The sequence below is a fragment of the Ptychodera flava genome (genome assembly GCF_041260155.1).
Source record: "Ptychodera flava strain L36383 chromosome 23 unlocalized genomic scaffold, AS_Pfla_20210202 Scaffold_24__1_contigs__length_23054250_pilon, whole genome shotgun sequence".
Taxonomy (NCBI): Eukaryota; Metazoa; Hemichordata; class Enteropneusta; family Ptychoderidae; genus Ptychodera; species Ptychodera flava.
In genome coordinates this window covers 11,741,380-11,804,577 of record NW_027248278.1, presented here as the reverse complement: position 1 = coordinate 11,804,577, position 63,198 = coordinate 11,741,380, and the positions used below count along the sequence as shown (strand labels likewise).

At 39.5% G+C, this 63,198-nt stretch overlaps 2 protein-coding genes across 2 annotated transcripts; one reads left to right on the top strand and one right to left on the bottom strand.

Annotated features, from left to right (window-relative positions):
* The first annotated feature begins 21,764 nt into the window (after positions 1 to 21,764).
* LOC139124428 (multiple epidermal growth factor-like domains protein 6) lies at positions 21,765 to 28,626 on the top strand. Its single transcript, XM_070690560.1, has 4 exons — positions 21,765 to 25,283; positions 25,879 to 25,999; positions 26,735 to 26,912; positions 28,221 to 28,626. The coding sequence occupies exon 1, from the start codon at positions 21,765 to 21,767 to the stop codon at positions 24,744 to 24,746; it is 2,982 nt and encodes a 993-aa protein (XP_070546661.1). The 3' UTR covers positions 24,747 to 25,283; positions 25,879 to 25,999; positions 26,735 to 26,912; positions 28,221 to 28,626.
* An 8,893-nt stretch (positions 28,627 to 37,519) lies between these two features.
* LOC139124427 (kappa-type opioid receptor-like) lies at positions 37,520 to 38,881 on the bottom strand. Its single transcript, XM_070690559.1, has one exon. It carries the CDS (start codon positions 38,879 to 38,881, stop codon positions 37,520 to 37,522), a length of 1,362 nt encoding a protein of 453 aa, XP_070546660.1.
* Positions 38,882 to 63,198: the final 24,317 nt, after the last annotated feature.

Below are 63,198 nucleotides of genomic sequence, written 5' to 3'. Positions count from 1 at the left end.
GGACAGATATTCAGACTATCAAATTTTTACAATATTCCTTTGGTCTATCACTTTTGAGGGCTCATTTTGAAGCTTATGGAGTAAATAATTTTTTTGTGAAAATCGGAATGAATTTCCTCATGCAGATAACACAGGGATGGCGGCCATTTTGAATTTCAAGTTTCATTGTTGTTGGGTAATTTGTTTCTGTAGTACCCAAATTTGCACGATGACCCCCCCCCCCTTCCTTCGATTTTTATTCTTGATTTCAAAGAGAATACATGTGGTTGAACGTTTTCTTCAGCGAAAGTTGGGTCTCTCTCATATCGAGGTGCGAATTACCTTAATAGGAAACGCTTCCTCTGTCGTCTTAATTTCAACACAGCGTTGGTGGCGCTCACTGGTCATCTGTTCACATCCGTTCAGGGCGACCGCGTAAGTACATGACATGCAGAAAACAACGCGTTCACACTCACTGTACGAGATTTACACGGATTGTCAATACCACAAAGTGTATTTTATCGATCGGCCCTCAAAATATGTACAGCTGCTGGTACACTTCCAGTTGTTGGACTTTTCAATCAAATGTTCGGCATTCACTGTTTGTATTGACCGTGAGACCGAAATGCAAACTTACACTTCACGCCAAAGATGGATTAGACTTGTCATGACAACGATGCTTTGTCCGATAAATTATTCGACAAAGAAAAAATTTAGCCTGGCCACATTGCAGCCGAATATCACGGATGTTTGCGATTGCTGTTTGATCCAAATCGGGGTCACAGAACCGGCGCAATAAGGCGGTTCAGATGTAAATTATTCGTGACACATATCGGCAGCTAATGTCCTTAAATGCAATGTGATTTTACGCGCAGCACTAACAAACATCTGATGTTTCTTTAGCGTCGCGATACCTTTTATTTATTCTTGTTGACTGTTGCAACGTACACTTCGTCGCAACATGGCGCCAATGTCCAGTGACTGAAGTGACATATATTTCATCGGCTAGATAACAGCTAGATAACCAGTTACACACACACCACACACATATATATATATATATATATAATATATATATATATATATATATATATATATATATATATATATATATATATATATTATACATAAATTACTTCAAGTACAAAGCAATAATAACTTCTTCAGACAGATAGGCAGAACACACACACCCGCGTATGTATATATATATTATATATATAATATATATATATATATATATATATATATATATATATATATGTATATATATATGTATATATATATGTATATATATGTGTGTGTATGTGTGTCTGTTTGTCTATATATGTATATATATATATGTGTGTGTGTGTATGTGTGTCTGTCTGTCTGTCTGTTTTTCTGCGTGTTTATCTGTGTATTTATGTATGTCGGTGTGTGTCAGCGGGATGCACAGAGCAAAATGACAAAGACCCTTTCAATAGCAACTGCGGCGCAGGATGAAACACAAAGTGGATACCAGTGGCCTATCAATATTTGTACGCCTAACATAAGTCCCAGAATTGACAAGAATCTTGACTAGAAAATCGTCGAGCATTGTGGTACTGTTGGCTATCGACGATGATTATCTTATACACAATCTGCCCATTTGCAATGGAAACACGTTTCATGGTCACGTGACATTGGTTTATTCTTATTCAAATTATACGCTCTGTATTTTAAATTGTATCTGATTCAGAAGATCTGCCCGCCTTTCAACATTTTGTAAAATCTACAATGATAAATTACAGTTTCATTCAGTCTTTACGCTAGTGTAGTTTGAAAGAGGTTTACTGTCAGCATTATTATCAGATATATCGACAACTTGTACAACAAAATGTTAGCTGTGGCAGTCCTCAATCCATGGCTTTCGCCATTGTGCTTCTTGAAATTGAATAATTATGTGATTTGAACCCATTGTTTTTCCTCGTAAGTCATGTTCAATTAATCAATTTTTCAGAGATAAAGATGGCGAAGTCCTGCCCCTTACAGTAACAGAGATTCATAAAAATAGAGGCTCACTTTGCTTTGGCGTAAGTCATTTGATTTGACATGGAGATGTTCTAAAGCGACTACTGACTGCATTGTGCCGTCTCTCAAACCCAGTATGTCTGTCTGTCGCGGCTACATCGCTTTGTATATCTCTCGCTTGCTGTATCTCCGACTGTCAAACTGTCTATCTCTTTCAGCCTGGTTCGCTCTGTCTTGGCTTGGTGGTTTTTTTCTGTGCCTCTCGTAGCAAGCAATCTGTCCGGAATGTGTATCAATATGACATATATCAACTTGTTTGAGTCTCTTTGCAAGTTACATATAGAAATGAATTGTTGGCACACATTTTGTGACTCGTATTTGCTGAATTGTATCTTATTTGCTCTCTAGCATTGTTAGGTCGGCCTTGTTCCTTATTTATGCATGTCTTTAGGTTCTTTACCGCCAGCGGTAATTTTGTACAACATATGGAAATTGCCTTCGTTTTCATGATTGTATTCAAAGAAATGCAAAGTGCGAACGACAGAGACCGACCGACAGACAGACAGACAGACACCGGTTAAAAGTAATAAGAACGCAGAAGGACAGATGTGTGAAGACAGACACACAGACAATTACACAGTATGGATTGAAACGAGTTCTTGACCAGAAAATGTCCAGTTTAAAAGACATTATGATTCACGTTTTCACTCGACGTCATCTGGTGAGAAATGACTGTTTCACTTTTCACCGCATTCCGATGGTTCCAAAGGAATGCGAAAACCCGCGACGCTGGAAAAAAGTAGATAAATGGAAATAGATACCTGGTCTTCTGGAAACGATGTCACCTTGATCCAAAATTTGAAGTTTGTAACACTCTTCGACGTACTTGAGCAGAGGAACTATGTTTTAGGGTGAAGGTTGTATTGTAATGATGTAGAATGAACTCATCATATTCATATACGCCTCATCCAGTGAAAGTTTTGCAACTTAGCAACCCGTGTGACGTCACAGCGTCGTTTTGAAAAGTTTTGATGATAGAGATTGGCCATCCTTTTCATAACTCCCTTGTATACGATGATTTACAACGGGAAACACTGTTAGAACTTATCTCCTAACATGATACAAAATATCACGTGACATTGGATTTACACAATGCAGAGAATATACGTCACTTATCAAATCCCTATATAAAATAAAGTATAGCAATGCGCCTACGATATCAGGTAGGCTGAACCCGTGTGATAAACTGTAGCCTAAAGCCCAAAAATCCACCTTTGCTCTGAAGAAAGTACCGTATATTAGTGAATTATTTTAATTAGGCAATCAAGGAATAGTAAACCCATAAATGTGTTCAATTTGTTTATTTGATATTTACATTTTTGTTTGTTTGTTTGCTTGTTTGTTAGTTTGTTTATTTCTGTTTCATTCGACTTTACCATTTTTGCTCCTGTAATTGTTGCATGATATTAATAAAATAACACTGCAAAAATCATTCCAAATTGTTCGCTGCACGTCTACATTCGAGACGAATATTAACGTTTTCTGAATAGAGAAAAGGTTCGTTGTTATTCCGCTAGAAACTTGCATCACTTTCCAATGGCGTGTGTTGAGTGCTATCTTAAAATGGTAGCTTTTTTCCAGATATCTGTTTCACACTTGTTCTGTACGCGTACAATTTTCATTGTTATCGAAATTTAATTATCTATTATTGTGCTGGGTAACATGACGTTGGCATTGTCGATTGCCCTAAAAGTTAACGACGACGAGGACAACGATATCTGGTGTGATGATGATGATGATGATGATGATGATGATGATGATTCAGACATCAGCATTGATGATAAACAGGTATAAATATCACGCTATTTCATGATCATGATTCATGACACTACATATGGCATGAAAATTATCACTCGCACAGTAGGCCGCCCAATGCCGACGCAAACGTCTCTCTGATACGCTTGTGTGACTGCAGTACGGTAACACAAAACTCACTTGACCATATAGTCGCCGCCATCACACAATCCCATAATGCTTTGTGAATGCCTCATCAAATTTCCCGATCCCTGCCTCCATTTATTGGGATAGCTTTATAATTTAAAATGACATAAAAAGACTTCAATATTTTCTTTTGGATGGTATACATAAAATAGTAGCCATCCTACTACACAGTACTCTCCAGGTAGCCGGGTCTCAGCCATCTGCCGTACGTGTAGTCTGCGAGGCAATCAACACCTGTTTGGAAGAATCCTGATTGTCCAAAAGCTAATTTTATTAAAATATTTCTACTTTATACTGTAAGTTGCAACTTTCAATTGAAAGTACCTTTTCCATTCTCCTCTGCGCAACTGCGCGAAAGCTTATCATCTCAGCTGTATTGTGGTGTTACGACATGACCTGAAGTTATAGAAGTTTACTTGATTTATTGTACGTCATAGTGATGTAATGTGATTTGATTTGATTTGATTTGAGTTATTATGGTGTGGTCTGGCGTGGTGTAATTTGATTGCATTGTGTCATGTAGTGTAATGTAACGTGGTGTGATGTGACATGGTGTCATGTAGTGTGATGTGGTTTTGTGTGTCGTTCTGTTCTGTGCTATGCTGTGATGTGATTAAGCAATGAACCACACACAGCGACAGCACACCGCGAGATTTCGACCAGTTCACTTCATATATCCACTCGCTATCGCTCGTGCATATATGAAGTGAACTGGTCAAAACCGAGTGGCATACCCATTGCTTGGTGTGATTTATCGCTATTATATCGTAACAGCATATAGAAATTCTGGCTTGAAATGTTAAAAAAGGAAATTTTCTCTAGATAAGAGCTCGTGCGTGTTACAACCAGGGCATATTGCGATTATAGCAAGCTTATTTTCACATATTGACGAATCAAATCACTTTCTTTGCACCATCCCATCAATATACTGATATGATATAGATATGATTTATGATATGTATGTTACTGAGATCATAACTGTATATATATATATATATATATATATATATATATATATATATATAATACAAGTGTGTATTTATAAATACACACACATACATACATACATACATACATACATACATACATACATACATACATACATACATACATACATACATACATACATACATACATACATACATACATACATACATACATACATACATACATACATACATACATACATACATACATACATACATACATACATACATACATACATACATACATACATACATACATACATACATACATACATACATACATACATACATTGAAAACAGTTATGATCTCAGTAACATATACACATATGTATTGAACTTTTAAAATATATGCAACCACAGTATTATTAAGAGATTCACATATAGAAGCGTCATGCTTGAATAGAATAAAAATGTCCGATATTCGGCATCCTTCTAAATCCTATCATGTAGTGGTCAATTAAAAAGTACTTGCTTATCAGGTAATCACACTGTGATGAAAGGTAAGAAGTCGAGAAACATACATGGATCTAAATAAAGCTGTGGTTTAACAGACTGAAGTAGTTATTGGAAATTATATTATGCAAACCGAGTAATAAGGTAGGTCGAACATCCCAATATATTGGCCGGGGAGAATTTACAGAAATGTTTTTTGACCTTTTGATACTTACTCACGTTTTATTTTTGAAATAAACTTACTTGTGTATAAAGTAGATTTCTTCATTTCTTCTTTATCCGTTTTCAACGATGAAGTGAATTTGTCAGGTTAACTTTTCTGCTTGGAAGGTGTTCGCGTTTTCTTGAATTTCTCTAGTCCTCCGTAGAATGTCAAGACATCTCTAAGTTGCTCAAACGTCTCAACGTATAACGTAGGAAGTCCAACAAGTTTGTATTTGCACCGTCTTGTCCTTTTTCAAAAAAATAGCCTCGGTTCATGCATTTGATGTATTCCACGCTCTACTGGAATGTCAGAGTGTTGCTAATGTAAAGCAAAGATCGTTTTTATTTCATATTTTAATGTTTGCTTTTCGCAACACGTTGCACCGTCCGTATGTCAATGTTTACAAGAACGGAAATGCGTAGCTGGTAAAAGTAAAAGGGGTTTCAGTTGACGTGAATGCATGGACACAGTTCATTGGAATGCAATGCACTACACCTCATTCTGTTTTTCCATTGAGTGTCGCCGTGGGCTATTTGAACACTAGCTATATTGGAAATTCTTTCTTCTGATTAACAATGTCGTCTGCTCTGGAAAGAAATTTGCTCCCATTTGCCATTCACAGCCGTTTTAAACCGCCCGGAGGGAAATCGATAATAGCCTATTGAGGGCGCTTTGGTCCTCTACACTTCAATGATGCTAGTGGCGCGGCGCAGTCCCTCCACGCATAGTGCACTAAAATGCAATGATCCTATCCGATTGTTGTAAATTAAAATGAGATAAGATACTATTAAAATTTATACAAATGTGAAAATTTAAAGTAAAATAAATTCGAAAAGACCAAACAAACTAAAACGCACACATATCCAAGACCTTTCAAAATACGATGTGCTTAGTCAAGCAAGGCAAAGCAAAGGTGAAGTCAATTTAATGTAATTGTGCGGTGGTAATCGATACGGTGGATCTTTTTTTCTTGTTCAAGACTACATGAGGCACTAGGAAACCAAGAGGTTGAGTAGCATTGGAGTGCATATGGTAGCTCCTTCATCAAGCCCGCTATATCTCACTTTGTTCCAACCCACTTACTGGACTTGATTGAAATTGATCATGAAGAATTGTCGAACATGGTTTTATGTCGTAAAGAGTTTTATGATGTGCGAGGTCAATATTTGCAACCGCAAAGAAGGAGAAAGTTTTAACATTCATTAGAATCCTCAATTGATTTTATTTTTCTCTTTCTGGTCATTGTTTAGTGTCAGATACCATTATTACTTTTATTTCCTATGCCGTAGGTATAAATGTGTCGAGGTAGAACGTACTTCAGGAACATCATGTCGAATTTTTAAAAGGAGGCTGTCGTCGAAACTCTACTCAAAGGTTGCCAGGAACCCCCTACGACCGATGTAAACACTGTATCTTGGGTACATGTGTTGGCGATTGATGAAAGTTAAAACATGTTTGTTAACAATGAATATCGTAGAATTTAAATGTTGCACCTGTTGGCGTGATGCATCTAGATATCATGCATGAAATACATCGTTTGTAAATAAGAAAATTGCACACGGGCAATAGACCATGTTCCGAACCGCGCGAGACATTCCGAGATATCGCGAGAATATATGGTTCGCAGTGGACGCGTTCTCGCAACACAGAACACACTGCGTAAAACAGGACAAGTCGCTAATTACGTTAACACTGCATAAAATATATGAAGTTGCAATCTTTGCTCAGTTCTGCACGTTTTCTAGTTCCATACAAAGTTTGACTTGTATTACTAAGCTGGAAACCTGTTTCTACGGGCATGTATTAAAGTCTCGCGAGATCTCGCAATCAGCGGAACATCGTCTATTCCGACAGCACCTCCCTTTAAGTTCCAGTAGCCTGCTTGTGTGGACTCAATTTGAAGCATGCAGCGAAAATGAAGATTTCACCGTGCTGCTCTTGCGAAATTGAAAATTTAAATGGACATAAGCTGTAACTTGTGGCAAGTTTTTCAGTATTCTGCTTCTGTACATCAACTACCGTGTCTGACCCTAATCTGTTTGTCGTGCTGAAAGTTTGAGTATTCTTTTTGTCAACACAGCTTGTATGTGTGTAATGATCATTGTTTATTGTTTACAAATGAATTCTAGTCCGGACTTGAATACAATTTTCAACAATAACAATGGAGATTATACTCATATAGGTTGTGTTGATATGCTAAATACTTGGCATTAAATTACAATTTAGGGATTCAATGAAGAAAGTGTAGGGAAACCACAAAACAAAAGTTCGGAAAAAATAGCCAAAAGATACAGCTTATGGAGCTTTAACAACACCCCAGCAATTAATAAATACACAGTATGGCGGCCGAGTTGAATTTAGAACTCCATTACAGTTTATGTAATTTGTTTGTCAAATCCCCAAATAAGCACGGTGACTCCAAATGTTTTATCCATTGACAGTTTCCATGAGCAAACTTTGTAAACCTTTCTGTTTGGAGGTCCGTATATCGTTGAACTTGGCAATGGTACCAATATCAAAAGCCGATTCCAATACTGCTGCCGTGCTGTGCTTTGAGGTTTCAAGTCTCTGCTCAAAGGTGTACGTGCCTTGAAAGTGAAAGACTTCAACATTTGCTCAAACTTTCCTGAATGAACTTTCGACCATTGCCAGCGTGTTTTAAAAGTAGAACGCGCCTTATATTCGGACTCTTTCACTTTTACAATCTTATCTGATCTACCACTTCTTCAGTTTCATTTTAAAGCTCTTCGCGTAGTAAGAAAACTTTTTACCGTCTTATTTTTTTGAAAATCGAAAATTTTATTTTCTCTATAAAGTTGATTTTGAATTTTGAGACATCGGTAAATGTTGGGTAATTTGTTTCTCTTGTACCAAAATTTGCACAATGACCTCCAATTTTTATTCTTGAATTTGAAAGAGAATAGTTGAAAGATTCCTGGAGGAAAGTCTGAGCAAAAGTTTAGGTCTTTCATTTTCGAGGTGCATTACTATACCGGAAGTGAAGTTTCACTAGAGCACTAGTTTATCATTTTAAGAGTTTGTATTGAGCTATGACTTTGTAGACAGACCTGGTGTTTCAATAGACTGGTTTCAACGTGTCTTTTATGAATATTTGTCGTTTTGATAATTTATCGTTTGATTTATGTTAATGTATGATTGAGTTGATCTTGTTCTTCACAAAGGGATGTTAGAAGCGATATATTTAGACCAGTGTGATCTATCTTGTGTTCGGTATTCTCGTATCTATACAAGCACCCATCATGTGTTGGTTTCTAGTAATTCTTTCGTTTTTCTTGTTACCGGTTGTGTGATTATTCCTGCTACGTGTGTGATGGCCTCATTTTGATTTTTAACCAACGTTATACATCATTTGGACTTTTGTTTCTCGTGTATATTCGTTGTTGTTTTTTGTGGAAACTGGGTGGAGAGAACTATATTTTTCTCGATAATATCCCAGTCTAATGTCTGTTGTTGTGTTTTTTCTTTAACAAAATGATGCTGATTTCGATCTCGCAGGAACAGAGCGGGAAGAGTCGCGGTCATTCGGTTTGTTTACACGCGGAGCCACCATGTCAACAGCTGTTGCGACATCTCGCTGTCAGGCCAAGCGCTTATCACTGCCTATTTGGAGGTACGCCGTACTTTGTGACCCTGTAATGTTTGCTGTCGCTCAAACAAAAAATGACTAGCGTTTTAATGGAACTAAAGTAGGATAACATTAAACGATTAATGATACCATTCCTGAATTTAGCCACCCAAAATATCCATGTTCCTGAAATCTCTCCAAATTTTAATGTCGGCGACGTAATCGTTTCGGGGCAGAAATTTCTTTACTTGGTGAAATTGCAAGTAAAATTGACTTCCGGAACCCTCAAAACTCAGAACATATAACGTTTTATCTTAGAATATCATGCCTAATTTTTTACCGTAAACGTTAACAAGACACAGAGATAACCGGGCATGGCTATACGTTAAATGGTCATGACAAAATTGTGCCTTTGTCCCACTGTCTTCCAGAAGGTATAGGTTGTCGCGGAAAACATTTAGAAGCAAAAGCTGCATATTAAGCATATAAATATCCTTGAGGACCCGAAGCACTTTTGTTGCATGTAATGTTTAGGCGTAATATGTCTAAAGTTGTTACATTTATAAAAGTCAATGTACAATCATGTTTATGAGACAATCAAATTTAGCACACACTTAGACTAAAACCCTCAAGGCAACTATAGGCTTGAGTAAACATACATGTACTTTCCAAAACGAACCAAAACGTTTCCTCCCTAAAATCGTCTAGAGAATAATATGGAACTTAAAAGTTCGATATTAAGTTGCACACTGAATATTACAGAGAGGTATAAAATATTATATGCCGGATAATGTATTCGATTTGATTGACAATAGATGTACGTGGGGCACATGGATGTATATTCTGTTGATTTACTTTTTTGTAGATAAATGGTGAAGTTCAAGTTGTTTTCTAATCTGAAACGATTAAAATTTGTGGTCACTGAGACCCCATGATTTAAAAAAACGAAAACCTACAATACGCCAGTTTTGCCGACTAAGAAAATTGTTGATGCAGAATATTGCAAATGGCATGTAAAGTGTTTTCCTTTTGGCGAGTAAAAACATTTTTAAAATTAAACTTAGATGTTAATAATGGTGGGAAGCCTTGGCCTACCAGCATCCCTGGGCAGTGTAAACGGAGAAAATTATGGAAGCATTAAGCTCTGTGCCAAATAACCTAAATATTTTCGGATGGAGAATTTTGAATGTTTGACTGAAGAGGATGTGGTTAGTGTTGTTAACAGAACAAGTAAACTGTAATGTGATAGAGAACTCATCAAATAAAACATGTGTATAGTTTAGAGCCATTAGAGAAAATCTTCCGAGGGCAGGATGTTTGAGAGCTGAATGACAATAATTTGCCCGTGCAATGTTTCCGCGCCTCAAAACACTCGTTTCCGAAATACTATTCCAAATATTTGGCCAGTAAGTCATCAGTTTTGATCATCCGATTCGGTACTTCGTGGCTTACATAGGAAGGTACGAAGTTGACATAATATATTTTGCTAATGCAGTTTGATTCGGACGATATCGATGTTAGTTGGGTTCGTAGTGCCGCGAGGAGACGCTATATGTTACCAGATGTATAGATGAACGTTTGGTTGCGCAGGAATCAAAATTAACCTAGTCTATAAAGTTGCGAGTAACTTAAATTTTGACGGACAATTAATGAATTTCATGATGGCGTCTTAAGCGTAGTTCGATAAGCTATATATCCCATATTTGTCAAAAGAAGTCATGAACCGACCAATTTGCTCATATTACATTGTTATTCAAAGTATGCAATGCATGACTTCCGTTTGAAATTCATTTTCAAAATATTGAACCATAAACAAGTCAAATGCTTTGACCTTAAATCTTACAGTGTCATCTGAGGTGGTTTAGGAATTTGTAAACGGTGCCATTTTCATCAAAACAAAACTATCAAAGGCTTTGAAACACAAATAAGTGCATTTTCTCTCATGTGAACCTCAGAAACTATACTTGTACACAATGCCAACCGGACTGACAGACTTCCATGTATGTATAATATCTGGGAGGTACAAAGCAAGGAGGCCTGAGAGTTGTTCGTCTGGTCATCATGCATCTTTTCGCTCTCAGACACACGCCGGCAACAATGTTGCGATTTCCTCTCGTCGCAGTACTCTCGCTTGTGCTTCCAATATCGTTTGGTTGGGAGGATAGAGCAGGGGTGGAAGACGGAATGTGTGTATTTAACCAAAAGTAAGTCTCACAAGACAGCATTTAGCCATTTACCTTTTGTGATTGATATGTATGTATGTATGTATGTTTGTATGTATGTATGTATGTATGTATGTATGTATGTATGTATGTATGTATGTATGTATGTATGTATGTATGTATGTATGTATGTATGTATGTATGTATTGTGTTTGTATGTATGTACGTATGTACGTATGTATGTATGTATGTGCGTGCGTGCATGTATGCATGCATGCATGTATGTATGTATGTATGTATGTATGTATGTATGTATGTATGTATGTATTTTTAAATGGACTGTATACTTTTAAGTTGTAGATGGACAAACTGTTTAACGATATAAACAGAAAGTTCGCATAAATTATGACAGTCAAACAATTCAAACAATTGTTTGATATTTTCACTGTGATTCTCCTGTAGGATATCGGTGCCAGAAATTGGTGAAGTGATCAGTTTCCGATGGGAGGAGTACACAGTTGCCTGTGGATATATGGACCAACAGGAATGTAGCCGATACAGGTAATTTATTTAATAAGGGCGGTCAACCCGATGTATATATTTTTAAGTACCTCTCTCTCTCTCTCTCTCTCTCTCTCTCTCTCTCTCTCTCTCGTTGCTATATGAACGTGAAACAAGATGACTGTTTATATATAAATGGACCTAGTGATCGGTCACCATGACCGTACACTCGTTCTACTATCTAATCGACGACATAACCTTTGTATGTAACCATGCTCCACTTCAATAAAAAAATGTTACGGCAGCAAGGATAGTTTTCAAAGATCTTGTAATTTGAATATAATTTTAAAGATAACTTCCAGCATATGCTGTTATATTTAGTACAAGAATAAAATTACACCTTTCTAAGTAAGAAGAAAATGATAGAACCAAAGCGAAAATAATACTTAAAATTCAACATGATTGAAATATCGAATAATTTTTTGTCTTTGGGTGTGGTCATTTTGCGGGTGTAAGAAGTGCCACTGAAAATATATTCCCTACAGACTTAACATTCCAAACTTACCAACTTATTTGATTTTATGAACCTCACAAATAGTATGTAGAATATCTTCAATGAAGGCGGACATTTGGCACAACATCCTACAGGGTGGTCTGTGATTTTATATCATTGCATATCGGTAGAATGATCCCTATAGAATGAAATTCAGCGAAAATGTCTAAATTGGTCGGAGTGGACGAACACATTTAAGCGGATATGTTTTTTTATTCAAAGAAATTGCTCATAAATATTACATTAACATATGTTAATTTTGAAAACATCACAAGCTAGGAAAACAATATGATTTAAGGAAGGGTTCTCGGGAGCCTTTCGAGAGCATGACTTTGATTTTGAAATTAATTTATAAATTGAATTTTTTCAATAAAGGTTTTCAATATGAATTTATTGATAATATTAGTCCAAACACAGACACAGGAAAGAAATATCTATGGCGATTTACTTTCTACATTTAGTTATTTCGATGGTCGTAGCATTTACATTTTTAAAATCTTCCTCAAGGAACAAAGCAGAATGTAGTATTTTATGTTAGGGCGTGACAGTAGTTGGAATAAAACTGACTACTAATTTCAAGACGAAAACTTATGCGTTATCGTTAAGGTTTAGATGCCTTCACTCTGAAGTGAATAGCATTTTTTCACTGAACGAGCGAGAATGAAAGCTTGTTCACAAATGTTTCCAAACATGTTGTGTATCAGCGTTCGTTACATGTGCATGCCTCGTTGCAAAGTTTGTGTGAAGTGGTTGGGTAGTTGCCTTAAGGAGGTACGCTACCATTCAAAAAAATGTTGGGACATTCTTGAAGTTGACTTTTCTGAAATAATCTTTATGTGTACATTGCAAAGATATGAAAAAAATATGGGGTACCCATGCAAAATTTTTGAAAAAACACATGCCAAAATTGACAGAAAACCATTAAATCTCCCATTTTGCGAAATTTGCACTTACCAGCAGAATCTTTTTTATTTGCAAACGATTAACAGATCCCAGTGTGCATACCACATTTTTGCATTGCAAGGACAGCTTAATTAGGACAATCAACTAAAATTTGTGATGTCTTGTCTTTAAAATTAAATATTAGACCCTAAATTTATCATTTAACTGTAAAATTAGTCTTTTTTAAAAATATAAACTTCATATAAATGCACAAAATAATTTTCAAAATGTTAAAAAGTACAGCAATATCTATCAAACAGACAGTGTTCTGTGATTTAGAAGCGAAAAAAGTTGGGGTCACCACGCAAATTTTCTTACTAAACAGCAAAAACTGACGACAAAAGGTGAATTTTGTTAGACCTGAGATTTGACCCTCTAGCTTACTGATATTATGTCAGAGCTGCAATTGTTAGCTATTCTCTACTGATCTTTCAAAATAAAAATCTGTCGATTTTTCAGTGCAAAAATATAATTCCGGTTGTTTTGATTCATAAAAACTTCTGAAAGAAATATTATAAGGTCACTAGCATGATTTTTTGCCATTTTGTCCTGTTATTCACGCTCACCAGGTTAGGTAGTCTGAAAGGAACATGTACATCTTCTGGAAAAAGAGGGCGCTCTCCTATATAGAATGGTAGTGTACTACCTTAATACTTACTCGTCGGTTCGTGTCATTTTCATATTCGGGTATTGCATCTCATTGCCTGCAGGACAATATACAGAAGAAATACAGCAAGGGAATTTTTGCTGTAAAAGGAAAACAAATGATTGTTGAAATCTTTGAACTAAGTTGGAGATGACGACCTCAATTTTAAAGAGCGACACGGTTTTACTCGCAATAGACACTCAATATGATTCGGTTCTCCCCAAGCAGTTCTCTGACAAAAAATATCGTCATAAGACATAAAGTAAAAATTGGAAATGCAGCATTACAATTTTGAGAGCAGCCTTGCAAACATAAATCGCCATTTTTGTACCTCTTTTTGAGAATTTCACCAAACTTAAATGATAAGGTCGAATTTTCCTCTGGAACAGATATTCGGAATCTCATTTTTTTACAATAATGTTCTGATCTCCCTCTTTTAGGGGCCCATTTTAAAGCTGTTAAGTAAAATAATATCACCGGCTTGGTTTATCGAAATTTAGAATATATTTGTCGTATTGAGTGAACACAGGAATGGCAGCGATTTTGAATGTCAATATCGGTAAATAATGTTAGCAAAGTTGTTTCGCTGGTTCAAACTTTGCACCGAGACACCTGATTTCTTACACTCGATTTGGTAAGAGTTTGGTTGAAAGTTTCATTGAGGAAAGTTTGAGCAAAGGTTATTATCTTTCACTTTCGAGACGCACATTACCTATAAAAAGTAACACGCCAACAAGTTAAGTTTGTTGTATTGATAAATCCCTACACTATTATGTGCACACGGCTAGCAATCGCTTAGCTGGCTTTTGATCGGAAGGCATAGATACAACAGCTGTCGTGAGATAACAAAAAGCAATCCCTGACTATGATAATGAGACGAACGACGATGAAGAGAACTGGCAAATAATGTTTAATTAGATAACTCTCCAACCTTATCGCCTCATTTTCCTAATGAGACATGCAAACGTGACCAAAGTTGACCAATGGCATGCTTGGAAAAGCGATGAAAAACCCTTCGCTTTCATTTGTGCAGTGAAGAATTGCTATAGAAGCATTATGTTAAATGTCTTAAAATATCTAAATGTGGCACGTTGAACCACCTTTTTTCTAAGCAATTCGAACATAACCATGACTATTGGACAAAAAATGTTTTTATTTCATTACAGAAAAAATATAAGAACAATCGGTACACCTATCAAAGTGTTGTTTTATTTGGAATATAATTCCATATTCCCCCCCCCCCCTCAGCAAAATCACTAAGTAGCCGCCTTTTTAAACTTTGCGCGATGATCGGGAATGCCGTTTTTGCGTTATCGTTATGTATGTTCATTAAGATGTGAAGGAATTGCCACGCGTTGACTACCATTGTGTACTTTTAAAAGGTGAACTCTGTTAACAAAAAAGCTGCAAAAAATTATGCCACGGCGGAATAACACTAGAAACCCAAAATTAATTTTTTGTCCAATATCATCTGTAAAATCCTGGGCATAGGTATATGATCAATCGGTTACTACCCGATGCAACTTTTCCGTTGTGTCGTATCGGTATCTCATGCCTGATTCAGCATTAATGACACTCGAGCTGATACAACACAAGAACAGGAAATAATGAATCATCATCATCATCATCATTGAAATAACTTCTAAATGCATATATGATACTTGTAAAACAGGCCAATATATGAGAAAACCACTGGAGAAACGCTGAAGACAGAAACTGAAGACGTCATGCTCTGTTGTAATGGATACGTAGAAAGGGACGATAAATGCGAGCGTGAGTCTTTTTTTCAATATTCCCAGTACATCTCTCGCATCGTGGACGTGATTTTAATTTAATATCTAAAATTGAAAGCTATTTACAAAATAAATGTCTCACTGTGTAATTAAACGTCATACTCAGTCATAACTTCCTTGTTATAGTATACTGATATAAGAAAAGATTGCACATGTCCGCTGTGGATGCCGTTATTGCTATTGAATAGTCAAGCGAATATTTCATCCAAGTAAAACTACACCAGATCACATTTTGTATCACCCATTCTACTGTATGATTAACGCAAGTTATTCAAATAAGTAAGACCGACATTATGAAGGAGTATAGATTACCTCAGAGAGAGGTATGGCCCTGTCAAAATAAAAAAAATGTTAGAAGACTAGTTTGTGTTATACAATAGACTAAAAATAAAGAACTCAATATGGCTCGAGTGTATGTCCAGAGCACAAGTTGAAAAACAAATGGTGTGACGTATTCCATTAAACTTCTCTATTTCACAGCTCTTTGTCATTCGCCTTGCTTGAATGGTGGGAAGTGTACAGCACCCAACTATTGCTCCTGTCGGCCTGGCTGGACTGGCCTGACATGTAACCAAGGTAATGCATGTGCATTTGTCTACAGCTAATACGTGTACATTTCATATTTTACCAATTAACTGTCCATTCTGGGAGGTATGGTGCCATATGGAAAAGGAATTTGTGTTACGCCAGAAACGCCCGAACTGACATGTCGTTCTGATAATAATCTACACAAGCAAGAGATTATTGAAACCTTGTTTAGAATTTTATTCACGTACACTTGACAAGAAAGGCAAAATGAATGACCTATACCCTACATTAATGTGTCTAGCTGTAATATTGTGAGAAAATATATTGCATATCGCAGTACACTGGTAAATACAAGAATAAATATATACAGGGTGTGTTGAATAGCTATGCTGAATAGCAAGTTTATATCGACGCCAAAACATAAGTCAGAGTATGTAAATATCGTTGATTTTTAAGAATTGATTATTTCATCTGTTTATCAGTTGATCAATTTCATGTACAAAGTTGTCTGGCGTCAATACGAAGTTGAAAATACATATCAAAAATAGAAGGAATAAATCACAGATTGGCTTGATGTTTCGTGCAATTACAATACGGAAATTTGGAACAGTCCAAATAAAAATTCGTCTAACACATGAAAGAGCGTATTGTCAGGTTTTTGAAAAATTAGCATATTTAAATGTAGTGGATTCTGATGGTTAAGTTGCCAAGGTCATTTTAGTAGACACAATAGTAAGGAATATAAATTTGGGTGAAGAAATGCGTTCCCTTTGATATCATATAAATAGACTGAAAATGGATTATTATAAATCTCACGTCAAGTATTCTGTTTGTAAGATTGCAACTTCATGAAAATAATGGTCTTTCCTATATTTACATCTGTCATTACTTATTTTGCAGCGTGTGAAGATGGCAGGTATGGTTTAGATTGCCAAAACGATTGCAGCTGCTCCCATGGTACTTGTGATAAAGCATATGGGTTGTGCACATGCGACGATGGTTACAAGGGAATGAACTGCGGTGAGAAATGTGACGAAGGCTTCTATGGTTTCCAGTGTAGAAGAAGATGTGACTGTCATAACAGAGCAAAATGTAATCACGTTGATGGTACTTGTGATTGCTTACCTGGCTTCCACGGAGTGAAATGTGAGCGTCTTTGCCCAGATGGTTTCTATGGTTACAAATGTGTTGTGGCATGTCAGTGTCGCAATGAGGGCCACTGCAACTCAGTTGATGGATCGTGTTCATGCCCACCAGGCTACAGAGGAAGTGTTTGTCAAAGTAAGTGTGCCAGTGGTTATTATGGGCAGGGCTGTGCAGAACTGTGTCAGTGCCAGAATGGAGCTGGATGTCACCATGTCACCGGCGCCTGCACATGTGCTCCAGGCTACACTGGTGATAATTGCCAGTACAGCTGTGCAACTGGTACGTTTGGTGATCAGTGTGGTGGCAGTTGTGATTGTCAGAATGGTAACTGCCATCACGTGACTGGTCTATGTGACTGTGATGCTGGCTGGATGGGGATTCAGTGTGATAAGGGTTGTTTGCCAGGTTATTATGGAAAAGGCTGTGACGAAACATGTCACTGCCAAAACAGAGCTCTCTGTGATCCCGTAACGGGGCAGTGTGCCTGCATGCCAGGTTGGAAGGGGCAGTTCTGTAATGAACCATGTGATGCTGGCTTCTACGGAGATCAATGTGCTGAACCTTGCCAGTGTAAGAACAGTGCACTCTGTGACCACATCAGTGGTGCTTGTACATGTACCCATGGCTTCACTGGACGTCTGTGTGATGAACCATGTGCTCAGGGTTATTATGGCCAAAACTGTGTGCTTCAGTGTCAATGTCGCAATGGCGCAACATGTGATTCCTCTGGAGGTTGTCACTGTACCCCAGGATGGACATCATATCTTTGCGCCTTTCCCTGTGAGCAAGGAAAGTATGGAGTCGACTGTGCAGAAGATTGTAGGTGTCTAAATGATGCAAGATGCAACAATGTCAACGGAGTTTGTTTGTGTAAGCCAGGTTGGACAGGCCCTAGATGTGGTGACCCATGTGAGGCAGGCTTTTTTGGGTTAGATTGTGCACGGCCTTGCACATGCAACGGCAGAGGAAGCTGCCATCACATTACTGGAAAATGCAGCTGTACAGCAGGATGGCAGGGTCTGAAGTGCGAGAACCGCTGTGTTGATGGATACTATGGTACTGATTGCAAGCAGCACTGCCTGTGTCAAAACGGAGCCACATGTGACAATGTTGACGGCTCTTGCACGTGTTCACCTGGTTGGACTGGTGACAAGTGCGATGAATCATGTGAGGAAGGAACCTATGGACCAAATTGTGGAAGGTTATGTGACTGCAAACACAATGGCATATGTCACCATGTCGATGGATCGTGCTTATGTACATCTGGTTGGGAGGGCAGTGACTGTTCCGAAAAGTGTGCCCATGGATACTATGGGCTGCACTGCGAAAACATTTGCAACTGTCAAAATGCGGTGAGGTGCCACCACAGAACTGGTGAATGTATTTGCCTTGCTGGTTGGAAAGGAGACAATTGTGATCAGCCATGCCCTGAAGGATTCTGGGGTCGTGAGTGTCTCAACACATGCGAGTGTCAAAATAGTGCACAGTGTGACACAGTGGATGGAACATGTGTTTGCTCTGCTGGTTGGAGAACCCTTTGTGCGGACATGTGCCCAGAGGGTACATATGGCTTAGGCTGTCTTGGGGTGTGCCTGTGTGAGCATGGTGCTGAATGCAGTCGATTGGATGGCTCCTGCACTTGTACAGCTGGCTGGAGTGGTACATATTGCAGGCACCCTTGTCCAAGAGGATGGTGGGGTGCAGGATGCAGAGAGCGATGCAAATGTGCAAATGGAGCAGAATGTGACAGGTACGTCATCATATATTGTTAAAAGAAATCTTGGAAATGCATAGAGGAACATTTTTGAAATAGGTTTGGTACCACCAGTTTGCTTTGGTAGAAAATGACGGTCATGCTACGATAAAACAAACACATAAATACAACAGACAAATTTTGTTTGGCTGATTAACATTCTAGATATTTTTGTTGTTCCTGTGCTAGGGTTGATGGTACTTGTAGGTGTGCACCTGGATTTCGAGGAGAACATTGTCAGGAAACATGTGAAGAGGGGCAGTATGGTGTCCATTGTAGTGGAAGGTGTCTCTGTGAAAATGGAGGTACCTGTTCTCAGATTGACGGTAGTTGTTCCTGTCCTCCAGGGTACTTTGGTATTCATTGCAGTTATCGTTGCCAACCAGGTTTTTATGGTCAGGACTGTCGATCCAGCTGTAAATGTCAGAATGGTGCACCATGTTCCCCTAACGATGGCATCTGCTCATGCACTGCAGGTACGGCAAACATGGCAAACACTAAAATAAAAACAAACACAAATTGTATTAGGAGAAGAATAATTGACTTGGCAGTCATAAACCATTCATTTAGTTCTAACCTAGCATTTAGAATGATTTTACGACAACAACAACATTAACAACAACAACTATCACCACAACCACCACCACCACCACCACCACCACCACTACTACTACTACTACTACTACTACTACTACTACTACTACTACTACTACTACTACTACTACTACTACTTATATATAATCACCAATTCAATACTCTGTGAACTTAGGTGTCAAAGTTAAAATTATTCTGCAAAGCACAATAACGTAATGTAATATTTAGACACATTTTTGAATCCATTGATGTAAAAACAGCATTAAAAGTCATGCTATACTAGACTTATTGTAATGACTACAATTGAGACTTGGGCATAACTTACTCTGTTAATTGATTTTTTTCATCCTTTATTTCTATAGGATGGCATGGAAAAATGTGTGATGAATCTTGTCCACCAGGCAGATATGGACCTGGATGTATACATACTTGTTCATGTAGAAATGCAGGAACATGCGATGTATTCCATGGCACGTGTGATTGTGCCCCAGGGTGGTCAGGACCAACCTGTGATGATCAATGTCTCCCTGAAAAATATGGTAAGAACTGTGAAGAAGACTGTGATTGTGGAGTTGGAGCAAAGATTCCATGCTCACCTATTGACGGCAAATGCGAGTGCCAACCTGGTTGGACTGGGCCAAAATGCGATGTTGAATGTCAGTCAGATAGGTATGGAGAGGATTGTCAACAGGGGTGCATGTGCAGGAATGGTGCATCATGCGATAGGTTTGATGGGACATGCTGGTGCGCTCCAGGATGGCATGGTGAGTACTGTCATCAGCCATGTGATGCAAATAGCTGGGGAGCTCATTGCAGAGAACCTTGCTTGTGTAGAAATGGTGCAACTTGCTCTGCTATTGATGGTAGCTGCACATGTCTTGCTGGCTGGGCCGGTCGTTACTGTGAAGAAGAGTGCCCAAGAGGAACCTACGGTTTACTCTGCAAGGAATCATGTAAATGTAGGAATGGAGGTATATGTGAACCAATTTCTGGAAGGTGTCTTTGTCCCAGTGGTTTCATGGGTTACACATGTGACGAACAATGCCCCGAAGGGTACTTTGGGGAAGAGTGTTCCAGGCAATGTACCTGCAAGAATGGTGGCACATGCAATAAGGTAACAGGAGAATGTTCCTGTCCATCAGGTTTTTCATATCCAAGATGTGAACCTTGTCAAGAAAACTTTTATGGAGACTGTACAACTCCTTGTCACTGCAAAAATGATGCTACTTGCAATCCTGTGGATGGCAGCTGTGCATGTAGACCAGGTTATATTGGGGAATTGTGCGAGTTGGAATGCCCTGAAAATTTATTTGGAGCAAATTGTGCAGAGGATTGTCAGTGTCAAAATGATGGCATTTGTTCACCTTTGGATGGGTCATGCAAATGCAAGGCTGGATGGGAAGGTTTAATGTGTGAGCAAAGGTGCAGAGATGGTTTCTTTGGACCCCATTGTGGAAATACTTGCACATGTGTACATGGTTTGTGTGATCCGGTCGATGGTTCCTGCAACTGTGATAATGGGTACACAGGGCCAATCATGTGAATCTGAGTGCCCAAGGGTCTCTATGGGGCTAATTGTGAACACAGGTGCAAATGTGGATATGGAGGAATTTGTAGCCCATTTGACGGCAGCTGCACATGTGGTGTATGTTTCACAGGTATAGAATGTCGGGATTCATGCCCCAATGGTTTCTATGGAGAAAACTGTGAAAATACATGTCTGTGTGAAAATGATGCTGTATGTTCATGTAAAGATGGGCTTTGTGAATGTGGTCCAGGTTGGCATGGTAGATATTGTAGTGAACCATGCCCAAATGGTTTTTATGGTGCAGAGTGCAGAGAAAGTGCCAATGTGTTCATGCCTCGGACTGTTCACACATTGATGGTACTTGCATTTGTTTGCCAGGCTGGACAGGGCCTTTTTGTAGCTCTCAGTGTCCCGACGGAATGTATGGCCAGAGATGTGAAGAGGCTTGTAATTGTCATCATGAAGCTTTGTGTTCTGCAATAGATGGAACATGCAACTGTACTCCTGGCTACACTGGTGTACATTGTGAGCATACTTGTATTGACTCATATGGATTAAACTGTGAATATACATGTAGATGTAAAAATGATGGAGAATGCAATCCTATAGATGGAACTTGCACTTGCCGTTCTGGTTGGAGTGGTGCTCTCTGTGATGTTCCTTGTTCTTCAGATAGATGGGGACCGGGCTGTAGGGAAGAATGCGTGTGCAACAATGGGGGCCATTGTGATCCTGTTGATGGAAGATGTAGCTGCCCAAATGGGTTCATTGGAATCTCTTGTGATGACACCTGCACACATGGGACATATGGATTCAACTGTAATGAACGATGCAGGTGCCGAAATGGAGGGACTTGTTCTCCATCAGATGGGAGTTGCAGTTGCCCAGAAGGATACGTAGGCGACTTTTGTGAACATATTTGTCATAATTCCTATGGACAAAATTGTCAACAGCAGTGTACATGTGAGAATGGTGCTACTTGCAATCCTGTTGATGGCACATGTTTATGTTTATCAGGATGGACAGGGGAGTTCTGTGATCAGATATGTGCGCCTGGTAAATGGGGTCCAAACTGCATCAATCAATGCAATTGTGGAACAGGTAGCTGTAATCCTGAAACAGGTAGATGTAGATGTCCTCCAGGATACACTGGAACCTCATGCAGCGAACACTGTCCGAATGGTAGATATGGAATTGATTGCAGAGGAACATGCCAATGTATAAATGGAGAGTGCAAAAGAGAAGATGGCACATGTATATGTACATCTGGTTGGAGAGGTCAATACTGTGACGCACCTTGCCAAGAAGGCTTTTGGGGAAGTGGATGCACTAATGAATGTTTATGCATTGATGAAGCACTTTGTGACATGGTAACAGGGGGATGTGCATGTGCTTGTCAAAACAATGCTGTTTGCAATGCAGATGGTAGTTGCGATTGTGCTTCTGGATGGAGGGGACGTTACTGTGATGTGCCTTGCCCTAATGGTTTCTGGGGGCCCGGATGTAGGAACACATGCACTTGCAACAATGGTGAAATATGTGATCCTCTGATTGGTAGATGTGAATGTCAATGTCAGAATGGCGCAGTTTGTAAAACAGATGGTAGTTGTGACTGCACAGCAGGATGGGGAGGCCGGTACTGTGATTCACCATGTCCTGAAGGGTTTTGGGGTGCTGGCTGTAGAAACCCATGTACTTGTAACATTGGCGAGTCCTGTGACTCTATAACAGGGGGATGTGCTTGCAAATGTGAAAATGGAGCAGTTTGTACCAGAGGTGGTACGTGTGAGTGCATGGCAGGGTGGAGAGGTCGATATTGTGATGAACCATGTCCTGAGGGGTTTTGGGGTGCTGGTTGCAGAAATCCTTGTACTTGTAACATTGGCGAGTCTTGTGATTCTATGACAGGGAGATGTGCTTGCAAATGTGAAAATGGGGGAGTTTGTAACAGAGATGGTACATGTGAGTGCATGGCTGGGTGGAGAGGTCGATATTGTGATGAACCGTGTCCTGAGGGGTTTTGGGGTGCTGGTTGCAGAAATCCATGCACTTGTCACATAGGTGAGTCCTGTGATCCTGTAAGAGGAACGTGTGATTGCAGATGTGAAAATGGGGGAGTTTGTGAAAGAGATGGAATGTGTGAGTGCATGGCAGGGTGGAGAGGTCGTTATTGTGACGAACCATGTCCTGAAGGGTTTTGGGGTGCTGGCTGTACACAGCAATGTATCTGTCCTAATTTGTTAGTTTGTGACGACATAACTGGAATCTGTAAGTGCCAATGTCAGAATGGTGGAACGTGTAACCAAGATGGCATCTGTGAATGCAATGGAGGTTGGAGAGGTCGATATTGTGATGTACCATGTCCAAGTGGATTCTGGGGTGCTGGCTGCACAAATCACTGTAACTGTCAAAGCTCTGTGACATGTGACATTGTTACTGGTAGATGCCATCTCCCTTCAAGCTCTAGTGGAATAGAATATAATAATACTTGTCCTATCGGTATGTATGGTATGGACTGTCAACAACAATGTCAGTGTCACAATGATGCTGTTTGTAATGCCATTGATGGCACTTGTGAATGCAGACCTGGCTGGCATGGGCGCTTCTGTGACACAACATGCCCTGGGGGCTTCTGGGGCCTTGGATGTGCAAATCCATGTGCTTGCAACAATGGTGACTCTTGTGACATTAAAACTGGAACTTGTGAGTGCCAGTGTGCAAATGGTGCAGTTTGCAATGCAGATGGCACCTGTGACTGTACTGCAGGATGGAGAGGTCGATATTGTGACACACCATGTCCAGAAGGATTTTGGGGTGCTGGTTGTGCCGATGTATGCAACTGCCAAAAAGGCAGGGTCTGTAATATCTTTAGTGGCAGATGTGAATGTCCATGTAAGAATGATGCAGCCTGTAATGTAAATGGTGCATGCGACTGTACTACAGGTTGGAGAGGACGTTACTGTGAAACACCTTGTCCTGAAGGCTTCTGGGGACCTAACTGCAGGAATCCATGCTCATGTCATATTGGACAGTCCTGTGATGTGTTCACAGGCAATTGTGAATGTCAGTGCAAAAATGGCGCAGTTTGCCAAACAGATGGTAGTTGTGATTGTACTGCAGGGTGGAGAGGGCGGTACTGTGATTCACCTTGTCCAGAGGGATTCTGGGGCCCTGGCTGCAGAAGCACTTGTATCTGTAGGATTGGTGAGACCTGTGATAAAACGACCGCAGCTGCAACTGCCATTGCCAGAATGGTGGAGAATGTAATAAGGATGGTATTTGTGAATGCACAGCTGGATGGAGAGGGCGGTATTGTGATGCGCCATGTCCTGATGGCTTCTGGGGTCAAGGCTGCAGAAGTCCATGTACCTGCCACCTTAGCCAGTTGTGCGATCCAATGACCGGTAGATGTGATTGCCAATGTAAAAATGGTGCAACTTGCAAAGCAGATGGAGTTTGTGACTGTAGTGCAGGCTGGAGGGGCAGATTCTGTGACTCCCCCTGCCCTGATGGATTCTGGGGTGCAGGTTGTTCTAAGTTATGTGCTTGTTCTGGCAACGAAGACTGCGATCCAGTGTCTGGACTCTGTGAATGTAACTGCAAAAATGGAGGTCGTTGTAAGATAGATGGTACCTGTGAGTGTACAGCTGGATTTCGAGGAAGATTATGCGATGCTCCTTGTCCTTCTGGATTCTGGGGGACCGGATGCCTAAACAGATGTTCGTGCCAGGGTCACAGCAATTGTTCCCGGAAGAATGGTGTATGTATATGTCATGCTGGTTACACAGGGGTCGATTGCAAAACACCATGTGAATACAATAAATATGGCGAGAACTGTGCTCACACATGCCGATGTACAAATGGTGGAGTCTGCAATTCTGTTACTGGGGAGTGTCTCTGTCGAGCAGGCTATAAGGGAACAAAATGTGAAACGAGAAGTAAGAATAACTTTGAATGCTTGTATTCATTTGACTCTTCTACTATGATATCGATGCACAGATAAAAGTATAATTTTCATAATATTAATGCATTCAAAGTTTATTAATAAATGCTGATAAGGTAGAATTAATTAATGTCAATAATAACCATCCTTTTTCAAGAAGGTCATACGTCGTATGATATAGCCATTGTGTCTGACAAACACAGCGTAGCATGATAAAGCACAGACTATAGACAAAATACCGGTACACATACTGAAACATTTTCTATTTAGGATGTGAAAAACTTAATGTCAACTGAGCAAATTGTAAAATACAGAAAAGTATATATATATATATATATATATATATATATATATATATATATATATTATTTATATAAAAAAGAAAATGTTTATATGTGTGTGTGGTGTTTCCGTTTTCCTGTCTGTTTGTCTATCTGCCTCTCTGTCTGTCCGAATATCTCTTTCCGACTGTCTTTCTGTATAACTTAAAAGGTAATAATCAAACGTTTTAAATAATTAAATAAGATTGGTCTCACTTGGATGTAACTGTATGTTTACATACTCAATATGATAATGTTACTTTGCTCTAGGTTTTACTGGACCAATCACCTTTCGAGCAGAACAGTACATTTCAGGCAATATAGTGAGGTGTACGTCATTTTCCAAGCTATCAACAGGTGACAGCACCATTCACGAATGCCTCAACATAAGGTAATTAATATTCAACATAAAACCTATGAAAGGTAAATGGTTGTTGGCGGAGTTAGGTACATGAGCGTTGGCATGCTCAAAGCATATATGCGTACTTCTGGTACTGACAGCCCTCCCATCAACGTTGATTGTACTCCTTATTGTAGGCATGAAGAGAACATAATTTCATGGCAAAGTTGAAAAACATTTGAGACTTTTTTAATGCCAAATTACAGGTTGATCCACAGTTATGATGTGATGACTTATAGATGCTCAGATTTTTTACAAAATAGGAAAACATTACCTGCAGCTGTTGATTTTGGTGGATGTGGACTTGTATGGTTCAAAATATGTCCAACCTATCCCTATAGATTTCCTGTTCAAAACTTTGGCAGTCTAATTTTACTTCTTTAGAAATGCCTTCATAATTGTAGGCTCCTTTCTACATGACATTAAATGTAGATACACCTGTCTAAGTACTCACTAAAAGTTGATGAAGTACTCTCTCTTCCTTAAGTTGGGATTTATTTAACCCTTTCACCACCATGGTTTGTCCCAAATCCATTGTTTTCTACGGTAAAGTTGGACCTGTATACAGGGAACTGGGGGTGAAAGGGTTAAATGTTGTGAATGTTTATATCTTACCTTCCACAAGTATGTGTATCGAACTTTGTAATTCATCTCATAGGCAATGATTTAGCAAGTATTTCTATTGCCAGCACAAACCTCTTATATGACTTTTTTAAACATTGTCAGGGTTGACAACGGCACTCGTGAAATGAAGTTCCCGAATGGCGTCACTTGTAAGGACCGTTGGGTAGACAGGGTACCATCCATCAACGACAGAGATATTGAATTCCGTACGGATACCAAAGACTTCTGCAGGGAGGTGCTACAGCTTCCACGGCGAGAATACCCTCGCCGTTCGTTCAAGGTAGGTTGGAAATTCTGTGTAGCTAATCTGTCTATGTACATTTCCGACTGGATACTGCGCACTTAAATGGTTCCTCTGGTGGCAATAAATTTGTACTCTTGCTGATTCTCGGGCCTTGTCTTCTGCTTGTGCTGTCCCAAGAACGTTTAACATTTGTCCCACATACTTTAGATATATATTTCTTGAGGGAATTTAGATATATATTTCTTGAGGGGATTGGCGATTCCCAGAGTTTGTGCAGATGCCAAAGACGTGTAGCTGCCAGGACTGTGGTCGAGGGAGCTTGCTGTTTAAATGCTATCATGGTACCAACATTACGTGCACTACCTGTAGCATGGTCGTTACCACTTTACACTCGAAGAACTATCTTTCCGGAATACTAATGTTTCTCTTCTAACAAGGATTAATCATAGTGCATCATCCTTTTGAATTCATGTACGAGCGTTCCAACTAGAAATATGATTCTACGCATATTGCGATCACAAATTTTACTATCTTCTTCACTTCACAATGTGATCTTCCTTTTCATCATGAGCTAAACTTGCTTCAAAGACAAACTTTTAGGAACTGTAAATGGCAACTAAAGATGTGCTGAAAGAATGGTCTTCTAATTCAGTCTCTCTCTCTCTCTCTCTCTTTCTCTCTCTCTCTCTCTCTCTTCTACATGTCAAATTTTATGATCTATCATCTCAATGTTCATATTTTACTGCATTATTTGCCTTTAAACTCTAGAATGCTCATGCATATTATCGCTCAGTGTCATGGTCACTCCGATATAAATATTCAAGTGCAGGTTACATTACAAAGGACATACCCTTATCGCGCATCCTCCATATCAGAGTGTCTCATTCCTCCGAATAGAAAAAATCTAAGCGGCTCATAAGTTCGGAAAAGATGTTCGAAACATTTGATTAGTTGAAAGAATTCGTCTCTCCTTTCTTTTTTATCCGTTTTCTTGATGATGTAATATGATGTTATGTTTTTTTACACCCCCTGACATTTGATTACTTAATATACGCTCAATACTACTATGGTTTTCCGGGGTCTTTTATGTAAAGTAAAACTATAACATTTTCATTGCAATTCTTTCAGCGTATGTAATGATATATATGCATATTAAATAAAAAGTTACAAGAAGTTACAAGAAGTTAGAAGTTCTGGCGCCTTTTACATTCCCTGATAGAATGGATGCACAGGGTTTATGTTACATAATAATTGTTTAACCTTATAACATTACAGTCTCAAACTATAGTGAATTTTGTCATCTCACTTACAAGGGTATTGCTGTACGTTCTGGTTATTTCGCAGGCGCATGCGTGGTATAAATGTACAGGACCCAGAGAAGAACGCATCCAGTGGCTGAACATGGATTGGCAGACTGGAAAATCATACGATTTTGGATTTTTAGAACACTTGCGATGTATCATACCGGTGTCTAACGCTGTAGAGTGATCAAGTGATGGCGCTAGTATTTGCCGTGTTACGAAGTGATTTGAAAAATGTCAATATTTTCAGCTTGCAATAACAGTTTTATCGAGGGAGGAAACATTTAACTTGAACGCGAAACACACAGGAATTCTCAATTGGTTTCATATCGATTTGAAAAAAAAAGAGCAAATGCAACTTATATACGGAAAACTGAATTCTAATATTAATTAATTAACGGCCTAATGCATAATACATTATTAAGGCTCTATTGCTCCCGTCTAAATTAATTTCTGAAACGTCTTCTTACTTTTGTAGCACTTACATTTACCTCGATATTGAAGTCTATGATGACATATTCGTATTAGAGCCCCTGTAGCTGTAACTCTTGAAATTTGTCGATCTGAAAAAGCCTTTCTGTGGTTGTCTTTAAATTCTACAGATTTAAAGGATATAGTCTTTTACCACTGAAAAATTGGAGAAGTAAATTTAAATTTTAACCGTAATTTTGGTTTCCCGCCATTTTTAAAACCTGGTAATACTACAAAGAAAACAAAGCATATGATGTCCCAGTGGAAAACATTCAGCACTATGCATTATATTGGACTACTCTGTTGTTTCTGTTAACATTCCAATTCATATATGCACTGCAAAATGTGTTTTAGCTTTATCTACATAAGGGCGCCATTTTATGTTTGGGCAAACATTTATCATTTATCTTGCTCAAAAATGCAAATGTAGTCTCAGTGGACAGTTTATTCTACATGTATAAACACCACTCAATGAGTACATTCCCTAGACTTGGTTCAAGTCGGTGAATTTCTAAAAAAAATTTCATTTGCAGTAGTTTCTCATGTGTCTCTCCTTTTTCATACAAACCTATTTGGAATTTGGCAGCCCAGGCCAGGTTTTCCTAGCGATTGAACGCGTTACATTTGAGTCTGCGCATTCGTGAGTTAGTTTCCGACGGATTCCGGGAGAAACTCCCCTGTATAGCGTTCACTCCACTCATCGCGTTCACTCCACTCACACGTTTCACATGAAAACAGAACACAAATTATCGCGTTTTCCCCATTCAAACATTCACAAATCACAGACTTGAGCCAAGTCTATACATTCCCATGAACTTGTTTTAGTTTGGAAGGAAAATCACAAAAAATAATGCTAAAAGATACAGCTGTCGGGTTTTTAACACTTGCAGTACATGTTTGTGTAGTCGTCTTACAATAAATGACACGTGTAAAAAATTATGCTGCCTCTAGGAGCCAGTGCCTGTAACTTTTGTCACTATTTTTGTTGTTATGACAACTACAGCGTTTTATTCTACTCCCCAAAGCATGTCGGGATACACAGTATTCAACTTGTCAACTCAGCCGGTACATGTACAGACTGCATTGTTATTGTTGACGAATGAATTCTAGTCTGGGCTAGAATTCAAACGTGAACAATAAGAACGGGGTTTTGTGTATAGACTCTGTGTTGACGAGATTTATATAGCTGGTGTCACAGTTACGAGTGTAGTGATACATAGCGGCCGCCGCGTAGTATGCATAGGGGCGGCCGCTATGTATCACTACACTCGTAACTGTGGCTGGTGTATGTTTCAACATGAATCGGGGAGTAGAACCAGAACTCCGCCAATCACATCAGAAGAATAAAAGAATTAGTTCTACATCTTACAACACCGACCCTAACTTGTCACCATAGCTAGTACTTCTGCTTTACCACAATGTCATACACATTAAATATAAATTATTGTTTTTATCCGTAATTCTGTAACTTTTATCGATTGTGTGGAAAGCAACAACTTGTATACTCATTCTTGAAAAAAAAAAAAAACTTTGGAAATAAAATAATATTTCGAAAGGAGAGCCAGTCAAAGCAGTAAAATTTGCATACGATTTTCCAATGATAATGATAATTGATGCTCTCTGAACCGCCATGGCATATCAGCTGGTGGAGGTTCATTCAATTAATCATTCAATTGGGTTATTTCTTGTATGAAAGAAACCAACAGCGCCATGGACGCTGGCAATTGCGACAATGAATAAAATGTCTTGTTTAGTAGCACTTATTTGCATAGGGGCTATTAACGATGTTTCTCGGTGTTTTAGTGTGTGTACATATGTGTGCGCGCGTGTAAATATATATATATATATATATATATATATATATATATATATATATATATATATATATATATATATATATATATATATATATATATATAAAATAATTTCAACTGTGATGAATCAAAGTTACAATTCCGAAAGGAAAGCTTTTATAATTCGGCGTGGCGGTGACCGAAGTGAACTACAGTGTACCTGTTAAAGATACCTGTTAAAGATTTCGACAGACGAGGACTGACGTAGACAGTTCTTGTCTGTACCGCTCTCATTGGCTGCATGCAGAACAGACAAATAAACAGGCTGAACTGGCGGCATAATTATGGATACTGGGTGTCGACAAATGTGCCTCCATGAGAATATAAGCATTTAATCCTTCCATAGGAGGTTGTCCGACTGCACCAAAGGTTAATATTTGACATTCCACAAATATTGAGACTGTTATGCTTGAGTGTTAACATTACAATCAGTATCAGTGTCTGCTATTTGGTCGACCTTACACGGTGTTGTTTACTGTCAACAATGACGCGGTCAATTAGATCCAAACTCTAAATTTACTCAATGGTACATTAAATAAAAGTTGGAAGGCAATATGTACGGCCAGAGAACAAACAGTTTTAGAGAGAGTTCGGTGTGTCAGTTGAGTGGAAAACAGTATGCGCTGTGCATGCAGTTCGAAACCAGGGAGACTGCAGTGGTTAATTCGGAGCGTGATGAGTGTCAGCCAGCGAGTGTCGGCAGAACCCGACTAACGGTCCGATACCTCTTCATCAGGTCAACCATTGAGGTATGGCCTTCACGGGTGAACCTGGACGTGTAATGGACAGCGATAAGTCGCTGGGAAAGCGTCAAATTAACGGTAACACACGTGGTCAACTAGATATAAATGAAAGTCCAGCGAAGTGAAATTTTCTACCGCAGCTGGGGCAGCCGACCAGCCAGTCGAGTTTGTGAAATTGTACTTTTATTATATGGGCTCTTACAATCTGTTTGTTTTGTAAACAGTCATGCATAGCTGTCCTCCTGCAATGTTTTGAAAACTTATCCTCCTGTAGCTAATAGATTCCCCTCTCCCCTGAGAAATCTCCCTTTTTCCCCTCCCTTAACTGCATACACCCCCACTGTCATCTTTTTCCTATATAAGAGAAACACCTCCCTACAATAGACTTTGTTGCCTGTGTCTGCCGCATATAGAGATGAATAGATGATACGACGTAATGACCTTGAATGCGATAACCTTGAAATAATGTGGATAGAAATTAAGCCTTTCAAGTGTAGATCTTTTCTTTTGGCTGCAGTTTACCGGCCACCTGACACTACTCATACTGTAGATCTTGCTATAATAAGTAATTTTGAGCAGGCTTTTCTTGAGGGGAAGGAAATGGTAGTGTGTGGCGACTTTAATGTCGATCTTCTTTCTAATCAAGGTATTAAACATTTACTTTACCAGTCATGTCTTCTGTTTAACATGGATCAACTTGTTGACGGGATTACCCGCCCTGCTTCAGAGTCGTGTCTTGATCACATTTATGTTTCAAATCGTGAACATTTTTATAACACTAGTATTTGTAAGATTGGTCTATCGGATCATTTTCCAGTCCTTACCAGCCGTAAATTGAATGTTGGACTTAGAAAGTCTGGTTCTCGTAAAGTACAGATCTTTTAAATATTTTTCTGAGGATAAGTTTATCAGTGATTTGCACAATGCCCCTTGGTATTTACTGGATAATATTAATGACGTCAATCTTGCTTTCGATGTTTGGATCTCAATTTTTAACAATATTTGTGACTCACATTGTCCTGTTATAAATAGACGTGTTAAACGTTTCAGACAACCTAAGTGGTTAAATAATGAAATTTTAAACGCTATGAAAAGGCGTGACCTTTGTCTCAAGCGTGCTAGATTAGGTTCAACTGACAATCTTTGGAGTGAATATAGAAGCAATCGCAACAAAGTTGTACATCTTATTATGCGATCGAAACTGCATTACTCAGGAGTATTATTGTTGAAAACTCAAATGCTGCTACGCTTTGGCGTGTCTATAACAATTTGACGAATTCAAATAATTATAAGAACCCTACTTTCACATCAGAACATGTCCGTTATGATAACAATTCTGAGATTGCAAATGCGTTTAATAGTCATTTTGTTGGCCTAACTCAGAATACAGACAATCTCAATGATTCTGTGAATCTTGAAAGATTACAAAACTTTGTTCATGGTGTATTGGTTGATTTACCCACTTTTAAGATTCCTCCTATTACGTACGACTTTGTTTATTTGTCATTGTTACAAGCGAAATCTACAGGTATTGATAATGTCAATCACAAGCTTTTAAAAATTGGTGCTTCAGTAATTTCAAATAGTCTCACTCACATGTTCAATATGAGTCTACAGCATTGTACTTTTCCAAATGTTTTTAAGTGTGCAAGGGTTGTTCCCCTTTATAAAGGCACAGGCGATATTTGTGACATGTTAAACTATCGTCCTATTTCTATCTTGCCTGCCCTTTCAAAAATACTGGAAAGACATGTCCACAATGCATTGTTTGGGTACTTTTCTACTGCTAATTTGCTTTTTGACACGCAATCTGGTTTCAGAAAGAACTACTCCTGTCAAACGGCATTAATCCGTTTAACTGATGAAATTTTGAAAAATATTGATCATGGGTTTCTTAATGGCGTGATTCTACTTGACTTGTCCAAGGCCTTTGACCTTATTGATCATGACCTTTTATTGAAAAAGCTATCTTTGTACGGATTGTCTGAATGTACTGTTAACTGGTTTAACTCTTATCTGGCAAATCGCCAGCAAGTTGTTGACTACATGGGTAGTATTTCTGTTAGACATGATGTTACAGTAGGCGTTCCACAAGGCTCAATTTTAGGCCCTCTTTTATTCATGATTTTTATGAACGACATGTCTTTATTCGTTGATTCTTCTACTTTACATATGTATGCAGATGACCAAACAATGTTAGCAAAGGGTAAATGCATTAGTGATGTTAACGATGCAATACGAAAAGATATCACTCCTATTTCAAATTGGATTACTACGAATCATATGCGAATTAATGCCAGGAAATCGAAATGCCTTCTGATTACAACCCATTCTAAGCGCAGTCGTCTGAATGAAACTCACAGTTCATTATCTGTACAGGTTGCTGACACTTTTATTCCTCAAGTACAATGTGGTGGAATTTTAGGGGTAACACTTGATGAAACGTTTATCATGGAATGTCCATATAGGTAATTTATGCAAAAAACTTAGTCAACGAATTGGTTTACTGCGCAGATTACGTCGATATATCCCTTTTGATAGTCGTATTATCTTATATCATGGTCTCATACAGAGTACTTTAGATTATTGTTGTGTTGTTTGGGGTAATGCAACGGCAACTAATCTTGACAAAGTTTATACTCTTCAAAAACGGGCGTTACGCACACTTTTTGAGTTGTCAATTGATTTTCCCTCAGATGCTTTATTTTCTACATTCAATGTTATGTCGATTAGACAGAGAATTTTTTATTTCATGGCACTTTTAAGTTTCAAATGTATGAATGGTTATGCTCCACAATATTTATCTAATTTATTTACTCCACAAAGTAATGTTCATGATTATTTTACACGCTCTACTGCACGTGAGAATTGTCATGTACCAAGATGTGTTTTAGGCACTGGACAACGTAGTTTTCATTTCCGTGCCACGAAAGTTTGGAATTCATTACCGAGTGAAGTGAAAAATTTGACTAGTCTGTACACATTCAATGTAAACTGAAAGAATATGTTAAAAGAAATGTTCCCCTTTAGTATACTTTTGCTTTCTTGTATTGACAGATGTATTTTTTTTCCTTTTTTCGAAATTGTATGAGCCCCGATGAAAATTACTATTTCAGTAAACTCGGCCCGCTCAGTAAAAGTGTAAATAAAATAAATAAAATAGGCAGGGGAAAGCTGATCGTCTGAAGAGAGAGAGGGGAGGGGGAGGGAGAGAACCAGAAAACGTTTGACTACTTGCAAATGGGCTCCATTGGGATGATTTGACATTGTTCAAGAGATACTGAAAGATTAATCCCCAAGATTTGTCCTTCGGTGTCCTAGACAGCGCCTTCGAGCGAAAAATCCTTGACATCTGGATCAATACAGTACGGCGTGGTGCAGTTTGTGGGAACGCATAAATACGGACTCCTCACACAGTATTAGCGCTCTAAGAAGGGATGAGCGACACCTGGAAGCATAGCCGATATGACAAGAAAATAAATATATATAAATAAAACAAAGTAGGATATAAACAGATGAATAACAAGTACAAAACCGTGTTACCCCATCGTTCTTCAGTGTCGAAAGATGAGAAGCGATTTTGCCTAAATCTGTATTTTAAAAGTTGTTATCCTCAGTATGATCAGGCACACCTTTATCGCTTCCTCTTCGTTCGTGGGTGTGTTGAGCGCCTTGTGTCCGATTAGCATGTCTACGTACCCGGGTGCCGCCGCCGGTAACAACAGCAAGCATCAATGCACCCACGAGCTTAGACAGCAGGAAGTAAAAAATGTCTTATTTCGATCACAACATACACAAACCTGCTGACTGTTGATATGTCTGTTCCTCCACTGAGAAGCTGGACATTTGAACCCAGCGTTACAAGCTGATAAACGAGGTGGGGCAGAGATAGTACATGCGTTGCCAAAATGTCTCTCTCACCATGATTATTTTCTATGTTTGGTATGACGTACTCTACTGCTGTGCCCTCTCAAAGTCCAAAAAATGGGGACAGAGGACGAACTATTGACCCAGATTCAGTGATAACGGATGTGTCCATCGGCTTTAGATTACTACCGTAGCACAGACAAATGCTGTCGAATCCTCTTTTCAAAACAAAGAGAAACAAACATACATGCACAGGAGGAAACCTAAACTAATTATCTTGCGGTGTGTGGGACGGGGTTGGTCGGCCGTGATGATAACTATTCATTGGGAGTTAAAACCTATGAAAGGTAGAGCATGCGTTGGGGACACATTCGGAAAGTTTTACAATTCTTGGTGAGGGCTAATTTGAAAGCTTTTGGGTTTAAAAAATGTTCACCATCTTAGTTTCGCAAAAGTCGAAAATTTAGTTTTTCTCCAAGATTTAACACTGGTTGCCGTCATTTTGAATATCAAATATCAGTAAATTTTAGGTATTTTTAGGTAGTGTGAGCAAAAATCTTTCACTGTCGAGGCACATACTACCTTGACGTCCACCAAGCATCTGACGCCATGAATCGAGATCAGTACAGCATGCGTAATATTGTCCCCTAAATAACCCCAGAAAGATGTGTGACACGCCATTTTTCCTTGTCGATAGACACAACTCAAAGAAGTACTGCGAACGATTGGAATGTGTAAACGTCAGAAAACCACACACACTCGTGGCAGAGAAAAGCCGTCTGACGCCATCTCGTATAGTACACAAACAGCTCTTTTAATTCTAAACCTTTAAAATATAACATGTTCTTGACAAGTGGCCAGCGAAATAATTTCCATCATGCTGAAAATATTCAAAATGTTTCAGAAACAAAGACATGTCACTTTAATATGTTTGTGTCAACACCTTAACAGCACACCTACTCAACTATGATATGTATTTTATACAAGTAGCAATGTTGTAAACAGAAGGTAATGTACGCGATTTTGTTGATAATCAGCGTGGAATACGTCATACCCTTCACCTGGGCGGGGCGAACTTGAATTTAACACTGGCTCTGTATGCTGTGGATGTATCGGTTCACAGTTTCACATCAAATGACGAAGTGAACAAAGCAGACCGTACATACGGGCATTGTGAACGACAGCATTTGACTTTAATAATACTGTGTGGTAGAACACGTCTTAAGGAACAGGACAAGAAATTAAAGAACTTCGTATGAACAGAATAGTAAATAGAAAAAAATAAATAAATGCAATGAGCAAAAATATAAACAATGACAAAACCTGTGAAATACTTTCTGTATTCGTCGAAAATGACAGTCGAAGACAGAATTGTAAACGTAATGAATATGCATGTTTTAATTTAAAAACAGGCGTTGTTATTAACAGCTCTAACTATACAAAAATGCCATCGCACTTTAGATTACCCCGCATATTTTCTTGATATAACTATTTGTGTGAAGTATGTGTTCCAAGCTGTTAATTACTTCGGAATATTATGCTATCATCCAGTGTTGTAAATTTTCCTTCGAAACTATGGCTATCTTGGGTAACAATACTTTAAATTTGACTAAAAAACGAAAGGGAATGATGTTACCAAAATAAATATTTAAACAATGCTCAAATGTATCAGATAATCTCATTGGCCTTATGTACACTGCACCGCAAATTGAATGTTGACGTCAAGTGCAGTAATGCTCTATGCCCTTCAGGTCGAAGCCAAGATAATATTCTAAAATTCTTGTAGTACAGCTTCGAAAGAAGGATTTAGTGGATCTGTTAGGAGTATTTCGTATTTCTTTTCGTTTTTGACGTACAGAAAATTTTAATTCAAGCACCGGGATAAAGACGATAAACTTCAACAAACTTGCCTTTGGCCAAAAGTCTTTGCTGGGTTTGTGCACAGACTTCGTTCTCTGTGGTTTGTGAGGGCTATCATGTCAGTCACATAACTCACATAACCTGAATCCAAACAAAATGTCGCTCTTTATTTTGTGAAATCGTGACTATACGCTTTCCTCCGAAGGTAACAGACGACCTTGCACGGTGGTTGAATTATGTCTCTCGGTCGGATCTATCGCTGCGACGAAAGGCCATGGCGCTGGCCGCAGAACTGAAACCAATCTCAAGTGGTAATGTTCGTCCCGTATCGACAGTGTTATTTGAGGCTCATTAACGTGACAGTTAGAAACGGAGGCATCGGATGAAACAGCTTGACTGACTGAAGTGTCCGATAAAAAAGTGATATGACGTATAAAGATCTAAAACGACCACTAATTGAAGTAAAATATATTACGGAGCTTCAAAACTCACGCATTTTTTTCACTGCGTCCGTCTTTAACGTAAAACACAAGTGAGAAATTGTTCTTTTACACTAATGTTTCTTTACTTGGCTGACGTCGCACGTAAAAATCTACTGACTCCGACGGAGGTGTGTCGCTGACGGGAGATGAGGTCGGTGCAGTATGACTGAAGCTTCGTGTGTCACCTGGCCCATTCAGCTGGTCGGAATTGCTGACTGCGGCACGCACTTCGCTTTCGACGGAAGCGTTCGCATCTGAGCCACGTGTTACATGGTAGTTCTCGTAAACTGAAGCAGTTTGCGATGTGTCACCCTGCGAAGTACGAGAGTTTTGGTTCAGTCCCTTGACTGTCCATGTACCAGCACCGCCCTGCGCTTGCCCAGACTGCTGACCCTCCTTCACTTCGTATTCGCCTCTTTGTCTCCGCGCGCAGAAGCAACACAATATGGACTTCAACTGCGACCTGAAAGACGCCGAGTAATAGCTATATATGTACGGATCAAGCGCACTTCCCAGAAATATCAACCACAGTGTGAGCAGGTAGGCGAAAAAGACGTTATCTGATGCCATGGTACCGCCAAATGCGGCTACAATACAGAGGATGCAGTACGGTAACCAGGAAACAATGAAGACCACGAGAACGCACAGCATCATCCGGGACAGCTTCTTCCGCTCGTCCTTGACTTTCTCCGCGTCGCTGCGAGAGGGTGGTTGGCGGCGGAGATGGAGGAAAATCTTGATGTACGAAAACGTAACGAAGATTGAAGGAACTACCAGGAAAATAGCAAAGACGTATACATAGTAGAGAGCGGCGGCAGTTCTATTGTTGTCATTGACAAACATGCAGACTTGCCTGACGTCGATGTCGTCGTATTCAGTGAGCGACAAGTTTGGCTCGTGGTCGAACGGTACCGTCAGCAGGGAGACGCGCGATGTTGTCATGGTTGCCATTGGGATGAATGAAACAGCCGACAGCAGCCAGGATAGAAGAACGACGATCCTAGCCCGTTCTACGGTGCACCAGTCCAGAAATTTTAGCGGTCGGCACACAGCTAAATATCGTTCAATGCTTATAGACAACATGGTCAACACTGCGCAGGCGCCGATGACCAAAGTGATGTATGTGGTAAAGCTACAAAATACTGTATTGAATTTCCCGGAGTCATTGTTTGCGATCGAAAAATTTAGAATTAACAACTTCGCAGGAGCGTCTATCAATAAAAGATATAGGTCACACACGGCTAGGTTCGTGATGAAGATATTGGACGTGGTTCCGAAACCTTTGCCGCGACAGATGGCGACCAGCACCACGATATTTCCGAATGAACCGACGACGATCACCACCACGTACAAGATGATGATGAACACACGCACGGCGACGTACTCCGTCAGGTCGTGAACCATGCCGTCGACGCTGAACTGGCTCATCTTGTCGGAAGTCACAGTAGATATCCAAAGTTATCGCTGGACGACACAAAAGATTTAGATTTGAACAAAATCAAGAAACAAGGCCGAACCTGTGTCATTCATGGAGGTCACACTGTAGCGTCCATCGTGTTACCCGATTGACAACCGTCAATAACAGTTCTTGCCCTTTAGTATGTAGACCCGCCGAAATAGACCCTGTTCCTGTCCGCAATATGTTGACTGATCAGCACAGTTTTCAAACAAGTCAATGAAAAGCTAATAGTCCTAGCTACACGTCGTTCGTTAATTCCCGTTGGCAAACACAAGCGAACGACAGTTGCTCTCACCGGAAAGGGTTCGATGATGTTGAACTTCCTCGTTCAGCAGGCAGTGATCAAGCGACGACACTCAGAGTGGTGGTGTTGGTTCAGTTGTTTGGTACAAGAAGACTGTAAGTATAACGTCCTGAGCCGATGGACATAGAAGAGCCACAACCAGACACTAGAAAAAGCATTTCATTGATAGCATGACGGTTCCCATCCACGTTTGACGAGAAAACTCACAGCGTAGATGTCGACCCGTGCCACGCTCCAGTGATGATTCAGGGAGTGTCTTTGTTATGTAAATCACCCTGTTAGGTTTGGCCGCAACGATTGTTTACGTGGGGTACATCATGCGGGGTTATTATGTCCGAATATATCTTCAGTTAGTATGTGAGGACTACCACGGCCAGGCGTTTCAAATGTGAGTAATGCCTTACAAATGCGATGAGCCGTACTTTGGACCCGCTACTGCCTTCTGGGGATGGACGAGTGTCAAAAACTTCGCAGCGTTAAATTAAGCGTCCGAGTTTCTCTCTTGGTATTAACGTGAGGTCATTCGTCAGCAAGGACAGCAAGACAGAAAAGTCTCCTTCCCTGTGAGAATAAGACCGATCATAAGATTACAGGACGGTGAAAAACGTTCAAAAATTCGTCATGGAAAATACAATATGTCAAGTATTTATAATAGAAATACCAATACATGGTATGGCACTTCAAACATCAATATCCGCTATAATAATTTAATATTATTAGAGTTTATCAGAAAATATTGTCAAAGGAATCTGCAGTTATGTCTGTTCTCAGGATCCCAAACGCTTAGAAATTTTAATCAATGATTTAAACTCATGCAGGCATGTTGATATGAGAGACCAACTGGAAATTCTTCTTACGGGAATAATTTCTGTCATCGAAAGGTTCACGTGAACTGTACTGTGATGGATCATAGTCCTGTTCGGTTATCTTGCCAATGACGTCACAGGCTGATGAGCTGATGAAATTCTTGTTTCGTTCTGTCAAAAATGTAGTGCCTGCATGGCAAGACTGTTGTGATGAGCTACTCGGCAGAAGATATTGCCAGACCGGGACAACTTGAGCATATACTCAATTACAGGAATCTCTCTCTCTCTCTCTCTCTCTCTCTCTCTCTCTCTCTCTCTCTGTTTCTGACAAGTTGTGCAAACAAGCTAATTCAAAATATGTCAATGAAATCGCTCAATCATCGGATTAATTAATCGTCATAATGTACTCCTTTTTTGGCAAAGCGTAACCGATGCAATTATCAATATCACGCCTTCTCACCCGCCGTCCACAAACCTTCGCCAGTGTCATTAGTGCTTATTTCCGGACATCGCCAACGACCCGGCCGTGACCTAAATTTGTGATTGTTAATCCAGATGTAGATCTCGCGCAGTGGAGGAAACACACAATCAGTAAAATCTGTTTCTCACATTCCTGGCCGCTGGGAGTGCGGGATCGACAGTGTGGGAAAAATCGATCCCACACTCTCAGAAACCGTCCCACACTCTGCAGTAAATATTACACGAGCTCTGATTGGATGATAAACAGTCTGTTTTGTTCCACGCGCAAAATGTTATCCAATGGCACGACGAGTAACACACGGACTAGAACTACAAAGTAAGCAGGTCAAAGTACAGTGACAGACGACAGAGTTGTCACGATTTTTTGATAATATTGTACGTGTCCAATATGAATTTAACGCATTTTGTGGTCATGTGAGAAAAAGAATCTCACACACCAAGGACCTGGGATCAGATTTCTCACACTCGTTGGGGATATTTTGTCTCACACTCGCCTGCGGCTCGTGTGAGACAAAATATCCCCAACTCGTGTGAGAAATCTGATCCCAGATCCTTGGGGGTGTGAGATTCTATTAGTCACCTTACTCCGTGTCCACGTTAGGCTCAGCGACGTGGCGGATCGGGTTGGAGCAGCGCCTCCGAGCGGCTTTCAGAGTGATTGGTATTTGTCAATGGACGGTCCCTTGCATTGCGAATGAAGCTGCGAAGAGAGTTTACTGCAATCCCACACAGGCTATCGACAGGACTATTCCGGAAAATTACATTCAGATTGTTTCACCTATCGATAGATTTTGCTACGGGTATCATAACCAATACATTTTTTTTAATCACAGCTATAAATAACATTTAATTGAACGATTATCAGAAAACAATCCCTGTCCCTTGCCTTGTCCCTCTCGTCATATCCAGCGGAAAACTTGCATTGCCTCTTCAAACTGATAAGTTCCTGAAATGTCCCCCGCAAGACTGTCCCATACCCATAGGCAAACATCCCCAGGACGACCGCAACCTATTCCGCAGACCCTGGTCTCCCGCTGGGCTATTCTTCCAACTTTCCCATCGCAAACAAACGATTTTTGCCAGCCCGCTGATGATTGAACTGTGCGACTTCTCTTTCTCAGCCCGCGTTTTCCAGAAGAAAAATTGCACACCGCCAACCGATTGCATCTCTTGCGAAAAGCCCGTACGTGACAGCCACACCAAGATGCAGCAGATTGTCGAATGAAACCCTCATTATGGTTGCGAAGGAAGCAAACATGCTTTTGACACTATATTGACAGTTCATCATAAAGTAACACATGAACTTGTAGACCTGCACATATACAACTTTGAATCCCTTCCGTTTTTCATTACATTGAGAGAGAGAGAGAGAGAGAGAGAGGAGAGAGAGAGAGAGAGAGAGAGAGAGAGAGAGAGAGAGAGAGGAGAGAGAGAGAGAGAGAGAGAGCGTGCTCTGGATCGGAGTAACCGACGAGATAGACAGACAGACCGATAGACAGGGGACTGGTAGAAGATAGAGAGATAGATAAGCATATATAAGTGTGATTACACAATCGCCAACAGGAAGTTAGCTGTATGTAATGCTACGATGCTCAGAGATACAGTCACGTGATGGTCCAGACAAAATGGTCGTGTTCCTTAATATTAAAATTACAACAACGTAGCGGGGATATTGGATAACAATGTTGAGAATGTTAACAATGTTATGAAAGAAAGTTACACGCCGCTTCCTTCATGTTGATTTCCCATTACGTAACATTATTATTGGTATTTCAATCGATATTTGGTCTGTAATTGCTAAAGGGATCACCCACTTATTCAACAAATTTAGACGTCATCCAAAAACTCGTATATTTGCAAAGTCAAGAGGCATAGATATTTCAGAGAGAGAGAGGGGAGAGAGGGAGAGAGAGAGAGAGAGTGAGTGAGGTGTGTGTGTGTGTGTGTGTGTATGTATGTGTATGTGTGTGTGCCTGCCTGCCTGTCTGTCTATTTAACCATAGACAGTACTGGGGCCCCTAAACTGTCTATATTTAACATTATGTTCATGTCCCTTCGCGTTTCTCATTGTATTAGATTTTGCAAATTAAAGTCGGTGTATAGTTTATAGAAGTTTCTTCAATAGCACCTTTCGAATACGCTTTAATTAAAGCTAAAATTACGTCAATAGTGCTAATTCTTTGCGCCCGAAAATGAAAGAGTTAAACGCTACAAGGTATCGTTTGATGACTTATTTGTCATTTGCGTCACCATCATTATATTTTTTAATGTTCCGCAGCGATTACGTAGCATATGTACGGCTCAGATTTACAACTCTTATTGACGAATTATTAATCACTTATATTGACCGACTTATTGATCTGACTGACTGACTGAGTCATTTGCTCATTCACTCACACATATTTATTTGGCTCCTATATATTCCCTGCCAATATAGGGCCCATCGGTCTAGGACCTCTTCTCGATTACGGTGTATGCTATACGCTCTCACCGAAACCTTCGGCGAGGTCCTACACTAAGGATAAATCTGAAATTTATCTCGGTTGGTACAGGTACACCGCATTGGCTAATTTGCCGCTAGCGGGCGCCTTCACTCGCTACACTTCTCATGGCGTTTCACGTAGCCGTCCACCACTTTGCACGAGGATCCAATTACGACGATGCTGAAGCATTTAATAAATTATCTTGGCAGTAGCAAATCTTTAGCTGGAATTGAAATTACAGACGGGGTGTCACTGTCACTTTAAAACTCATGTCTCGTTATGTTCTTTTTTCTATCAGTACCAGTTCAGCCGGCCGACTGGGAGACAGAAATAAAGCCCTGGTGGACTTTTTTATCTTTTTCTTTGCTTCTTCCTTTCTTTTGATTATCATTCCTCAAAGTAATGCCTTGAACGAGTACTTCGCGCTTAAGTTTCCCGGTAGTCTGTACGGACTTTGCTCTCGGTTGGCCTGAGGCTCCAAGGTTACGGCGTACACTACGTTGAGGGCGTAGTGTACACTGTAACCGAGGAGAGGTTCAAGACTAAATTGCGTATTTCGTACCGTTGTGACCCGGTAAAACTTGTTGTAGCCTTTGTCGCGAGAGAGCTTGACTCAGCCTACCCAACAAGAACTTTAATTTGATACCCGTATCTAACCGCCCCTCCAAGAAATAGAGTTGAACTGTTTACATAAGTTAGATGGAAGCAGTTAACTTGGACCAATGCCCTTTCTCCGATAAATTGCAACGTACAAGCTAGCAATCAGTAAGTTTTAGTTGTAGTAATCAATGTGTTAACACACAATAAAGTGACGATGCATAATTGAAGCTATTGATAAAAGGGACTCTGAAATACGTGCGTGCAATGTTACTCTACGCATGCGTTACTGTGTTTTTGCCAATTACAGCAAACTAACTACTAAATGGATATAAAATCGAGTCATCTACGATATATTCAGGAAACACATGTGCGTCTTTTCAATGTTAAAAAGGGATATATGCTTTGGATGTTCTTATTCCGTTTGCTGTGTGGAAACTAGCTGAAACAACATGGAGGGAGATTTCATTGCACTTTAAAAATACGTCACCAGAATGATAGACTGTAGAGAATGTATATACCAGAATGCATCAGAGATCCATTGTTGACTCATATGAAAAGGAAACCCGCAAAATCCCAAGCACAGAAGTGTAGATCATGGAGCGCCCCCACACGACTGAATCTCATTCTATGACATCACCTCTGCCGCGTTAGAAACCACAGCTGTGGTCATCGGACAACGGGCTCACTTCGTGTTCGTCATATTTTGCAACCAATATAAACATGATATGACAGAACTCCGGGGAGAGTCAGTGCAAGCGCAACGTACTCGGGGCGTTTGCACGATAGCTTGCGATGTAGTCTGCGGCCGTACCCACACTAGGTAGACGCTCGTGAGGGGACAGCAGAATACATGGCAAGGTTACAGTAATGGACGCCATGGCTTTGACATAATCCTTAAATGAGGGGGAGAGAAAGATGTCAAGATTTCGCCATTTTCTTTAATTTTTTATTAAGTCTTCTAAAAATTCTCAAAATTAGCGTGACACGATAGACTGCACCGACCACGACCGGAAGTCTTCATGCCGAAGGCCCGAGTCCGAGTCTGGTGCTGTCGACTAGCATTAGTACTGAAATTTGCGAGAAATGGACTTTCTCGCTTTTTGCGAGAAGTATGCGAGAATACATACTCTCGCGCTCTTAATTTGCGAGAATTTTGTTTTCTCGCAATCAGCCAGCGAGCACTAGTATGTTTCAATATGCATCTGCCCTGCATCTGCGAGAAACTTTGATTCTCGTAGTCAACCAGCAAGACATTGGTTTTCTCGCTCTACATCTGTGATATATTGCATCCCTGCATCAACTAGCGTGAAATCTTGCCGTGATTTTAAGTGTACAGATTATGAATGATAGCTGGGTAACAGCTGAAGACATGGGGGACTTATTGTTCAATTTATCGCTGATGAAAATCGAGAAAACTAACTTCTCGTGTGTTGATTACGAGAATTCAATTTCTCTCAGATGCGGAGCGAAAAAGCACAACTCTCGCTGATTGCTGATTTCGAGAAAACAAAATTCTTGTAAATTTAGAGCTACATAATCTGAATTCGTGCATACTTCTCGTGAAAATGCGAGAAAATTTTGATTTCTCGCTAATTTCTCGCAAATTTCTGTACTTGTGTAGACAATAAAGTTAACTACAGTACACGTCGCAGTTCTGGTGCCGTTCTTAAAATATCTCAATACTTTAACGATCGAAGTAACGATAGCTGCAGAACAAGAACTATTAGATATTTCTCTTCCCTTTCTTGTCGGTGAGAGATATGACACTTGAAAAGATGGTGATCATATTACTGCACCTTTACTTCAAATACTTGCGTCCCCATGAACGAACTGGGATGGATTTCCTTGGCCAGTTGAAGCAAACGACACTAGGGAATAATTGTCTTTTATTGTTCACTGGGTACTCGACTAAAAGTAAGTTTGGCCTTATTAAGTATGAAAGCAAAGACAGTTGATGATATACTCTTGATCGAGTTCACTGTAGACACGCGTTTCATATTTATGTCAAAATTGTGAAAGAGGTTTGCCGCTATTTTGAATCATTTAGAAAATAACCAGATACCACCTGCAAACTAAATGGCAATGCGAACGGATGAATTTCTCTTTCTTGGATATGTTACCGGGCATGAAAATGACAATCACGTACTGCGCAAGGCCCTGTGAAACTACAGGTGTGCCCCTTACTAAAGAAATAATGGGCGACGCCCTGACCATACGTTTATTTATGGGCAAGGGCGAGAGGAAAGTCAAAAAGACTTCTTAATTTTTGGCTTTCCTCTCGCCCTTGCCCATAAGTAAACGTTAATGGTCAGGGCGGAGTCTGTTATTTCCATTATATTATCAAAGAACCCAAGAAAAACCATAAAAATTTGCGAAAATTTCCCACGCGAAAGACGACGGCCCCAGAACTTGTCAGTGAGTAGTGCAATAATACTAGTACGTGATCCATTGTCACGGGCGCTGTAAAATTTTTGCAAATCCGGAGAATTTTTTTTGAAAATATGTTTCTAAACTTGGCCCACAAGTGCTCCATTTTATTTTGTGATTGATTATTATCTATGGACAAATTACAATGAACGTTTTAGCTGTAAGGTTACGATGTTTACGATGTTGTTCACATTCACGGGCATGTCAAACCATTACTGTGTATTTGTGGTCAATCACGTGGTATAGCTCGACCAATTAAAATACGACGGACAGGGCATGGTAATATAATGCACGTTATTGCAAGTATCGATGTGAATGCAAATTAGTGCATTGATTTAAAATAGGAACATCCGGGGAGTTAGCGGGACGTGTGAACGATGGACTGACTGGTTTGCATAGTTACCCAGTCCAGTGAGGCCCCTCGACGTTTTCGACGTCACGTAGGCCAGACGTAAAGTATCCATACGCACACAGCTATTTTGATTTTCGTTAAAATATGTGTGATGCTGGTCGATGATGGTAAAATTATTTGACAATGGCCTGCCTGTAACTAAATGCCATATAGCATTAACTGTGAAGAGGCATGTAATAAAAATATTATTGCCTGAATACAATGGTATATGTGCCCTCGCAGCAGGAGACAGTTTGCCCTCCTGGCGTCGGGCAAATTGTCTCGGGCACATTAACCCGTGTATTCAGGCAATAATATATATTGTGTAGCAACAGAGTACAGAGGGAAGGCACAATATGCTATGAAGGAACGTCATGACAGATTTGACCTACACTGATAACAGTAAGCCATAACCGAAATTTGTACATGTGAATCGTTTAAAATGTGCCTTGTTTGTTACCGGAGCGACTCTCAGACACGGAAACTTCGAGTGACGATGACGTTTTTGAATCAGATTCGCAAAGTGATGTATCTTTTGGTTATCATTTAAATTGCACAAAGAAGTGTATTTAAGGTAGTATGCGCCTCGAAAGTGAAATACTTAAACTTTTGCTCAAACTTTCCTCAATGAAACTTTCAACCATTCCCTTATCAAATCAACACTAAAATTAGGGGATCACCGTGCAAAATTTGAAACTAGCGAAACGAATTACCCACCACTTTTGCGATATTTGAAATTCAAAATGGCCGCCATCCCTGTGTTAACTCTATGGGGAAAAATTAAAATTTGAAAACTACGATGGTTAAAGATTTTCTCTTTCCAAGAGCTTTCAAAGTGGTTGATCATAAACGAATCGTAGAAATTTGGATCGTCAGAATATCTATCCCGGATCCCCCGAGGTGCGTTCTACTGACGACCATGTAACGTTTCCATTATCCTTTGGGCGTAATATCGGCAAGAAGAATTCAAACCTCGAAATTTGCAAAAGTGCTGAGCAAATATTATGTCGATTGTCCTAAATGCATTAGAAGTTGTAACTTTCGATCTCTTTGAAGATCACAAATTTGCTGGATCGTGCTAATGTGCTTTCCATGCGTTATATGTCATCATATGATCTGTGCAACATTGTTGAAGTGTAATCATGAACTATGGCACAGTAATTCCAGAATAATTCATGCCGAATTAGAGTTCATACTTTCTGTCGCATGTTTTAATGGAATTGAGGAAAACAGCACAGTCATTAAAATCGAGTAAGTCAATTAAAAGCGGATTAAAATTTGAATCCTACATAGATATCTTTTTCATATTTTCCGAGATCCGATTATTCTGTAGCATATGGTGATGCCTTGTGTCAACGGAGACTGAGATTCATGGTCGCAAACAATTTTGTTTTTTATTAAAAGGTGCACTTGGATATTAATCTATGTCAGACTTCAACGAGATATGTATGTGGTACTTCAGTTCCAACATGTGGCAATACATGTACAAAAGCCGTTTTCTTTATTTTGTCCTTCCAATGCTCTCTGTTGTTGGCATCCTGTACTCTGCCCAGCAACGTCATGAGCCTTGGCTTGTAAACTCATCTTGGCCACCATCTTCTGCAATCCAGAAACACGGGGTGAGTTCTGTCAGACTTGTATAGCAAATAGAATTTTAGTTGGTATGGAAAATATCAGTTTTTTGTGTAATAAATTGTTCAGTGTCCATATGAAATCAGTATGACCCCACGGTCACGAAATATGCAATGTACTAAGTGTGGCCGCGTAATGGTCGCATTATATTCCCGATTTCTGACCAATAAGTCGATCAGGCGTGCTGAATTTTTATTTTCTGGTCTGATCTATTAAAGACACGTTTTGATGTCGTGCCATTTTATTAAAGGGACAAAGTCGCCCATTTTTCATGAATTTTGTTTGATACGGGAAACCATCACGAAAAAGAATTAATGGTCATGACCATTAATTCATTTTCGCGCTGGTTTTATTTAATTTGTCTAAAATCGGGGTCGAATATAACATTTCAAACAATATAAGTAGTATCTCTTATCAAACAAAATTCATGAAAAATGACCGACTTTGTCCCTTTAAGCCGAAGAAAATCATCGTTAACGTTCACCGCTACTAAGGTAGTATGCGCCTCGAAAGTGAAAAACTTAAACTTTTTCTTAAACTTTCATTGAGGAATCTTCAACCATTCGCTTTCAAAATAAAGAATAAAAATCTGGGGGACACCTTGAAAATGTTGGTACTAGAAAAACAAATAACCCAAGATTAACCGATATTTAAAATTCAAACTGGCCGCTATCTCTGTGTTTACTCTATGGAGAAAAACAAAATTTTCGAATTTCGAAAAATTAAGCCGTTACCATGAGCTTTAAAATGAACCCCTACAAGTAGTATATCAGAAGAGAATTGTAAAAGTTTGAGAGTCCGAATATCTGTCCCCGGGGCGCGATCTACCTTAGTTGATGTGTAAATCATGTCTATACTAAGTCTTACAAATCCATTATTCTCACAGGTGCATCAATCACAACACAGCATATATTCAGGGTGTGAAAAGTGCAAATAAATATGTAAAGCTTGTACATATGTCTATTTTCAAAATTTAACCAATTTCGAAGACATAAATAAAAATATTTTCCTCTTACGGTCGTACATCATCTACTTGAGTTCAGAATCATGGTTTATGCAACATACGAATTATTTGATGATTAGTACACACGCAAAAGTCGCGTAGACCGTGTATGTTCACTCGTCTCACGAAAATATTTGCTGGCAAGCGTATGAATAAACTAGAAAGCATTTGCAAGCAAAAGCGAAGTTCCAGAGACCAGAGCAGTGGAAGAAAAGAGAATGTGTGACGAAGATTGGTGCAGAATGAAAGAGTGCTTGGGATTTTAGTATGCATGCACGTAGCTATAGTGAGGGCTGAAGTTCGTAGAGCATTGCATCAAGGTAACTGTAGTATTCTGTATGATATGGGTATTTTGGATGGCAGAGTTGGTAGACTTGACATAGTTATGACCTGGGAGGCTGCCTTTGAGTGTAGTTGGTTTGGTGATAACTTGAACAAAGTTGAAGTTTGACATAACCTCTTTGATAGGGTGAACTTGTTGTACAAGAAGATTTTCAATTACAGTACAACGTAGCTGCAATGATTGTGATGTTGGGAATCACGTGTATGGTGTAGCTCCGCCCACCAATTCCTTTACTAATTATTTAGATTATGCATTGGGCGTGTCATTAGTTAGTCATGTCATTCATTGATTCTAACGATTATTCATACTACACTGTATATATGGACCTGTGATAGTAATAAAGGTCAAGATTTGAACTTGGTCATACTAAGACACAATACAAAGCTGTCTCCGGCCTATTCTGTCTCTCTCTAACCGAACCTACCCCCAAGTGTGTAACCCACATGTGTAGCGAGAGGTCGCTCGCTGAATTTTACGTTGAACGCGAACCCTATGCTGCGCTACAAGGCCCTATGCCATGGGCGATTGGTCTATCAATTTTCCCGAAATCATTTGGTTTCGCCACAAAACAAGGGATCAACAGTGCGATCGCCTACTTTGGGTAGGGTTCGCGTTCAACGTAAAATTCAGCGAGCGACCTCTCGCTACAATCATCGCTAAGTACGCGACGATACATAGCGGTAACAACAGAACACAACGAAAGCAAGGCAGTCCAGGGAATTACATTACACAGATTACAAATGCCTACATGTACGGTAAAAAACGCAAAAAATACATACGGGGCGACAACGCACGGAAATATATATCAGACGAGGGGAGACATCGGACCTAGGCCGTTGAACTTGAAAACCGAGGCCACATGGCTACCCACTCAGCTCCGGACAATCAACAAAGAAAGCCTCGTATCTCTCTGAAACGTCACAATATCTATAAACTCTTGAACGATCACGCACGGTCGCTATGCGTAAATCATCGCAAAGCAAAAATTCAACATGTCCGCCAGACAAGTCTAGGTAAACGAGCATTCATAGATGTACGAGGATTCACATGTAATTTAGTGGCGTGTGTTTACCCAATTCGTGACCGTTAGCATGAGACCACTACCCAAGTCTAAACCAGTATGGAAGGCGTTTGACGTAACAGTATAGCGCCACGTACGGCGGTTATTTAGAGAAAAATAAAAAGCAAAAAGCAACAAAAACAAAGCGAAAGAAAGCTAGGATTATTAACAGCTGAACGCAATTTGATATTAGTGCAATACAAAATAAGACAAAATAAATAAACAAACAAGAAATGCCCGTGAAACCCGTCCGAGCTGAGCGATGACGTCATAAGCGTGTCGAATGCATTCTGGGTAATGAAGGTAAATTTGTATATAGCATTGTCTATGGTAGTAATACGAGAAATAGAGAAAGAAAGAAAGAAAGAAGGAAAGTGAACAAAAACCAACAGTTCCAGAGCTGGTCTCTGAAACTAATTACCCCAAGCTAGTATTAACAAACTCTTTGTATAGTGAGGAAGTTGTGAAGTTATCGTCTGTCGGGAAGACGGAATGATGTATTAATGCCACAAGCTGTCATTTCAAATTGGTAAGTATGAGCATAATACAACATTGTTAGACCTCACGTGGCTTAATGTTATACTTGTGTCCTTTTTTTCAGATAATTAACATGCATAAATCGAATGCAAAACACAGTGGAAGTGCCACTGGAAGTTTGGACGGGTCGATTTTTCTGTCTGAAAATGCTGATTCTTCGATAGATACCACAACTCGTTATTTGGAGATAACTACTATAGGCACTGCCTCATCTCATCCGACAGTAACAGTTAAAAGCCAGACAGCGGGCGTTATTAGATCCAAGACAAATAGTTTATCCACACGCTACTTATTCTCTGTGAGGTCATCGATTGATGGAGGAGCCAACACGCAGTATTTGAAGTTTAAGACCATCATCATGCTGGCATTACTTACAAACCGCACTCTGGTAATGACGCCCTTTTTTCTCCTCGGAGGCAACGTCGACTTTCATGCAGACGTCAATCGCACGAGACCGTTAAACGAGACATTCGATACAGACATTTTGGGAGAATTGCTACCTTTGGCAACCGTCAATGAGTATAAGAAAACTTGTAACAGCGAAAATACCAAACTGGTATCATATAATACTGATGAAAGAGCTTCCGATCTGATGAGGACTTTTATGTGTGCGGCCACTTATCAGTCTACGATAACGCCATACAAGGAAAGCTAATTAAATATTTATGAGTTAACTTATTAGCCAATCAGCAAGCTGCTTTTCAAGGCTCTATTGCGATTTTACACATATCTCCACAAAAACCTTCCTGTCAATCGTTTTGATTGGTGGACAATGGCACAATGTACTTGTATGCATGCTTTGACCTTTCATCTTGAAGTTGACCTCTGATTTTGCGAATCGACCTCTTCATTCCGGCTCTACGCGGTCTTGAAGACATGTGCAGCGCCCGTTTTAGCGGAACTAACCGTGACCATGGCACCGATCAACTACGAGGTGAAAACTCGCGAGGACAGTGCCTTAACTGTTGTCAAACTTCTGATGATTGTGACGGTCATCGCTGTTGCTGTTGCCGTCGGTCAAGCTCAAGCATGCCGTTCCAGACGTCGCGACGAATCTGGTCGTTACACACGGAAGTGCGCCAATCCGTACCACAGCAAATGGTTGCAAGGTCGAGAGCAACACGTCTTTTCCAAACTTGCAACTTTTGTTAAAGGCAGTATTATGAAAGTATTTGTTAACATGGGTTTACATCGGTCAAATCGCCTCTGCGTTGATTGTATACGGTTAGCACCGCTAAAACGGGACTTTACCCAGCACATGGACACGTACGACAGCCATGATATTGTACTTCCGGTAAGTGTGAAATGTACGCATGATACATGATCGCAGCCTCTGGTGACAATGGACATATTTTGAACACGTGGAATTAGAATGCCAGTTTTGATACGATATGGGGTAGACTAAACATGGTTTTGACTGAAATACTGTTTTGTTGTAATATCGGTATATCATTGTGGATTACTGATTTGCCACTAGTTGCAAAGTCCTTACTGATGCAGGTTATACTGCAAACCTATCTGAAGGTCTTTTGAACGTTAGAATGCAGAGGACCGTGAATGAAAATAATAAATTCCTTAGTAATGCAATCTCCAAATTTTTAAAATATTTACAAAATCATTTTCTGATGGTTATAAACATATAAGGGAATATAACTTGTTAACCATGTTTACAGATTTCAAGGCAATCAAGCACCACTGTGGCATCAGAGAATGAAATTGGTACACCATATCGACGGAAGAGAAAATCTGAGAAACCATCTTTTAACTCTTCACCTTGCAGTCCACCAAGAAAAGTGCAAGTTAATGAATGTGACAGACATGCACTGTCTAAGCGAATGCTTGAATTCCCTTCACCTTCTGATGACTATGAGGACAGTAAGCTCCTTCAGTGTGGAGACAGTTTACTTCATCATAAGACTGGACAAAGTGAGACAGACATTAGTGGTATTGTACCTCTTGAACTTGATAACTTGGAATTACCCAACATGTCTGAAGATCATGCAGACTGCCTTGTCATTCTAGAAGAGCTCAGAGACCTGGTATTAAAGCTTAACCAGAGTAACAGGAAAGCAAATGCTGAACTTGATAGACTATGTGAACAATATCAGACATGGTTTAATACTCAGGAAGGGAGAATTGAACTTGTTACAAAAGTAGGTGACATAGAGAATAAAAATGTGCTGCAGCAGACAAATGAGTTGATGCAGAATCCTCAAAATCGAAATATTGAGATAATGGCAAAGATCGATCCAAATTATGAAATGTTAAACAAAAACAAAGTGCTTGTTGCATTTATTGAATCAATAACAGCTAAAGGTTCTGAAAGTGGCCATGGAATAAGAGGTTCAACTGATAGATTACGAAAGAAAACGCAGATGTTGCGTTTACAAGCATGTGAAAATGTGTATGCTGCAAGAAATCTCAATTATATCAGCAACATCTCATTTGCTATCCAGGCAGTAAACCATGCAATCACCAAAAGTAATTTGTCTACCGATATCATTGGTCATTCCACAGCAGGTGCAAGTCATACTACTCTTAACAATTGGTTCAAATCAATACATGGTTCTTGTGATCCTGCCCCTACAGGTTTAATAGAATACGCTTTCGATAATGAGCAAAGGCTTATGAAAACATGGCTTAGTAGGATGGGAAATAGACAAACACTCGATATTTTAACAAATATCATTGTACATGAAATTGATGGGCAGTGCAATATTCAGAATGATGCAAAATACAAACCAAGCAACTGGAAAATCCCACCTGACAACAAAATTCAGGAACTGAAAGACCTTTCCCATGAGATGACACAAATAATGACTTCTCACGCACAAACATATGTCAATGAACGACTTTCAGTTTCACTGAATAACAAAAAACTAGGTGAAGATGAAATAGCTCATGAAGTAAAGAAGCAGATTGACAGTGAAACTAAAAATATCTGTCCAAAATGCAACACTGACAATAGTAAAAATGCAAGAAAATGCAAAAGTTGCAAATCTTGGATAGCTAAAGAAAAGAAGGCAGCAGAAAAGAAAAATGATCCATTGAACACAAGAATTGAACCAGAACCTAAACCCCAAAGTAGTAAACTAGTATTCCATTCGTACACAGGATCAGTAATAAATGACAATACCAGAGAAACTGTATTAATCAGTAAATCACAGGATGATAAAAATAAATCTGAGATGGTGGATCCAGCAAAAATTCAGCTGGTAGAACCCCAGTTTGTCAATCCATGTACAAGTGATGCCGTCAAGGTGGTCCTGCGTGCCATCGGTAAACATGCTAGGATAAAGAAATATTGTGATGATAAAGGTGAGAGAGAATGGACTATAGTAAGATGTGATGGCCTGCCTTGGGGCATTGTGAAAAAAATTGTCCACAGTGATCCAGAGTTTGATTGGGTTTTACTCAGAACCGGCCCTGGTCACACAGAAATGAATATTCTGAAAAGCTTTGTTGAGTTGTATTGGGAAATTGCTTATAAAATATTTGGTGTTTCTCAAGGGTTTAAGACTGACAAGTCTTTGCTGTTCTTAAAAAGTTGTGGGGACCACCATTTGTCGTACGACAATTTCTTGAAATTCCGTGATGGGATTTGGGATGAACTACTCCATCCATTTATACTTGATGAAGCAGTTCAGGCCTATACATATGAGCATTTCCTTGAGTGGGCTAGTACTAATGCTAAAGAAGACCAAACATACAACTTTATTTTGAATGTCATGACTCGTCACATGGAGGGGTTGGTTCTCTTTCACAAGGATGTAAGAGAGAATAAGTCTCTCATGATGAGAACAGGGCGTCAAATTTGTTCCTCCATGTTTAATGGCAGAAACCACCCCAAGTACAGCGTCCTCGAGGCATGGGATGAGTTTGACAGGGCTTGTTATCCCCAAGAAATAGCACCGATATTGTGTAAACATGAAAGCGTTTCTAGATCAGGTTTAGCAAATAGACATCAGGGGCTTGATTTTGTACTTGAGGAGTATAACAAAAATATAAAGAAGTGGGTCACCGGTCATACTCCTAATTCAGCCTTATGGGAACGGGTCATCACTAACTATGATGATTTAGGCAAGCTAAGAAGTGCAGTTTTTGATTCTCTTGCTGTAGCTGAAGTGGATTCAAAACAGAGAACAAGGCCTGATTATACTTATGATTTAATTCAGTTTAAAACAGTCCTCAGAAAGAATGAATTCCTACAGGTGAAACCAGGAAGGGGACTAGTGTCAATTACTGGCGAGAGCTTGTCCATGCAATTGTCTGAATTTGAAGAAGTCTCAAAGCAGCGCAGGTATTCAATAATCTCAGATTACTTGAAACATGGTAGATATCCAGAGAAACGAAAGAACATACAGCCCCTCTGTGTGACATTAGAGGAAGAGAAACGGATGGAAAAAGATGAAAATAAGACAAACGAGCAACTGAGAGATGAAATTTTTGTAATAATTAATTGCCTACCAGGCCTCTACTAAACAATCTCTCCTTGAGGTACTACAGTTTGGCAGAGTTGTTCAGTGTGTTCAGAGTGAGCTTGCTGTTGCAGAAATGACAAATGTTGAATGCTAAACGCACAGTACATAAAAGCAATTTTATTGGAAATCTCCTTTAGGGACAGTCGGGTTAATTTTTTTGCACTACCCCGTGATACTTTGATAGCTTACTAAAATATGAAGAGTTGATTGTAGGTTTAGGAATACTTTTGGTATTCATTAGTAGTAGTTTCTTGAGTTTACTGTACCAGTACTATACTCTTCTTGATTTTCAGATTTTGGAGTACATTGCATACTTAACTGTACACACCAAAAGTTCATGCACGCACAACAACTTAAAGTACAACATGTTCTTGCAATATTTTACCATTCATTTATTATGAACATGGTTTTTAGTACAGAGGATTTTGAAGAAGAAAAAGAAAGATATATATTTATAGATATTTATCAGCACAAGAGAGTGCACATCTACAGCTAAAAATATTTTCTATAAACATATAACTATTTATTGAATACCTTGTTCACACAAAATACCTTGTTACCAAAGTATGTTTTCTATCAGCACAAGAGAGAGCACATTCACATCTAAATAAATTTTATATAAACAAAACAGTATATATGGAATACCTTATTCAAAGAGAAATAAACTCAATTAAAGTTACAACAACATGTATGTGTGTCTTTCTTTCAAGTGAAACTGGAGGCTTAATTGTCCACAATATAATTTCGCTTTCCTGGCATCTTTTCAAGGGCACGAGATATTATGTCTCTTGCATCCTGGATGTTTTCACCAACATGGATAGTGTAATGGCAAAATAACACAGCACCACCACCTTGGCGATCACCACTGGCATGACTGGCCAGTTTGTTTTTCTTGAACTTCTGATGCTGGGCTGGGTTGGCACTTACTACGACATCACCAATGTAGTCACTGCATGTGAAAATTGAAATTTATCACTTATTGCATTCATACAAGTCACAATATTTGGATTTGGTGTAGACAACCAACCTCCCCACCCTAGGTCACGTGTCCTTAAGTTGGTTTTATAACTAGAACATAATTACAGAGATGTATTCATGTATTTTACAACACCTTCCTTTGACCCGATGTAATAGCAGCCACTAATGAGTAGGATGTTGCTTCTTTCTGATTCACATGAGACTCAAAAAGTTTTACAATCACAGTGGCATTCTAAAACTCACCATTCAATTGATAGTGTCAATTCTCTTCTCAGTAACTGCCTCAGCGCTCCACACAATTGGCTGGAACTCTGCCAACAGTTTTTCCAGCAATCTGTCTCACTGTCTGTGGTTCTGGGTGTCTTTTATTTGACTCCCTGGTTACTTGGTCGTGGAGTTTATCTGCTATACCAGAAAGCCCAGGCATTTTCACTACCTTGGCATTACAATCATAGGGATTGTCATCCTCTGCTTGCACTTGCATAGTGATGTCTTGGGATGGTCGGATTTGAAATGCATGGTAACTGTGAAGAAAATAATGTTACTCAGCTAACTGTGACCACAGCAATTATTGAAACTTGTACAACCTTACCATGAAATACAATCAGAGCATAACAGCCTAACTTGATTAAAATGTGAGTGAATATCATACACGTGTGCCCATGCATACTGGCAGCTAGGAAAGCCAAAGTATAAGTTCAATCCGTAAACTATAACTAAAACTACTGCATGCATTAGCAAGGCCATTTCATGCCGCTTAAAAGTAAAGAGATTAAAAAAATGTCCGCTAGCAGAAGCCGGCTCACCCACTGATAGTACTGTGAACAACAATTTGTTTCACCATTGCTCGTGCTTGAGAATGTAGTTGGACAGCTGTCGATGAAGATTTCAAATGGGTTAAACTTAAACGCAGAAATAATACATAAATACATGATCCATTAGCAGCTAAAACCAATACTCTGCATATACTGTATCGGCAAACCCTTCAAGTAAAATCATTCGATGTCCGCTAAGCAAGCGCACAAGACATCGTACTTACGCCACGGTAGTGTACCAGCCATGCACACTGATGCAGGCCATGCTGTCCCATGTGAACGTTTTGGTCCCGGACTGCTGTGCCGTAAAGCTACGCATTTGTCATTCATTTGGCGATACATGATAATAATCCTTGTCAAAAACATCAAAAACAATATCAATATCACAATAAATGTGAAACTTACTTGGGATTTTACACAATAACGACGCCTGAGTGTGGATATCGTCGACGATCGCGAACCCGGAAGTAACTGCTGCAAATTTACTGCTCTGTGCCGAGAGTACCTATGCGATCGCTGATTGGTCGGGCGGACATGAATATTAATGATTTATTCAAATAAGCCAGCTCCTTGTATGGCGTTATCGTAGACTGCTTATGTGGATCTACCGAGCAAGGACAAGTTAATAAACACGATACAGCCTGATGACTTCATTTATAAGTTCAAAGACGTGAAATGTCTGGCGGTAATCTTTCACAAGGACTTTCCAGAACAAGTTAATAGTCCTGAAAATAATATGAAAAGAAAGCAAATTGACAAACACCTTGTTCGATCATGGAAAGTGAGGCATATCGTCGATGTCATGTCCAGCACCATATGTGATGGACATGATTATCTAGTATACCATAACAGGAACATGTCAGGTGAAGTAAAGTAAGCAAACGATTATTTCATTAGTTTGTTGGTTATAGGTACTCGGCCACTGTAAATTTGCATATTCCATATATGGTAAAGGGGCGGGGCTTAGCGTACTACCCCGTAACACCTGTCGCTGTCGGTCCTCCATATTTGATACGTCAAAGGACATGCAGACGAGGCTACTAAGAACGCCATGGCTGGTCGTGTAGGGCACCCTTTTTAAAAGCGGCCACCCGCGTAAAATCTGTGATTGGCTGTTAAAATACAGGTGACCGAATACCTTCAGTTTATTTGAGTTAGCTATCTTTACAGTTCCTCATTTCCTTTTTTCAGTGACTATATTTACTGCGTAATTCACTTGTTCTACAATAATTTTTCGCTTTTGGAAAGTCAATAATTATTTACTTTATCTGCCTCTTTGCTGGTTTGGAAGCTTTAAGGTAGTTTGTTTGCACCTCGAAAGTAAAACACTTAAAACTTTTGCCCATTGTAAACTTCCCTCAAGGAATCATTCAACCATACTCTTTCAAAATCAGAAATGAAAATCGGGGGTCACCATGCAAATTTTGGTGCTAGAGAAACAAATTACCCAATATTTACCGATATTTGAAATTCAAATTAGCCCGCCTTCCCTGTGTTAACTCTATGGAGAAAAAAATTCGATCTTCGAAAAGCTAAGACAGTAAACATTTTGGGATGGAGTAACCATGGTTTAGAGATCACTGTATTTATTCCATAAATGCAATGAAATGCAATTACCAATGGACGTACTATCGCACTGTTTTGAATATTTTCGCTGAAAGAGCGCAGGGGACTACATTTAATACTCGAGTTGAGAAGCTGATCTCAAACGCCATACTTGTGAAAATGGTATCGGCATTTCATGACAAAATAGCAAGATTATGTTCTTGCAAAACAACATCCAAGCAAACTGCTGACCGACAAGTTTCTTGGTGCTGTGAGAAACAATATGACTTCACCAGAAAGATGTGTGAATTGTTTTACCAGCAGAACCACCACCATCACCTAGTCTGGTTCCCTGACCCATTTCCCCGTAGAGGGCGTGGGGAAATATAGGGTCAGGTACCGGCTAATGTAAACATGGACGCTATTGGGTTAAAATAAACCAAGCTGTGATTGGATGAAAGTAACACTTGTAACTTTTTCTCATCTTTCTTGGGTTTCGCACTTTCAGGCTCACTTGACACAACTTCTTGTTTGTACCACAAAGCCGTGGAGGTAGAAAGAAAGACTTTCTACTTCCATGATTTAGCCACTGTGATTTAGCACACCTCTTAATACTTTTAGAACGTCGACATGATGCAAGGCATTTTTCATGAAATTCGGACACCATTCTATCCATCGAAATCAATCGTCGTTCACAGTTCCAACAAAGTTTGCTTTCAATTAGCTGTGATATCGCAGCAGTACTTGTGGCGTGTATCGAACGTGCTCGGTCATTGGGGTCACGCCACAGTTGGCGATGACCTCAATGACCCTAGCGCGTTCGATACACGCAACAAGTACTGCTGCGATATCACAGCCAGCCTTCAATCACCTCTATTTCCCCGTACTTCTGGATTAATCCTTTCAGTTTATGTTTCCCGTCTCGTGTGCCGATGTTTTTTGGTTTGGATACCGGTGTTCGAACATAATTCTGACCCAATCGAATTTTGACCGGCGTTTTAATGGTAGCAGCGATATTTGTTGTAGCATGTTCTGTCAGGTGACTAACCTCCGCCATCTTGAACAAAATTCTGTTCAAGATGGCTACCCGGTACCTGACCCTATATTTCCCCACGCCCTCTACGGGGCAATGGGTCAGGGAACCAGACTACACCATCACCATCACCATCACCACCATCACCATCATCATCATCACCACCACACCACCACCCACCATCATCATCATCATCATCATCATCATCATCATCATCATCATCATCATAATCATCGTCAACTCTTTATCTTCCCATCTGTCATTGTCGAATCCCATTTCACTATATTTACCTTATTACAGATGCCATTTTGGAAAGCAAAAGGACAGCGAAATGTGTGAAATCGCAGTCAGAGAGGGCAAGCAAATAGCGGAAAATGTCAGTATAGCTCTGGTTAATCTGATGCGAAAGGAAAACATAACGTTTATTTATGTAGCGACTCCTATTTGGTCAAAGGTATGTATAAGTTAAGCTTTAAACAACGTTACCCTCGGAAAAAAGTTTTCGGATATTCTTGTGGACTCAAAAGATGTAAAACGTGTTTAGTAAAATATGTTTGAGGCTATTTTATAAGTGTGAAATTAAAAACAACGTTTTTCAATAAAAATGCAAAGGCGATAGTAACATTTCTTAACTTTCAACATCTGTAAATTCGAGATAATACTAATTTGGTTCTCTCGTAACAAAATATCCGTGGTGACCCCTGATATTTGTTTGCTATTTTGAAAGAACGCTTCAAGTGTCCTTGGCAAATTATAGGGCAAAATTTTAAATCTTTCAATTTTGAAGCACGTTCGACCTTATAAATTTATATGGGGTGTTGTTAATTCGCCAATGTCATGAACATTTAACAAACACCAAACGCCAACATGAAAACCTATGGATAGAATAAACGTTGCATTTCCGTTGCTGTTTCTCTTCCAATTAGGAAGATAGAAAATAAAACTGGGCATACATATTTTCCGCCCATTGTTGCACTGCTTCTATCAATATCGCAAAGGACTGAAGTGATGTATTGATTAGGACATAGTGTTACGACAGAAAGAAGGCGGTGAATGCGGCGGTTTTATTTAGAATAAAATTATTAAAACTTATAACTATAGGTCAAGTGATAAAGTACAAATTGTAAAGTGTACATGCTATGTAGCTTGGACGGCGCAAAGCTCCGAAGTTAGAGTCTCAAGGGAGGTAACTGTAGACAGGTACAGATGAGTGAGGAGGTACCTCTTTGGCTTGCAGGCTTGAGTTTGATCCGAACCGTGCAGAATTCCGAAAGCAAGTCCAGCGTGAGCGTAAAGGTCCTAAAATAGTCATGAAATAAACACTGACGTAATCCCTAACAGTCTGGCAGTCTTTGTACCGTCCCGTATTTATACTAAAACAGTGTTCGCGGTGACTTTTTTCTCCTCGCGTACGGCATACGCATTAGTCTGCTAAAATTGCGTAATGGCTGGATTTGAGTGCGTAATTTCACTTCCGCACTCGATTGATGAAAAAACTGACTGCAAATATTAATTACAATGTGCCGTTGAATAAACCTACACTACATATTCGGATTGTACGATGCGCGATGTAACATTATTTTAATGAAAACAGTTTAACGAACAACTTGAACAATGCTGAAACGTAACAGCGAAGGGTATACATGCGACCGTCAAAACACATCGGGCAACCCAAAAGTTAGAGTTATGGCAGCTTGTCCAGACACTTCTGCAGTGTTCAAAATTTATCGGGATTCTGACGAGCTCTACCGATGAATCATTTTTTTTCACGGACTCATAGAGCAAAGTTGAAAGAAAACAGATTTGTCTGCTTCGACGCCATGCTGCATGTGTGCTTGATCAAAATTTGGGAACAGCGAGACGCGATGATCGTGCACGGTTGGCATTTATATAATTTGTCGCAACATTTCTGTCAATCACTCACTTTGTGTCATAAGTTTCAGAAACTATCGCTCGCCTGAAAATTAGCAACGTATAGGCACAGCTGACATGATAACGTGCCTAACGTGATAACGTGTGAACTACGATGCCGATTTTTCAGACAACGCCCAGAGAATCCGAAACTTTCCACACAAAATGAGTGATTGACAGAAATGTGTTGCAACAAATTTCGTCTGGTTGTTGCCTAAGCTCAGTCGTGGGGAGTGCTTTAGGGATGGTTATCCTTTGTGTGTAGAAAACGCATAACAATGAAATAAATGCGTAGAGAGTCAATTTCATTGCGTAAATACGCACGATTTTTGCGTAAACGCGAACTCTGCTAAAATGATTCTTCTATCTAGAAAATATAAGAACAATATAGATTTTTATTCATATGCCAATTACTGTTCTCAAAATACCTTCACTTGGGGTAAACATGATCTTCTAGAAAGTTCTAAACATGACTAATTAAACTCAAGGTCATGGAGGAAATTGGCCAACAGAACAAGTGAACAAAGTTTATGTTTCATGATAATAAACCAAGGAAAACAGAGATTACCTACACTGAATTCACGTGTAATACCCTTACAAACAGGCAACACAGTGTGCATATAGTATTGCCTTCTGCTGCAGTGTAAGTAACGGACTAGACATACAGCGCTTACAGGCAAGCCTTGCCACTTCGATGCCTGGTATGCAGTTTTTTACACACACTAAACGTTTTCATATCATTAACAGGAAGGAACCTAATGACTGGACTGTTTATACAGGATAAACAACAGAAAACTGACACCGAAATATATCTGACATGTAAGCCTTGAGACAGATTACTATCATCAGTCTGGGGTGCAAATTAATGTCTTTACGACCAGATTACAAGCAATCCAGTCTTTAAGTTCCTTCTTGTTAATGATATGAAAACGTTTAGTGCGTGTAAAAAAACATGCATACCAGGCATCGAAGTGGCAAGGCTTGCCTGTAAGCGATGTAATTGACTGTGCATCTGAATTACCTTTGTCGTTGCTTTTGTTGTCAATTTATTGTTATATTGCCAGTTGTTGTTGTTGTTGCCTTGTAATGGAGTGCATTATTATTGGCTCTAAGTAATTAGAATTATGGTTGACATGAATTTTACAGACGGTGTTATAATTATTGTGTATGCTTTTCATCCAACAAAGGAACATATACAATATCGGAAAAATATAAAAGATTGTTTCTTTGTTCTTCATTGTCAAGGGCATAATTGAAAGCCTGTCGAAGTTGATACCGCTAAGTCAAGTGAGATCATCTCAAGATCTAAAGATCCCTGAAGATTACAAAACACTAATGAAGACTTCTACATTCTATCCCTTGTAGAACAGGAAATCGCTTTCAGTAAATTTAAATCAGAGTTATTTCCCTTTCGACTCTGAACACAATTTGACAATATAGCAAAGTTTATTGATGGA

What these genes read in the sequence shown, in the direction of transcription:
- LOC139124428 (XM_070690560.1), top strand. Translation starts at nt 21,765, where the DNA reads ATGTATGGCCAGAGATGTGAAGAGGCTTGTAATTGTCATCATGAAGCT.
- LOC139124427 (XM_070690559.1), bottom strand. Translation starts at nt 38,881, where the DNA reads ATGAGCCAGTTCAGCGTCGACGGCATGGTTCACGACCTGACGGAGTAC.